The sequence below is a fragment of the Solenopsis invicta genome, unplaced genomic scaffold, assembly GCF_016802725.1.
Source record: "Solenopsis invicta isolate M01_SB unplaced genomic scaffold, UNIL_Sinv_3.0 scaffold_131, whole genome shotgun sequence".
Classification (NCBI taxonomy): Eukaryota; Metazoa; Arthropoda; class Insecta; order Hymenoptera; family Formicidae; genus Solenopsis; species Solenopsis invicta.
In genome coordinates this window covers 50375-122463 of record NW_024105247.1, presented here as the reverse complement: position 1 = coordinate 122463, position 72089 = coordinate 50375, and the positions used below count along the sequence as shown (strand labels likewise).

Below are 72089 nucleotides of genomic sequence, written 5' to 3'. Positions count from 1 at the left end.
TTGCATTAACTAGAGTCAATATTATTATATCTCACATAGCACGTAATATTTCTGTGATATCACAGAATCATTGCAATATCACAGAAATATTACATATTACTGTGAAATATCACAGAAATATTACTGTGATATTACACAGTGATAATGACATTGAAATATTCCACTGATATCACAGAAATATCACAGAAATATTATTGTGATATTACACAATGATAATAACATTAAAATATTCCAATGATATCATTGCAATATATTGTTGCAATATTTAATTTCAAAGAACAAGGTAATGTCAAATGACGTTTTTATTATGTCTTATTAATGCAACGTCAGTATCTCTTTGATTAATTTCGATATTTTTAGTATCCTTAATATTCTTGGTAATTTCGGTATTCTATAGAAGAAATCAACTTACAAATAAAATAATTATGTCTTTGCCCTTTCGTGGAATAAAAGTAAATGTTAAGAAAAAAAATTAATTAACTTTATTATTAGTTTAGATATTTACTTAGTTTATTTCTTAAACTGTATATATGTATAAACTATAATGTACGCTCTTTTATGTAATCTATCAATTTAATTATAGCTTTACAACTCGATCAATACTGATTTTATTAAAAAATTACAAAAAAACCTTTGTATTTGTCTTATTGCCATTTATAATTTTCACAGGAGCACAAAATTGATTTTAATTTTTAAAAATTTTTATCATGAGGAATTTAAAAAAAAATGTTTACAAAAAGTTTTGTTAACATTTATTATACACTTGGCAAGTGTATAATTATAATTATAAGTGTACAACTAAATATTTCAAAGTATATTTAGAAGTTTTTAAAAAAATATACATTTTTACGTCATTTAATATTTACTGCTCGGTACATTATTTTGTGAAATAGTTTATTCATTAATATTGATTAGACTATTATACACCACAGTAAAAGGTTTTTTAAGTTAATTAAAATATTAAATTTCCAACAAATTTTTCTTTAGATTTCACTTTTTTTTCAACTTTATTAAAAAATATGATTATATATATTCTATCATTAATTAGGTATTTTACAATGTTCATTAATTATATGTATGTATATAATGTTGCGGCTCGGTCACCGACCGTCACAACATACGACAAAACAAGCGAGCGCGTGCACAGCCGCTATGCGGTCCCGCCGTGTGTATAAGACTCCACGCAAACAAGTGAGTGCTGGCACCACCGCTAGGTAGCCGCGCCGCTGGAGACCTTCTCATGAGTCAAGTGCAGCCACAGGTGTTATATCTAGACGCCACTGCGGCCGACTGGGCCGGGTCACCACGACTCACTAGCTCACACTTCAGTTCGATTTTAAAGAAAATCGTTGCTTGTTGTAATTTGGAAACAAATACGTGTTCTAATTTTTTTCCCAATGTAACGTCCCCTGAAAAAAAAGTTGATAAACTTGTTTCAATAAACTGATTACTGATTAGTAACTGATTATATTTTGTCAGTTACTGATCAGTAATCAGTTTATTGAAACAAATTTATCAATTTTTTTTTAAGGTGTGGAACGCTGTTCCATATAAAATTTTATATTTTTACATGTAAATAATATTTTGTATTGTTATTTAATCTTGAACATAAATTAAAATTATAATTCGAATTGAATCTTTTTTAACAAAAATGAAAAAGGATACAAGAGATTTTTTTTTGTAAATTAAACATTTATTACGTTTACATTATTGTATTCTGTTTTAATAAATATAATTATTTTTTTATGTTTAATATATATTACATGTAACAATATGAAAATAATATTAAGAATAAAAATAAAATAAATTAAAATAAGTTATTTATTTAATTTCTTGCAATATTATTTAAATATCACATAAACATCACAGAAATATTGTGAAATATCACAGTAATATTACTATGAAATATCACAGTAATATTACTGTCATGCGTTTTCGCGGACATTTTGATATTACTGTGATATCACAGTAATATTTCGTGATATTTCTGCAATATTTCATTTGTAATATTGCAATGTAAAAGTGATATTGCTATGATATCACTGCAATATTACGTGCTATGTGGGATATTATACTCCTACGAGTGCTACGTATAAAATTTTTCGAGTGTCATAAGAAGATATGATTTACAAAGTGCACATGAATATGGTAATGAAACGGGGTTAATTAGATCGGATGCACCTTATTAAGGTGCTATCTTTCTCCAATGCATATTTACCTTTCCCAGCAAAAATGTAGTTTGCTTTCTCGGGTCTGCCTCTAAGTCATGCTTTTTTAATTCTAGCCTTAATGTAAATGTATATTTTTAATGAATTGACGTTTGAAACAAGTATCAAATAATTGAATAAAGATATAAAAATGATTCCAATGCCTGGTGTACGTGTAATTTTACAAGTTGAGTCTTAGAGGCCTCAACGCTGCGTGTACTTTCTGGTTTCAGAAATTTGTAATTGGATTAATTAATAAGTAAGGTAAACACGTTTTGAATCCTGTTTATTAAAAAAGTTAATAAAGTAAGTGTAACTTTTACAATGTATATAGAGTTTAATAAAAACTAGTTAAAATAATACATGATATTAAATATGTTCGCTGTGTTACAAAATGAATTATCTTTTATAAGAAAAAATATCTTTTATAAGATGCTCAGAAATATTATTAAATATCAGGTAACAGCAAGATTAACACATATTATTTATTTACAATTAACATTTATTTTGTAACACAGCGAGCATATTTAATATCATGTATTATTTTAACTAGTTTAGTGAACTCAATATATATATTGTAAGAGCTACACTTAACTTTATTAACTTTAATAAACAGGATTCAAAATGTACTTACCATACTTATTAATTAATCTAGTCACAAATTTCTAAAACCTGAGAGAATACGCAGCGTTGAGACCTCTGAGACTCAACTTGTAAAATTACACATATTTTTATATCTTTATTCAATCATTTGACACTTGTTTCAAACGTAAATTCATTCAAAATATACATTTACATTATGCTAGAGTTAAAAAAGTATGACTTAGAGGTAGACCTGAGAAAAAGCAAACCACATTTTTGGTGGAAAAAATATGCATTGGAGAAAGATAGAAAGATAAAAATAAATTTAATAAGGCTCATGCAATCTAATTAGTTATGTTTCATTATCATATTCATATACACTTTGTCAATCATATCTTATGACACATGAAAAATTTTATACGTAGCATTAGTAGGAGTATAATATAATATTGACACTAGTTAATGCAAAATATATATTTCTAACTGCATATATTTATTAATAATACACTTATTCAACACGTTTTTGTAAGAGAGAAACGAATTCAGCTGAAAAAAGTGCATAATATATAATCTTGTCTATACAAGAGACATATTATTTATTGTGGATGGGAGTTGAGGTTAATTATATTCACGTAAGCAGTTTTTGATTTGCTTGGTGTATATATATATATATATATATATATATATATATATATATATATATATGTGGGTGTGTATGTATGTATGTATGTATTATTGCGCGCGCGCGCGCGCGCGCGCGTGTGTGTATGTGTACACACACACACATTATAATCTTACTTGTAAGTTGAAATCATGGCATCACAAAAAATAAATATATTGCTTAACACTACAAAAACGCGTGATATCAGTACAAAATTACCTTTCTAAAAAAAGGTAAAAAAAAGGTGCCATTTTATGTGTATGCGCGCGCACCTTATCTATAATTTTTTTTAAAAACTCAAGTGGTACTATTTTTTAATTCAACCTAAATGTTTTTTTTCCAAAAAATGTATGAAATCTTTAAATTGCGCCAATTATAAAGAGAATATATTGCTGTTTGAAATAACTGTTGTACTACTTTTAACGAATAAAATGCAAGTGATAGTATATTTATTTTTTAAGTAAAACCCAAGTAGCGGTATCTTTAATTCTTTTTTAAATAAAATTCAAGTGATACTGTGTCTGTGTATTTTTACTTGAAACATTTTTCTGTTTTAACCTAAGTAGATGTACTTAATTTAAAAAAGTTTCAATGAAATATGTAACATTTAATCTCAAAGAATTAAACAGAAATGAGAATGTTTTATTAAAATAAAAAATTTTTAACTACAAAAAATTGGCGCTGCTAAATGTCTAACTATAATCTAAATAAAATGTTGTAAAACAGCAGCGCCAATTTTTGTAATTTAAAAATTTTTTATTATAATGAAATATTCTCATTTCTGTTTAATTCTTTGAGATTAAATGTTACATATTTCATTGAAACTTTTTTAAATTAAGTACATCCACTTAGGTTAGAACAGAAAAATGTTTCAATAAAAATACACAGACACAGTATCACTTGAATTTTATTTAAAAAAGAATTAAAGATACCGCTACTTGGGTTTTACTTAAAAAATAAATATACTATCACTTGCATTTTATTCGTTAAAAGTAGTACAACAGTTATTTCAAACAGCAATATATTCTCTTTATAATTGGCGCAATTTAAAGGTTTCATACATTTTTTGGAAAAAAAACATTTAGGTTGAATTAAAAAATAGTACCACTTGAGTTTTTAAAAAAAATTATAGATAAGGTGCGCGCGAATACACATAAATTGGCACCTTTTTTTTACCTTTTTTTGAAAATTGTCGAAACGGTAAAAGATATAATCATAAGTTTCAAATAGTACGTTATAATAAATATATATTTTGTATACAGTATATAATTTTGCAAAATGTTCATATGTATAGCATACTAATAAAACTAGGCAAATTAAAATTTTAAATAAAATAGTTTTGTTTTTACGCGGTCTACATGCTTGGACATTTTAACATTTGTAATTATAGTTAACCTTACAATTATACTTAGAAATAAAATAACGTAAAAAACATGAGAATATAGAATTTGATTACTTTAAGTTATATTTGAGGCTTTTATACGGGCTGTAAAAATGTAGTGGCTTAAAGAAAGCCTGAATCTTAGTCTTAATCCAGGCCTGGTCTCTCCAACCAAATCATCGCCAGGTAGGGTCTCGTTTTAACGTACGTGATATATATATGAGTGATATGCGCAACTGGAATAACACCGCTAACAGACTGCGACGTAGGATAGAGTCAGACCAAAAAAGAATCTGTTGAGTCGCCACGCCAAGGTGCAGAACAACGGTAAGTAAAACAACATTTTTTTGTCGTTATTTAATACTAAGAATGACTAAGAAATTTATAATAATTAAAAAAAAGAGAAGAAAGAATATGGCATCAATGTTTATTTAATGTATAACTTTGTTGTAATCAATATTTTACATGGGGGTAGCCGTAATGTCGACAGTAACCGTAATATCCTCGTCTGCTGTACTAATATTATTTCAGTGATTATTTGACTAGTGCTTAATTATTAAATACTAACTTATTATTGACTCAATATTGGTTTGTTATTGGCTCAATTCATTACTTACTGTAATAAAACATTAAAAATTATTTTTATACTGTTTACTTTATATACTGTTTACATTAATGTATACGTGTGTAATGTATTACTGATTGCATTCATTAATGTATATATTATAAATGAAAAGTTTAATGTCAATTCCGCTAATTTTTTAAATATATAATTAACTAATATCATTAACAAATTTCGAATGACGTTCAGTATTTTGTTACCACTATGTGTTTTATAAAATAGAAAAAGTAAAAGGTCATGAACTTTAGAATATGTTATACAGTACAACCTTATTTATCCGTGGTAATGTGGGAAAAGCGTACATCGGATAACCGAAATCTCGGTTAATACGGAACACAGATATAATTAAAAGGCTTTTTATTTTTACGTATGTATGAATTTGAAAAAATGTAATATGAGCAGATACATGTATAAAAATATAAGATTTATAACGAATGCACATTATTCTTATGCGTCATTGGCTTAACAAAGTCAGTAATACGAGACTGTTTTAATTTGGTCATGTGTTTTTTAGCTGCAATATCTCTCCATCTTTTTATTAATAAGAGGTCACTTACAGTAATGACCATCGTTTCTGAACCATCACGACTCTAGGATCGGAACTGCTGCATTTGGTTTATAACACACAAGCTTGTACAAGTTTATGCATGTTAAAACAAAATAGCAACAACAATCGCGCGCGTTCATGGCTTCGCTCCGTATTATGCGAGTTTTTCCGTATTATTTGAGTTACCGCCTTGGATAATACGGAGTGTTCGGATGAATTCAGTGCCTCGGATTACGCGGAGTGTCGGTTAATCGAAGCTTAGATAAACGAGGTTCTACTGTAATATTTTTGTGTGTGTGTGTGTGTGTGTGTGTGTGTGTGTGTGTGTGTGTGTGTGTATAGTTACGTCTGGTGGTTTGAAAACAGGTCGGTGTAACTTATTTTGGTTTTTATTTGTCACTAAGTTGATATAAAGGTGCCATACCCGCCATTACAACAACACTTAGTAATAATCGATAAAGAAAGATTTCGAGAGATGATTTTGTATTGAACATTTGAATTCTTGGCTGCGTGAATGAGTGTACGTAGGATTATAGTTTAAGTGAAAGTTCTGGTATTTGTTTACAAGGGGAAATTCCGACAATGATCTCGCCGATTTTAATAAAATTTTATGGGTGTGTACTATTCACTTACACCTTTATTGTAGTAAAACCGTTAGTTGCGAAACTTAGGCATTCTCGAAAAAATGACGATTAAATATTTCCAGCATCTATAAGTACTGTTACAGAAGAATGATTCTCAATCCGTGATTGGTACACTTGGAATACCAGGATCGATTCCCGCGGATACGATTCTTTTTATCTTATATTTTTTAATTGTTATATATAATTTTTAAACCGTTTTTAATTATTTAATATAAAATGTTATTTTTAAAAAATGAGGGAATTTAAAAATGCTTTTTTATAAAAATAAGATATAATTTTAGCAGAATTCTTAGTTTCATACTCATGGCGCGGTTATGGTTGGCACATAGAAAATAGAAAAATTTCGAGACTACGTCGAATCCTCCTCTTGTCAACAAATATTATACTATTGTAACGATACGCCCCTCCACCGTCCGTGCGCCTCCGTTCCGGCCACCAAACACCGAAAGCCGAGTGCAGCCGAGGACCACGTGCGCGCACAACCGAACTTCGCCGTGCAACCACGCGGCGACACGCGCGCCGACCGTGGCGTTCCGTAACGCTCCCACTCTGGCTCAACCGACCGAACGCGCGGATTGGCTTGCTCGGCCGCGCGTTCGGATATATAAGCCGGCAGTGGGAACACACAGAGCAGATCCGTCCGACTATCCGACCCGTCCACAGACCGAGCATTCTCGATCGCTCCTTAAAGACGAGCATTCTCGTCGCACTCCGATATCCTCGACGGGCATTCCCGTCGCTATCCTCGGCCGAGTATTCTCGACCAGTCATCTCAGATATCCTCGACGAGCATTCTCATCACCGGCCGAGCATTCTCGACCAATCACGTCCGAGATCCTCGACGAGCATTCTCGTCATCATCACCGGCCGAGCATTCTCGACCAATCACGTCCGAGATCCTCGACGAGCATTCTCGTCATCATCACCGGCCGAGTATTCTCGACCAGTCATCTCAGATATCCTCGACGAGCATTCTCATCACCGGCCGAGCATTCTCGACCAATCACGTCCGAGATCCTCGACGAGCATTCTCGTCATCATCACCGGCCGAGCATTCTCGACCAATCACGTCCGAGATCCTCGACGAGCATTCTCGTCATCATCACCGGCCGAGCATTCTCGACCAATCACCGTCGTCCTCGAATACCGTTACCGTCGAACCGACAAACTTCGTAACCCATATCGGCAGGGCACAAGCAACCTGTCGATCGAGCGCCCCACTTGCACGGGGCGCGCTCGGGCGAATCGCGGCGGCGACCGCACCGGCAACGACCCGCATTTGCGCACACGCTTACACGACCGCGTTAGCCAATCCCGCCGCGCCCCGCGACTCCCCGACCGTACGGGCAAGCCGCCCGCATAACTTCCTAGTTTAGCCGAAAAACTTTGTACATAGATAGTTCTAGCAGTAGCTATAAACCGCGCCGCGTAGCTGGTAAGCCGAGTACCAGCCATATTGCAATCTGTATACTACTGTTATCTCTAGCATTGTCTCTCTTGCAATCTCTATGTTATGAGCGCGATCAGTATTATTCAGTATCTTTTATTTTGATATCTCTCTATTTCGTTAGTTATGTTTATTTCCGTTCCTGTTCATTCTGTCAACTCTTTTTGCAACTGTTATTATCAATAAAGCATCCACTATCTTTTGCTACGTAAAACACTGGGTATAGTCATTGCGGACACCTGACCAACCGACGAGCCTTATCCGGTCCGATCCCGAAGTTCCCGCACCGCACCGAACCGACCGAAACCGCGTACCGTTACACTATAAAAAAGCTGACGATTTAATATTGCTACTATACAGGGTGTCCGGAAACTAGGAAACCTACCGTTTTGAGAATATAGAGGAGATGAAAAGAGACAAAAAAGTATACTATTTTGCTATATTTGCAATAACTATCGAGTTATAAAATAAAACGTCAAAGTTTATGTACGGCGCCATCGCGTCTAGCTCGTAGGCAACGACGCGCGGCGGTAAAGGTAACGCGTCGTTGTTTGAATTTGCACGTCGCGACGGTCTGAATTCGCCTCACCGCGTGTACTTACACTGCAAAAATCAATTACAATATTTACGTAAATACATCTTCGTACTTGGGAGACTTTTTCAACTTTGAGAAGCTATTATTTTGGTTCCTACCAATATTTTTCACTGATCTTTTTTTTCAAATAAATGTTTAGAATCTCAAAAATGTGACTGCACAACTGACATTGCCGAAAAATGATTTATTATAAAGTTATAAAGGAAAAACCATCAGGCAAAAATGAAAATTGTTCCAAAATGTACTTTTTCTTTAACAAAAAAATCATATCTTTGCAACAAAAAACTTTTAAGGAATTAAAAGTTTTTTGTTGCAAAGATATGATTTTTTAAGGATTTAAAAAGGATTTAAAAAGAAAATTAACAAAAGGCACTATTTGATTAACATCCGAAAATTCCAGTCAATGTCGGCAAATTAAAATCGCTATAAAAGACAAAAAAGTAGGACTATGCGTCAGATATAATGTGTGTTTTAGCGTAGAATCCTACATACTTATGTTTAGCACAATTTAATAAAATTACATTTTCTTAATATTAATAATTGAATTATTTCATTTCACTATAACATTTGTAAAAGATTATTAAGAGATTGTATATTATAAGAAATATTTTCTTTTAATTGGATTTTTATAAGTTTTGAATCTTTGTAAGTAAATAAAGAACTTACTTTTCTCAAGTTTTGGATTTCTGGATCAGAGGCGGAATCCAAATAAGCAGTTGGAACAGCTGCAAGACGCTTTCTGAGAATCTGTTTCTCTAAAATATTTTAATTTGTTGTAATAATATAAAAGCGCATTAGGGCATTCATTATACCGCTACCGGCGTGCTTTTGTGATTTTCTTGCTTACTGGGATATGTAGATAGATTTAATAACGATTTTTAAATCCGATCAACCAAAATACCTCTCTTCAACTATCTCTAAAATTAAATGTAAAAAATATGTTGTAAACAAGACAAAAAACTTACCGTGATAAGCCACCACAGAGCCTTGCTTGGATATTTTTTCATCTTGCGCGGACTTAATTCGGTATAGTTTTGTCTTTATTTTTTTTTTTCATCAAAATTATAAATGTCTTTCAAAGAAACTACCGTTTTTTCTTCACTGGTTAACTTGAGACACACAAACATGTTACAATTACTCGTGTTAAACGCGGCGCATATGTATAAAATCACAATCGCGGCCATGCAAATAATCAATTCGCAAAAACAACAAATTAATTGTATATTTGAGAATAATTGTGTTGACTATGTTTAGCGGAAATATACTCGTGTGTAGCTCGAATGTGCTAGAGGCCTGTCGCGGGCTCGTAAAAACTAGCTCGAACTCCCTCAGTCGTGTACGCAGTCTCGATAGAGCAAGACGGAGAGTAAATAAAAACGGATTTAATTTACTGTTCACTGAGAGAAACAATAAAATGCTAGCTCGGAAAATTCCTGCGATTCGCGTAGGTTCTGTCTGAAATTACCGGTAGGATAGCTGAGATCGACGCTTCCTTACTTCTTTTTTTGTTTTTTGACATATACAGGGTGTTTCAAATGAAAACTGAATGAAAAAATCCTAAACCATTTTTTCCTAAAATGCTTAATAAAAGCAGTAAGTATTAAATAAAGCTAATTCAATCAGACATACGTCAGTGAACCTCGCAAAGTTGTAGAGGCAATTAGCAAGTTATTAATTAGTATGATTTCAAGAATAGGGCCCTAGGTGTGTGGTTCATTGACATATGTCTGTTTAAAGGATAGCGTTGATTGCATTAGCTTTACTCAATAATTACTGCTTTATTAAGCATTTACAGAAAAAAATGATTTAGGCCTTTTCAACTCAGTCTTTAACAAGCAATAACACTATATAATTGTGAACCCTTTTTAAGAAACACCCTGTGCATATATCAAGAAATTTAAAACAGTAAAATGGATTGTATGTTTGGATTGACAGGTTCCACTTAATATTGAATAAGAGAATAATAGAAAGATTTTCTATGTAAAAACTAGAAAACTTTATGTCGTAAATTTCCTACATGTTCAAATACACTTGGAATTATGGGTATAAACAGATAATATTTATATATGGAATGTCAACTAAATATTACTTGGAACTAGGAATTGCGTGCATAATCAGATTTAATTTTTACTCAGATAGATTTTGTACGAGTAAAGATTTGATTTGTCCAAGTATGTCCTAACACGACCGTATATAATTTTATATCTGGACATGCCTGGAATTTTTAGCAGGGATGGAATTCTTGTTTACTCTTACAAAAGACGCACGGGCTGGAAATTGTAATCTTATATTACAATAACTACAAAAAATACTACAATAACCACACACAAATATTACAATAACGTGTAAATATTACAATAAACTTGTGTGACTTTTTCGTACTATAAATGAACCGTGTGAAGTTAGCACAAGAAGTAAAAAAAATAATATCTTTTTTAGAGTGCCGGCTTCTTTCTAATAGTGCTTTTCTATAATGCTTGATAATTTTTAGAAATAATTCTAGAGATTAAACCCCCAAAAAGCAAGTTTAAAAATGGGGTGCCAACTTCACGTTGGCATCTCATTTTCAAAAAAATTATATTTTTTTTAGAGTTCCCAGTAGTTCTTGAATAGATCTATAGTTCCCTATACTTTTTTCAATAGTTCTGTTTTATTTTCAAAATTATGGAACTTTGGAAATTCATAACTTGGTTCCTACAAGTTACGTAAAACTTTTGTAATTTTTGCTTTACAGTAAAAAGTTATTTAACTTTTTTTGAACACTTAGAGAGTGCTGTTCAGCACACTCAAGAAAAAAACCGAAACTTTGAATTTTTTATTTTTTTCGCGATGGACTCTACTAACAAGGAAACACAGGGAAGTTTCCGCCTCAGATTAAAACGAGTTTTTAATATGTTGTAGTACAGATAAAAATAAGGGAGATGTATTTTTTTATACGTGCCCATACGCACTTTAAGGGGGTGAAACATCCCTTTGACGAAAATCGATTTTTTTCTTTCGAAGCGTATGCCGTCGAAACTATAGAAAAGATAGAAAAAAATGTTTCAAATGAAAGTTGAATGGCTCGAAGAGTAATTTATAACAGTGAAAAAAAAATTTTTTTTTTAATTTTTTTTAATACTTTCCCCCACCACTTACCTATTTTTTTTTTAATTTTTATTTGTTTTATAAGCAAAATAAAGCTTATTTTATTACGAATTCAACGGTATATGATAAAGTTACGATACAACATTCCCATTTTCCAAAAATAATTAAAAACCTTATCTATACGCACGGTACGCGCACCCGTCCGCGCGTTCGTTACGTGCGCTACGAAAGTGACTCCCTCCGATTTCGACGTGCCTTTAATATGTCGTACAGATTAAAATAAAGGACACGTATTTTTTACACGTGTCCTAATACACTTTTAAGGGTGGAACACTCTTTTGAAGGAAATCTATACATAAAATTTATGTACAGTTTGTGGCAGGTATGCCTGGGGTCCGATTCTAGGGTCCACGTTTTGTTATTAGTTGTTTTTACGTTCATGACTATTATAAGGATGCTGCGTCAGCAATCATGAGTATATCGTAGTGTTAGTAAATTATGTTTTGACAGCCGGCCGATGTAACCTCAGTTTTGATCGATGAAATCTCAGAAATATTCCAAAGCTTAATTAAAAGGGAGCGGATCAAAGCCTTTGATAATTATCGTCACAGACACTCCGTTGTTGACTATCCTTACATTTATTAAGGAATACGGTAATGTCTTGCACCAAGTTTTATTATTACCTGTAATCGTCAGAAAAACAGCACACAAAGTGTATTTTCATATTGCCATATAATAGCACTTTTTATTTTCAAAACTACAACTTATCTGGTATATCAAAGGCTTCGATCCGTTTTTTTTTTCAATTAAGCTTTTGAATATTTCTGAGATTTCACCGATCAAAACTGAGGTTACATCGGCCAGCTGTCAAAACATAATTTACTAACACTACGATACACTCATGATTGCTGACGCAGCATCCGCTTATAATAGTCATGAAACGTAAAAACAACTAAGAACAAAACGTGGACCCTAGAATCGGACCCCAGGCATACCTGGCACGAACTGTACCATGTGCAGCACATAGTCTTAATTTAGTTATAAATGATGCAGCAAGAAGTTCGCTGGAAGTTACTAATTTTTTTGTTATTGTCCAAGAAATATATGTATTTTTTTCGGGGTCAACATCGCGATGGCAAATCTTAAAAAAAGAACTTCCTACTTTAACTTTAAAACTACTGTCCGATACACGATGGGAAGGCAGAATTGATGCCGTGAAAACTCTTTGTTTCAATTTGGAAATTATTTATGATGTTTTGTTTTTTATTTATAACGATTCAAATAAGGACAATGACACAAAGAATTTAGCAAATTCTTTGATGTCAAAAATAAAGTCATTCAAATTTGTTTGTTCATTAGTTACTTGGTATGCTATTTTCTTAAAAATTAATTTTGTAAGTAAAATAATGCAAAAATCCACTATGATACTTCCAGAGGCTATTAAAATGTTAGAAGAAGTAAAAAAATACTTGATTGAATGTCGGACGTATTTAGCTTATACAGAAATGCTTAATGAATCAAAAGTTATTGCTGAAAAATTAGATTGTGAGAGCAGTTTTCCAGCAATCAATACTGTGCGACCTAGAAAACAAAGGCCTATGTTTGATTATGAAAGCAGAGATGATGCTATACAAAATCCAGAGTTGCATTTTAAAGTTAATTTCTACTTTTTTTTATTAGACACCACTATAACTAAACTAGATGAAAGATTCGAATTACTAACTGATCACAATAGTTGTTTCTCTTTTTTACACAGCCTTGACACTTTAACAAAATTAGATTCGAATGATAAATTCAAATACTGCATGGATTTACAAAATAAATTGACAGATTTTGGAACTAATCATTCTGACATAAATGCAATCGATTTACAAAATGAAATAGAGATTTTACCGACCTATTTAAAATCTACCGCTTCATCGCTTGATATTTTAAAATATTTGTTTGAAAATAACTTAATTAGCACATTTCCAAATTTATCGATTGCTTTACGCATTTACTTAACATTACCTGTCACTGTTGCTTAAGGTGAAAGATTCTCTAAATTAAAAATTATAAAAAATTATTTAAGATCAACTATGACACAAGCAAGGCTATCAAATTTAGCTATAATAAGTATTGAAAACGACATTGACATAGACATAAATGATATTGTAAAAGAATTTGCGATAAGAAAATCAAAAAAAGTTGATTTTAGCTGTTAAAAAATTATTTTCAATATTATAATTGATATTTTAATAAATAAAAATGTTATTTAGAATAATTTTCTCTTTTTAGCTTTATTTCACTCAAATCATTCATCATCCTTAAGTCTCTAATCATTAAACCCGCAAACTAGAGGAGGAGGCGGCATATGAGTCCTCGCACCCCGGCGGCAGTTAAGCTAGAGACGCCCCTGGCCGAGACATATCAATAGTGTCAAAACGTGGAAGATTAAACTCTAAAGTATAAATAATTCAAAGTAACGTAAATTTCTATTGCATTATATAATTAAGGGGAATACTTTATTATTTTATTAAATTGTGCAAGATGATACCATGTTCAAAATGTGATACGCTTCATCGACCTAATTTTCCAGTAAGTTCTTTTATTATTTACATGAATAACATTAATTATATGTATTTTTTATTATTATTGTTTTTATTTTGTTATCTACTATAGTGGCCTCCTTCAAAATGCGACACTTGTAAAGCAAGTGTCCCGGTGAATAAGGTACGACCGCTTATCAATGAAACAAATTCTTCAAGAATTCATCAACTTACTGATGAAGTCAGACGGCACGGTGGCGGAAGAGGAACCATAATTCAAGCGATACGAGAGATGCGGGAGAGGGAAAGTCAACGAGCTCGTGAAAATCGTCAAAAACCTTTGAAAGAAAAAAGATTAAGAGAAATAAAAAAATAAAAATTTTATCTTGTGAAGAGGAAGGTGTCCTTTATGGCGCTAGAGTAGCTAATTAAAAATAAAAATATCAAAGGATAAGGAAAATAAGAAGAAAGGTAAAAAAGATTTAACATTTACACAAATTCTATTAAATCAAAATAAACATATTAAATCTCTTTATTAATTATAAGATGTAGTTTATTAGTTGTAAGATAAATTTTGTAATAATACATTAATGTAATAAAATTAAATAAATAAAGATACAATTTAGTGTTCATACAATTTATACAATTTAGGGTTCATAATTATAACAAAGATGATGATCATGAAAAAAATGTTTCAAACACAGACTCTTTTTACACCACGCGCAAGTTATTACAGCAATCCCGCCGCAAATATCACATGTTCTTTTTGAATGTGTTTTGAAACAAAAGTCTACTGGTGTCTCAAATTCATCTGGCCTTATATCTATATATCCACTTTTATACCATGCGTATTTAAACAAATTCCTAAACCTTGGTGATAAAAATTGGAAATGTGTTAGTGATTGCAATTTTAAAATAGAATCTCGTGAATGTAGTTTAAACTTCTAAATCCAGAAGCATGACAACATCCGAAAAATGTTTTACAAAGTTCTTCCATAAGCGGAAACCATATACGTCTAATGGTTGTCTCTGACCTGTTGTTCCCGCTGGTATTGTTAGAAAAACAATATCCTCAGCATTTTGTTTTGCTAATTCTATTTCTTGCAATTACATCGGGACAATGGCCAGTCCACGAATCCAATAATAAAACCGACTTTGGACCAACATTGGAAAAATAAACTTCTCTTAACCATATCTCAAAATGATGTGATGTTAATTTGCCAGATTTAGAAGCCAAAACAAAAATATTGTTCTCTCTAAACATTGTTTCCTGTACTCTAGGACCAAATGTTCCGGTTGGTTCTTTTAAAACTATAAAAAGAGGAGATAATAATCTACCATCGCCTGAAATTATTGGCTGAATTGTATAACTATGCGTTGTTGCAGACACCGATTGTACTACGCGTTCAACTTTTTTTGTACCTTCAACTGCCAATGAACGACCGGCATGCAATTCTAATTGGAATCCGCTTTGGTCCGAATTGTAAATATTTTCGAATCCGTAACGCGTAATATAATATTTAACGTTTTCGATAAATCTATTACCTTCTGCCTCTAGATTATCTTTTGATTGTAGAGTTTTCTTCGTTATAAATTTTGTAACTTTTCGAGATACAATACGATGTGCTATCTTAAATTGATTTACCCAATAATGTGATGCTCTAAATCCTGGACAGTTAATCTCTTGTTGTGCTTTCAGCCCCCATCGAGCAATATCAATGTCATGAATAATAATGCCGTTCTGTACTGCTTTCTCGAATTTATTTAACGTATACGATGAAATTTCTTTCAGCTTCTCCAATCTAGTACCACCTCTGTTCACTTGTTCCTGCCATCGTCGTAATTCGCGCGGTGATGTAAGTTTTCGAAATTTATGTTTTACACTGTCAAACGATTTTGGCCTAACTGAACCATCAGGTCTCCAAAATTCAACAGCTCTTCTTTTGTATTCTATTGGAATCATGTAATTTTCACATGTCATTTCCTTTACATCGTACGTAGGTTGATCTGCTTCATTTCATTCTTCGTCTGTTATTAAGTTTGTTTCCGAAATGTCAAATAAATTTTCAAAATCCAGAGACTCTTCTTCTTCTACTTCTAATTCATTTTCATAAATATTTTGTAACAAATTTTCTATTTTCCGTTGTACTTCCATTTCTTTTTCGGTAGTAGGAGTTAAAGACATATTTAAAAATGAAGCACTCATTAGTAGCATTATTACGTTTCTTGGATTAAACTGCATTTTACCTAAAAATGATAAACATATATGTGTTTAAAGTGAAACTAATAATTACATTTAAAAGGTAGTTACGCACTCTATTTTCTTGTTTATATTTACATTATATTGTTTATATTAAAGATCATATAGTTAATTTACACTCTTAAAGTAATAAAACATCGTATATATTGTACATACTTTGAAATTGTTTTCCTTTGTCAGAAAAAAAAATTCTGTTAGATTAAAGAGTTCCACAAGATATTTCTCTGCAAAGCTGTAATAAAAATATATCAAATAAGAATAAGGTGAATATCCCAATTAATGACAAAGTAAGTTTTGTAAAAGTAATAGATGTTATTTAAATAAATAAAATAATTATTTAACTTTAAAAATTAAAAATATTAAAAATATTATTATACTTCGTATTCGTAGCGATTAATGCACAACAAAATCATCAAGTATACTAAACTGACGCTCACAAAGCGACAGCATTTTATACCACTGTTCTAACGATATATGTTTACATTATGTACTAACCTTACTTCGAACATTCTTCATATCTTCTTATCTTTACCTTGACATTTAATTTCTTTGCGATTATATTTCTTTTGGTTACTACAAATTAAAACGACACTACACTAAAGAATAACAACAATTACGGTGTTATAAGACATTAATTTCCTGTTTAGAAAATAATATGTAATTAATATAAGTTAATCATTTATTTACTGATCTACATAATTTGACTAGAATGTTTGTTCTCTTCAACATTTTACAGATAAGGAGACTTGGATTACAAAAAAATATTACTCACACATTCCATACCTTCACTATTTAACGACAGTTCATCAACTAACAACAGAAGAACTAACATAAAATTAATTAAAAAATTAGTTAGAAACTTCGTCTTTTATACTGCATTTATATAATTCAATTAAAGTGTTTATTAAATTCCATTAGTGTAGAAATATGCATAACCACGCTACTGGTGCGTGCACTTAGGGTTATTTCTTATCTTGAAATAGAATGTTTACGTCTCGGCAGTATTGACATGTATAGATTCAAGAGTTACGTATGTAAGGAAATGACCCAAAGTGCACGCTCCAGTAGCGTAGTTATGCACATTTCTACACTAATCGAATTTAATAAACACATTAATTGAATTGTATAAATGCAGTATAAAAGATGATATTTCTAACTAACTTTTTAATTAGTTTTATGTTAGTTCTCTTGTTGTTAGTTGATGAGCTGGCGTTAGATAGTAAAGGTATGGAATGTGTGAGCAATAATTTTTTGTAATCCAAGTCTCCTTATTTATAAAATGTTGAAAAGAACAAATATTCTAGTCGAATCATGTAGACCAGTAAATAAATGTTTAACTTATATTAATTACATATTATTTACTAAACAAGAAATTAATGTCTTATAACACCGTAATTGTTGTTATTCTTTAGTGTAGTGTCATTTTATTGTGTAGTAAATGTTTTTCTCAATGTCTGCGTTTTCATGTTAGACGCAGACTGTCCTCGAAATGTTTTTGTCATCTTATGCGAGAAAAACATGCATTCAACTTTCATTGAGAACATTTTTCTTTATCTCTTATAGCTTCGACGATACACGCTTCGAAAGAAAAAACCCGATTTTCTTCAAAAGAGTGTTCCACCCTTAAAAGTGTATTAACGTGTAAAAAATACGTGTCCCTTATTTTAATCTGTACAACATATTAAAGGCACGTCGAAATCGGAGGGAGTCACTTCCGTAGCGCACGAACGCGCGGACGAGTGCGCGTACCGTGCGTATAGAGAGGTTTTTAATTATTTTTGGAAAATGGGAATGATGTATCGTAACTTTATCATATATCGTTGAATTCGTAATAAAATAAGCTTTATTTTGCTTATAAAAAAAAATAAAAATTTTGAAAGAAAATAGGTAAGTGGTGGGGGAAAGTATTAAAAAGAATTAAAAAAAAAATTTTTTTTTCGCTGTTATAAATTACTCTTCAAGCCATTCAACTTTTATATAAAACATTTTTTTCTATCTCTTATAGTTTCGACGGCATACGCTTCAAAAGAAAAAAACCGATTTTCTTCAAAGGGGTGTTTCACCTCCTTAAAGTGCGTATGGGCACGTATAAAAAAATACGTGTTCCTTATTTTTATCTGTACTACAACATATTAAAAACTCGTTTTAACATGAGGCGGACACTTCCCTGTGTTTCCTTGTAAGTCCAAATAAGAAGCAATTCAAATCAGCTACACTGCTACAGAAGCGAAAGAACCAGTGGAACTTCTCTCTTCGGCAGTCGCCGCGCGAATCTCCCTAACCGACCGACTGTTGGCACTGCGTACTGCGTAGCAGCTAGTGTGACTGGCGCGTGGCCACGTCCACGCGCATGCGCGCCGCTACCGTCGCCGATACGCAGTAGCAGTAATCGATTAGGGAGGACAGCGGAAGTTTATGGCGCGTCGCAGCGCATTTCAACTCGTATCCTCATCGTCTCGTATGAGTTTTTGAAACAACGCGAGCGGTTGTTTCGAAAATATCGTGAAGTGTCGGGCATGCGGCATCCGTCGTCTCGGATGCGTGGTGCGAAGTCGTGTTGCGTTTAATCGTGTTTTGCATCTTTCCGTTGCATGGTATCCTGAGTTTCTGACGTGCGTAAGCACCAGAAGGGTTTTGAGAATTCCGAAAATAAAGGATCGCGCGTTTGTGTGAGGTATGAATTAAGACAAATAGTCGTGAGGAGGATTTTGGATCCTCCATGTCTCTCAGACGGCAATGGTCGGTCGGTCGAGATGGTACGAAGTTGCGTCGCGCGTTTAATTGCCTCTTCTCCCTTGCTCCGTATCTCATATCTCGAGTTTTTGACGAACGTGAGTAGGAGTGTCGGAAGCGGAATATCGCGTGTTCGTGCCAAGTATGAATCAAGACGAATCATCATGAGAAGGATCTTGAATTGACTCGAACATTCGAGAGCTGTGGCCAAGACCATGAGACGGAGCTAGAGAAAGCGACCAGCAGCGGACGTTGAGTCAATTTGTATCTATTGTTTATTCGTTTCTACAATTCGGTATTCGCGTTTCGTTTTCATTGCATTTGTGTAAATTATCATTAATACAGTGTGACGAATCAGTCGCGCGAAAGCCGTTAGGATAGAAAAAAAATTTTTAATTCGCGTATGTACGCGAGCTCGGCGCTCCCTTCGTTGCGGTTGACGTACTTTTCGAGATCTAATCTATACATTTTCATCTCTGTACACATACAGAGCGTAGTATGTGTACTGGCTTCTAAGAGAGGCTTTCATAGGAAGGAGACGTGCAAACAAGTAAATTAATTGTTCATTATAATTTAAAAAAAAATTATATATTTTCTGGGTAATACTGAAGGAGACGGTCCTACTCACCAATTTAGCTGAAATTTAGTATTTTGTTTAGTTTCATACGTACAGTAGGAATCTAAAAGAAAAAATTGTCGCTCTCAAGCAGGAAAAAAGTTATGAAGTGTAAAAGACCAACATTTGTGAGGTTAGGAAATTTGTTAGTGATGGCGTAGAGGGACCAAGAGGGACATTGAGAACGTGTAAGTTTGTGACTTTCCACTCGGAGCGAGCCCCCCCTCCCGCCACCACGGAAACGAAACGTGGTCTACAGACGTACTGTTCATCTTGTGTTTTTAATTCTCAACTTCAAAAACACAAAAATGTTAAATTGAAGCAGGCAACAAATGTCTGCTTTACAGCAAAAACAATTTTTATTTTAATTTACATGATACAGGGGACTTTTTACGCGGAGAGAGGTCCACAACCATTCCACTTTTTCCACTTGCACAGCGCGGCGGTGGGGGAGGGGTGGGCGGGTGTGAAAAAAGTGGGATAGGGGTGGACCTCGCTCCGCGTGAACAGTCCCCTGTATCATGTAAATTAAAATAAAAATTTATTTTGTTGTGAAGCGGCCATCTGTTGCCTGCTTCAATTTAACATTTTTGTGTTTTTGAAGTTGAGAATTAAAAACACAAGATGAACAGTACGTCTGTAGACCATGTTTTGTTTTCGTGGCTGCGGAAAGGGAGGCGGGATCGCTCCGAGTGGAAAGTCACAAACTTACAGGTGTGTGAAGTTGACATCCCTATGGTACAATACGTTGCATTGAAGCCTGAGGTACCGATTTTAGAAACAACGATTTTTTCTTGATTATTTTTATGTTCATGACTAAATGCTGCGGTAACCGTTGACGGCAGCATTTGGTCATAAACGTAAAAATAACTAAGAATGAAACGTGGTCCTTAAAATCGGTACCCCAGGCATCAATGCAACGCACTGTACACAATCATAGTTCCGTTCAGAGTTCTAGATTTTTCTTCTACAACAAAAGGAAGAGTTCTTGATAGATTTTACAAATAGTTCTGCTATTATAACAAAAAAAAAATGAATTTTGAAAAATGGGAGTGCTAACTTCACACCCAAAAGTAGCACCGCATAGTTCTGAATAATTAATTTGATGCTTTTGAAGGAGTACTATAGTTCTCTGTATAAAAAAACTTTTTCGATTAAGAGAAAAAAAAATGCATATCAAGTCCGAATAGTGCTGAATAGCGTATACGATTCCTTTCGATTAGTTCTAAAGTTTTCGATACATTTTAGAAACAAATCTGCTCAAAAAAGTAAAAAAAAATCGCAATTGAATTTTCGAAAGTGGTATCAAAAAAATGATAGAAACTCCAAAAGTATTTTACATAATTTTCTCATTAAGATTTTTAATTGAACTCCAAGTCGCCTATTCAGAACTCTCAACAGAACTCTTAGAACTCTTCAAAAATTTTTTTACGATGTCGATCGTGTATTTTTGAAGATTGGAAAAATTTTTTAAGAGTTCTGGTAGTTCTGTTAAGAGTTCTGGGTAGTCCTCGTTGAGTTCTATCAAAAATCCTAATGACAAAAATCTGTAGGATTGAAAACAAATATGTTACGAACGATCGCAGGTGTGCCAATTATATAATTTCCGAGTCGAAAAATTTTTTAAGAGTTCTGATAGTTCTGTTTAGAGTTCCGTGTAGTTCCTAATAAGTTCTATTAAAAATCTTAATGACAAAAATCTGTAGGATTGAAAACGAAAATATTACACACAATTGTAGGTGACGACTTTATACTTTTTGAGTGTGAAATTTTTTTTAATAATTCTGGTAGTTCTGTTTAGAATTCTGGGTAGTTCCCGATAAGTTCTATTAAAAATCCTAATGACAAAAATCTGTAGGATTAAAAATGAAAATGTTACAGACGATTGCAGGTGACGACTTTTATACTTTTTGAGTGCAAAATTTCTTTTTAGAGTTCTGGTAGTTCTGTTCAGAGTTCTGGGTAGTTCCCAATAAGCTCTATCAAAAATCTTAATTACAAAAATCTGCTTAGAAATAGTTTTACCCGATAACGTAAAAAATGTCTGTGTTGAATTCTCAAAGTTAGTATCAACTAAAGAGTCGAAACTTCAAAAATATCAGTTTTATGTTTTTCTTAGTAAAATTTTTGATAGAAGTCTACAGAGGCTATCCAAAACTTTCATCAGAATTCTCAGAAAAAATTTTTCGCACTCAAAAAATATAAAGTCGACACACTTGCGATCGTCCGTAACATTTTCCTTTTCAATTCTACAGATTTTTGTCATTAGGATTTTTGATAGAACTCATCGAGGACTACCCAGAACTCTGAACAGAACTACCAAAACTCTTAAAAAAATTGTGCACTCAAAAAGTATAAAATCGTCACATACAATCGTCTGTAACATTTTCGTTTTCAATCCTACAGACTTTTGTCATTAGGATTTTTGATAGAACTTATTGGGAACTCCCCAAAACTCTAAACAAAACTATTAGAACTCTTAAAAAATTTTTCCAAACTTAAAAATACAAGGTCGACATCGTGAAACAATTTTTTAAGAGTTCTGGGAGTTCTGTTAAGAGTTCTGAATAGGCATCGCGGAGATCTATCAAAAATCTTAATGAGAAAATTATGTAAAACTGATACTTTTAAAGTTTCTATCATTTTTTTTATACCACTTTTGAGAATTCAATTACGATTTTTTTTTGGGCAGATCTGTTTCTAAAATGTATCGAGAACTCTAAAACTCATCAAAAGAAATCATATACGCTATTCAGAACTATTCGGACCTGATATGCATTTTTTATTTTTTTTATTTTTTTTCTCTTAACCGAAAAAGTCTTTTTATACAGAAAACTCTAGTACTCCTTAAAAAGCATCAAATTAATTATTCAGAACTATGCGGTGCTACTTTTGGGTGTGAAGTTAGCACCGCCATTTTTCAAAATTCATTTTTTTTTTTTTAAATAACAGAAACTATTTGTAAAAACTATCAAGAACTCCTTCTTTTGTTGTAAATAATCTAAAACTCTGAACGGAACTATGATTGTGTACCATAGGAGTACCAACTTCACACACCCCAAACTTACACGTTCTCAATGTCCCTCTTGGTCCCTCTATGCCGTCAGTGACAGACTTCCTAACCTCACAAATGTTGGTCCTTTACACTTCATAACTTTTTTCCCGCTTGAGAGCGACAATTTTTTCTTTTAGATTCGTACTGTACGTATGAAACTAAACAAAATACTAAAATTTCAACTAAATCGGTACGTTGGACCTCCTCCTTCAGTGTTACCATATTATTTATTGTTGAAGATGTGACTTATAATATAAGTGATTAAAAGTTTCATGAGTTTCAAATTTGTCAATTATGTCTAAAAGTTAAGATTATTAGAAGAAGTTTAACTAGTTTAGCATCAGAAGGAGTAAAATTGAGTCCAAATAAAGAATTAATTGTGTAAGCTGCACAATCTTAATTAGAATATATGAATTATATGAATATAAATTTATATATTATATAACATTATAAATTATACGAACGTTTATACTGTTTTGAAAATATTTCAAAAGAAAAGCTTTTTTTTTAATCTTTGAAAATAATATAGAAATAAATATTAAATAAAGAATACAGAATATTAGAATTATCAAATAATTGAAATATCTGAATCACTTCAATTGTATTAGTTCAAATATGGTAGTAACTGTAGTTTACTACTGTTCTGGTTACGAACTTGAAGCTTATCCTACAGGAAAGGAGTGCGACATTAGATTGCTAATAGAAAGTTCGTGTGCAATATAATGTCCATCAGTACAGTATCATTTAGCAGGTACTAAGAAAATATATAAATTATTTAAATTTTTTCAAGTAAGAAGGTCTATTCGCTCATAGCTAGATCTTAGTCTTTTTATATATACGTGTGATTTTATATACTTTCTCAGACTCAACCAAACTGTGCGCCGTTTACTTTCGATCATATAACACAGTTATGATCAAATAAGAGTTAGTAATATCACTTTTATTAAATTAAAATTAATTTAATAATACTTTATGCTTACTAGCATCTATATTAACCTTTTTCTCCTCTGAAAAAGCTGTAAAGAATTTATTGCGAAAAATATTACTTCAGCCAGTGTTCGAACCTGGGACCTCCCAAATCTCCGGTACGGGTGTCTTAGCCAACTCGACCACTGAGGCTGTGATGATATTTCTCGCAATAACTGACTATGAGTTAGAACGCATGTGATGGCAGCGTGATTTCAAACTAGAGAGATATTCGGCCGATACATGTAACATACAATTTCAAATAAGAAGGCCTATTCGGTCATAGCTAGATCTTAGTGCTTTTATATATACGTGTGATTTTATATACTTTCTCAGACTCAACCAAACTGCGCGCCGTTACATTTGGTCATATAACACAGTTATGATCGAATAAGAGTTAGTAATATCACTTTTATTAAATTAAAATTAATTTAATAATACTTGATGCTTACTAGCATCTATATTAACCCTTTCTCCACCTGAGAAAACTGTAAAGAATTTATTGCGAAAAATGTCACCTCAGCCCTGGGTTCTAACTCAGTCAGTTATTGCGAGAAATATCATCACAGCTTCAGTGGTCGAGTTGGCTAAGACACCCGTACCGGAGATTTGGGAGGTCCCAGGTTCGAACCCTGGATGAGGTGATATTTTTCGCAATAAATTCTTTACAGTTTTTTCAGGGGCTCGGGGGGAAGGGTTAATATAGATGCTAGTAAGCATCAAGTATTCTTAAATTAATTTTAATTTAATAAAAGTGATATTATTAACTCTTATTCGATCATAACTGTGTTATATGACCAAAAATAACGGCGCGCAGTTTGGTTGAGTCTGAGAAAGTATATAAAATCACACGTATAAATAAAAGCACTAAGATCTAGCTATGACCGAATAGTCCTTCTTATTAGAAATTGTATGTTACATGTATCGATCGAATGTCTCTCTAGTTTGAAATTATTTAAATTTTTATTTGTATAAACAAAAATAACATGTACTGAATCAAATGTTATTTATATAAAAATTATACAAGATATTGGAGTAAATAGTAAATTATATAGAAAATAAGAGAATTTAATATTTTTCTCATTTGTTATAACTGGAATAGATTTAATGATATGTATGCTTTATAATTAAAATTGTTTTAATATTTTGATTTTAAAAATTATATTTTTAGGTACAACAATCTTTAGCTCAGCCTAGTGTATTGAAAAAGTTTCTAAAAGATGATGTATCTGTTTCTAAAGTGTAAGAAATCTTTACTGGTGTATATACGTAAAATTTTGTAAGTAATCTACTCGTCATTTCATAAGAACGTTTAATTGATTGACAACTATATAAATTGAAACTTTTAGCATTTTATAATCTAAATAATGTATTTGTTTTAATAACAGAATAATGATGGAGAAAAAGCAGTAAAAATAGGTATAAATAAACCAAACAAGTTTGTTTTTAAACCACAAAGAGAAGAAGGAGGGAATAACACGTATAATGAGAATATAAGAACGTGGTTGAATACGATGAAGTAATCGCAAGAGAGAACGGTGTGTGTCATTCTCATGAATCGCATTTATCCTCTTTTACAAAGAAACTGTTTGGTGTGTGCTATTGAAGAGTTGCCATTAGAAGACAGCATTAATCTATTAGATGTTATAACAGAACTTAATATATATGGTGTGATAGTGGGGTAAGCGAATTGATTTGCATTTTAATAATCATCTTATTAATAATTTTGTTTTATGTCAAGAAGTAATGAGTTATAAAAAATAGAGAGTTGTAACAATACGCCCCTCCACCGTGCCGCCACTCCGGACCGACCAACCGTCGAACGCACCGCAGCCGAGCACGTGTATCTTACGTAAGACCCACGCGCGTGCATCGGCTTACGTAAGATCACCGCATGCTACCGCGCGCGACCGACGCGCTACGCGCCGCGTTCCGAAAGCGCTCCCACTCTAGCCGGCCCGTCCGCGCGCGCTGATTGGTCCGTTCAGCCGCGCGGAACGATATATAAGCCGGCAGCGGGCAGCGTAAGAGAGATCCGTCCGAACATCCGATCTCATCGGATCCTTTCCAGCGCTGGGCATACTCGGCGCCTCCTAGCTCGGGGATTCTCGAGCACCTCCTCGGGAACGGGCATTCTCGTTCCAACCTTCCCGCGACGGGTAAAACCGTCGTCCCCGAGGCCGGGTATGCTCGGCCAATCCGATCCGCTCAGCCGCGCGACGGGCATTCTCGTCGCGCAGGCCATCCAATCCGAAAGCCGTGTGACGGGCATCCTCGTCACGCGGCCAATCCGGACCGTCCGGCCGGACAACGGGCATTCCCGTACGTCCGGCTAAATCCGATCCGAATCCGTTGCGCCGTGCGGCGGGTATTATACCCGCACGGCAATTCCGTTTCCGTTCGGCTGGACGACGGGCATTCTCGTCGTCCGGCCACTCCGACCAGACCGTTCCGAGTGTCCCCGGGAATTCTCGGGGACCGTCCGCGCTGACACCGATCCAGTGTCCGCCACCGTACCTCCCGGGCTAACCCCGCGAGATGAGGCCGAACCGGCCGCCTCCGTCGACAGCCCGCGCACAGCGCGAGGGCGTCGAGTACCGAGACCGTAACCGGTCAACCGCACGGGCCAATCGGGCCCCGAGCACGGCATTAGAGTGGACCGCCGCGCGGCCACTCTAACAAACGGATACCGTACGCATAGAGCGTAAACCGAAGCCGTCCGTAAATCACACGACTCATCCGAGTCGTTACATTGCGATAACCGCGAATCCGTTCCGATATCGCACGTTCCGCCGCGAACTATGTATATAGATATATGTTGTCGAACCGAGCAACCCCGCTTGCTACTTAGGAGCGCAAAGCGCCTAGTCACCGTCCGTCCGTTTCCAGATTGTTAAGTCCGTTTCCTAGTTTTCTAAAATCCTTTCCGTTTAGATATTAAGTACCGCGCAAATACGTTGCGACTGTTCTCTTAAATTCACGCGGGCCGACGACCGCGCAATTAAGTGCCGCAATACTATTCGAGTAGTTCAGTATTACCCGATAACAATATCGGATCTGTATCATGTCATTTTTGTACTAAAGCATAGCCAAATATATTTAACCTCTTTCGTTTTCACTACCAAACCACGGCGTTATCATTGAATACGAACCCGGACACCCGGCGAGCACATCCGAGCATCCTGTCCTGAACCCAAAATCCCGTAACCGACACCGAGAAAGTACCAGCGTTACATGGCGCCCGAACAGGGAGAGTTAAATAAAAATTGTAAAAATAACTTAAAGTATTTAGACATTACAAAAAATTAAAGGATTATGTAACCATTATTCATTGTTATCTCTGAGTTTAGTGTATTTGCATGAATATCTTAATTCAAGAAGCAAATTGTGCCCAACAAAAGCTACTCTGACCCCCTACAAAACCGTCTGAAGCCAACGATTCGAAGAAACCACTGTGGTCTTCTGTCAAAAGGCATTTACTTCCAATAATATAATATCTCTTCCTTCTTTTTATTTTTCTTTTTATTTCTTTTTTTCTCTTCTATCTTCTTTTTTATATTTTCTAGTTTTTTCATCCTTTCTTCCGACTTTCTTCTTCTCGTTCTTTCATTCTCTGTCAAAATTCTTTTATACATCTCCATTTCCTATATTTCTTTTTATTCCCTCCATTTTATTTGCTCCATTAGTAAAGTGGAATATAATAAATTACTTTTCTCATGGCTGTTCTGTTGATATCAGTTGAATTTGTTTATTGTATTTAACAATTTACGAGATGTAAGTAAAATAATTAAGAGTGCAACACAACACTCGCGAAAACACGATTTTTATGACCACACACAGTATAATTGCAAAAATAAAATAATCTCATAGCACTTTTTATGACATTATTAATGTTAATAATTTTGAATTAAGTATTATTAATGTATCATAACTTGTGATAACTTGAATTATTTGATCTAGTGATTCTTTCATTATTATGTATACTTGATCTAAAAGAATTAAAAAAATATTTATGTCAGAAAACATCTATAAACCATTAAAAAAATTTTTTTAAATAAATCTAGTTGCCACTAAATTTTTCTTAAAAAACGTAAAGTAAAATCATATCACATACAAAAGGATTATGATGAATAAAAATTATGTGAAACTTAAAATTCATATACATATAAAAAACATAAAGTACAATTTATTACAGAACTTAAGAATAATTTCATATGAAAACTTATTATATATAGAACAAAAGAATAAATTCATATAAAAAACTATTTTGCAAGTTAATTATCTTTCTAATTGCAAGCAAAAACAAATATCTTGACCAATAAAGTACACAAGGTTATGCCGCAATTTTTTAAATTATTTCTATATTATTTCTATATTTTTATGATTAAATATATAATTTATTAGTTTTTTTAGAGTCACAAAATACTATATACACTTTGCGTTATGTTTACATGATTTTTTTAAACAAAAAGCAATAAATATTACTATAAAGTGGATAACATAATATAGATAAAAGCAATTAAGTAAATGATTGATGTCTGATTTTAATTTTTAATAAATTAAACATGTATATTATTAAAATTAAAAAACAGAATCTAGTTTTTGCTATTTCTTATAAAATGTGAATCGTTTACGAATCATCTATAAATTTATATTTTACGTCATTATATTTTCTCTGTGATTCGGTCATCGGTAACCATGCATTTGTAGTAGGCATTAGATTCCTAAATCACATTGATAGGTAATCATTAATATATGCTTAATAAAATTAAAATATTGTTATTAAAAGGACATGCATAAAAAATTCATGAGTAAGGAAAACATTAAATTTTTCGTACCCTGTTTTGGCAAAATTCGTCCACATTTGTGTTAAGTGGTTTATCATCTTAAGATTTTTTGAATCAACTTCAGGTAGGGATGTACTTAATTCTTTCATCATAGAAGCGTGAAACAAGAACGTTAGTTCTTCGCTATGAGACGCACCTATAAAATATTTTTATTTAATCGGTTATTGAATCATTGATTAAATCAATAAATTAAAATTTTTTAATTATTTAAAAGAACAATTTATTTTTTAAACTATAATAAATAATTATAAAACAAAACTATCTTTATTTAAATCAAATATTTAGAAACATTTCGAGTTATTTTATATTACAATTATGATACGAATGTATTCGTATATCCTCTAAAATTAATAAGTTTTAATACATCTTTAGAAAGTTTTAATTTAATTAGTGGTAATACTTGGGAACTTAATATTAAACAGTTTCTTCATGGGAGAATTTTCAGCCTCGTATGAAAATTTATATATATACGTGGGTTTGTTATGATTTAGCTTTGTTTGAATATCCACTACTTCCATTATACCATGGCAGAAGAACTCGTCGCTAAGAAAATCAACGTAATTTGCCATAGTTTCCTCTGATATTGCCTTATCAGCAAAATATAAAGACCGCAAGTATTCCGCTGTGACTGATATCTTTGCCAGTATAGATAAAATATTGGGAAGTAAACAAAGGGGAAGTAATCTTTTAGATGTAATTTTGGCATTATAATAGGTATAAACAAATATATCACAGTTTGGCGGAGATTCAAAAAATGTCACTATCTGTGGTAAAAGTGCTGGCGGAGCCATCGTACATTGTCTAACTCTGTTTCCGTTAGCCAAAGGTATTTTGTCGATATAAATCTATCGATATATCACAATAATTTAAAAATCTTAAATCATCTCCTAGTCCAATTAATCATGAACTTATTCATAATTATTTTAATTTCCGTATGTAGTATCTTTGGCAGTATAGATAAAATATTGGAATGTATACAGCTTTTAAAATCAGAACCGATTTTCTGAAGTTCTTCTTTAGTTGTGCCTGAAATAATGCTAAAGTTATTTTAATATTATTCGTTATATAAATTGTCGTATCATAAGTAACAAATATTGTAACGACTTTTTTTTTAAGCTAAGGGGTAATTAATACAAGTACATTTACAAAAGAAAATTTGTCGTTAAAATTTTTTTTAAAATGTTTCATATAGTGTAGTGTATTGTTAAAAAATAATGCATATCATACATACTCATAATGCATATTAAGATATACATTTATCCTAATACACTACAGTGAATATCGAATATATTCATAATGTAATGCTATATAAATATGTATAACATAATACTATATAAATATAACATGTACATGTTACATGATATTACATCTATGTTATATTCAATGTTTGGTGAGATTGTACTATAAACTTAACTGTTGACGTACAAAGTGTACGATAACGTTATTTTACAAACAAAAATCTTCTAGCGCTTAATTATGGTTTTTATGTATCTACTCGAAAGATGACGGATTAATCAAACTTTACTAACTCGATATAAATTTGTATAATTTTTATTTAATTATAAACAATTGGCAGTTCATGTTTGTCACATCGCCTAATCTCAGAGTTACGTTATATTTAATCGAACACTTCTATGAAAATTTAAAGACTTCAAAACTAATGTGCTTAATGAAGACAAAAACAAAACTTACGTCCGGAAAAATCAGTGCAATAAAAGATCCCTCGCAACTGGTAAAATCTACAAGTAATAGTACCTCAACCCCGCCGCTTGTAAACTTCGTTATATCTCCCGGAAAAACTGGATTCGAAGATTTGTGATCCAAAGCAAGTGTAAATCTCAAGCCGTGTTGTCGATTCTCTTGCGAAGAAGATATTAAAAGAGGCCAAAAAAGGTATTGTTTTTTTCTCATAATTTGTATTACCTGCATATTGTAATTTATTACAATCGCATAATTACAATCAAATGTTTAAATAATTACTTCTTCCGTCGAGAGAGACTTTTTTTGAGTTTCTATAAGCTTCTTCGCATCGATTGTTTTGAGAAACTCGTAAGCAATTTTCGGATTTGTGGTTGCTTTTCTAAGTTTTTCGGCAAGCCGAAATCCTTTGTTCCTCGAATGTGATTGTTGTTCAGTATAGGCCCAAGGACTTCTCATGACATCTCTTTGTGATATCGGTTTGTGAAACAAATCTATGGACAGTTGTAACGAATTAATTCTAATTTATCGTCATAAATTTTTTGTAACGTAACGTACAAAATTCTTTCATGTCAATTTCAATTCTTCTAATTACATTAATCTCTTAATGATTTTGATCGACCTTGCCATACTGAAAAAAATTTCTCCCTTTTCTTCTCTTCATCTTCCTCTCTCTCTTTCTCTCTCTCTCTCTCTCTCTCTCTCCCTCTCAGAAAGTTATTTTATAATTAAAATTTTAATTAAATATTCAAAAGTTACAAATAAAAAATGTATATTTTTTTATTTAAAAGTAACTAAAAATCTCTTAAAATTATTTCTTATAAATAAGTATTTAAAATTAACTAAAAAACCAATCATTATTCATCTAATATATTTTTGAACATGTTAGTGTTTGAATGTTTTTGTTAATAAAAAATTGCGATTAAATCAATGATTATCAATAAGTTCATGATTAATTGGGGTAGGAGATGATTTAAGATTTTTTAATTATTGTGATATATCGATAGATTTATATCGACAAAATACCTTTGATTAACGGAGATAGAGTTAGACAATGTACGATGGCTCCGCCAGCACTTTCCAAATGTCACCAAAGATAGTGACATTTTTTGGATCTCCACCAACTGTGATATATTTGTTTGTAGCCATCGTAATGCCAAAATTACATCTAAAAGATTACTTCCCAGTTGTTTACTTCCCAATATTTTATCTATACTGCCAAAAATATCGGTCACAGCGGAGGACTTGCGATCTTTATATTTTGGTGATAAGACAATATTAGAGGAAACTATGGCAAATTACGTTGATTTTCTCAGCGACGTTCTTTGATTACCCATTACCACTTTATCATTGAGGTTCAGAAAACCTGAAATTATTAATCGTTTTTGTAAAATTGATTTGTTTTAATTAAAAGTAAATGCGAATTAAAAACTGTAAAATTATCCTCAATTAGATTCCAATGAAATAAATCTTAATCATGCAGATTGATGTCGACAGAAAGCTAGGATACAATAATATATTCTTGTAATAAATTACATTTGTTCTTAAGATTCTGCGCTGCAATACTTTTAACATTATGACAAACACTTTACACTTGAAATTTTTTATCTTATAGACAACTTGCGTCATACATAACTTGACCATCTCAACGGTTCATTACAATTGCTGTTTCGCTTATATCGTTAAGATGGTTTAAATTGCAGACCGAGACGTTTATAGTTATATGTAATTACAAGAATATATTATTCTACACGCGAAGGTCCTGTGTCTGGCTCTCTATTGGTATTACTTTGTATGATTAAACATATATGTTTACTTTATATATCTAAATAAATTAAATCGCGCTATAATTTATTTTTAATTGTTTATATGAGCAACAAAATAAATAATCATATATGCAGAAAATAAAAAACGGAGGTTATAAATGTATGTTATAAACAGAGATAAATTTAACTTACTTTTTCTCTTTTGCGTTACTTTATTTTTTTATAAGAGTATATTTATGAAATGTCTGTGGTATGATTTATAAAAAAAAGTATATATCTAAGAGAAATAATAATTATAATAGATAAAGTCTACACATTTACTACATTAAAAGGCCAGACACAAATGACAATACAGTCATTACATATGAAAACGAATAACGTACCTAGATCACCTAATCTATAATTTAAGGTAACTAAAACTACATCCTTTTGCACGATATAATCGGGTCCATATATGAGTGCATCACCACAATTCATAGAGAAACCACCGCCGTGTATCCATGCCATTACCGTATTCTTCTTCCCAAGTTTGATTTTTGTAGCAAACACATTTAAATAGAGGCCATCTCAATCGTCCCCAATTTGACGTGTTATAAAGTACATTTCAACAGCCGTGTTTCCATATTTTGAGGCATCTGTATTGATAAAACACACACACATACATATAGTCATTGTCAGTACAATCCGATAAACAGTTTTAATAGTCTTTATTTAGCTCTTCATTTAATCTTTATTTAGTTTTTCTTTCTCACAGTGATAATTCTTCGTATTTTTAAAAATCTTTTTAAAATACTAAAGAAATTATCAGTTAATTAACTAATTGATTGATCAAGCTCATGAAATAATTTTTTTCTGTCAACTACGTCTTAGTACTTGTGTGATACATTTCTAAATTCATTAAACTGCACGCTGAATAAGTTTTACCATCCTCAGCATATGTAGAACGAATGTTTAATGTAGGTGGTTTACTATTGGTACGAATATTGATTGATAATTTACGAAAAAAGTTAACTGATCATTTTGATAATTCTCTTATTAAAATTTAATAATTACTTTAGTAATGATAAATTTTTTTAATAGGATTACATTTTAACGATATATCATATATATGGTTATATTTTACATTATATACATAAAATATTCTTAATAATTTATTCATAAAATGTAAAAATTGTGAAAGAATACATGTCTATGTAAAAAATTAATATTTCTTTTTTATTTCATATAAATTCATTTAAATTATAAATAAAACAAAAAATTTATTTGATAATTTATATTATAATTGTTTTGTTATTTAGAATAATGCAATTTTTAAAAAATTACTATATTCTAATTTTATATAAATAATGTTTTTAAAAATTAACTTTTATTTTAACTTAAGTTAATTTTATCTTAACATAACATTAACTAAGTTCATTTTTTATTAATATAACTTTTAACGTAACTAAATTCATTTTATGTTTCATCAATTTTAACTTATTGTTAATTTAGTTAAAAAAATTTATTAACTTACCTAATCCTGATTTTCAGTTTTAATGAAAATCTCTCTTACTTCCGGGGTTTTATTTTCCAAGACGATCCGAGCGTTTGAGTTTCCCGTCTTGAACAACCGCTTTGGAACGTGAATGTGTTGAAACTAATCTCTCTGTTTCGGGATTCTCAATTTTAGCCTGTCTCTGCCCCTTCTCATTGTCCCGTTCCCTATTCGACTTCTTCCTTACTCGCGCCTCATTGGCTGTCTAACTTTCCTCCTATACCTTACATTTGTGTAGTACGATTCATCAATCGATTATTTAAAACATTGGTCTGTTTAATAATTTCACTTTTTATTCATTTATAGCAAAGTAAATTATGACTGAAAACAATAGAAATGGTAGTGGTACACTTTTTATTTACATGTTGATTTATATATCATTAATTCTTTATAATCATGCTAACAAGTTAAAATCAAGTATTTTACCTCAACAAAATATACATAATGTTTAACACTACAAAACGCGTGATATCAGTACAAAATTACTTTTTCAGAAAAATGTTAAAAAATGCGCCACCTGTGTGCGCATTCTTTCTTATTTCAATTCTTTTCATTGCTTCTTTTTATCCAGCAGCGCCAAGTTTTTGTATATTAAAAATTTCGTTTTTTTTTTTTAAATAATTCTGTGCTTTAAAATTAAATACTGTTAAGTTTAGATAATTGTATTAATTAAATGTAATTAAAATTCTTACGATTATTGTATTGTATTATTTAAAATTAATTTTTTCATTATGATTTTTTCCCAATTTCACTTGTAATGACTCAAAATTAATTGTGATTAAAATTTTACATACTTTGAAATTTTCAAATAAAAGTATTTTTCACAAGTTGCAGTTTTTATTATTTAATAAAAAGTTATTATTTACGTAAGTTATATTTATCATCAAAATATATTATGATTTAGAGATTTGTGAACTTTCAAAACAAGTTATGCTAAGAAAATAATCGAAAGGTCACATAATTTTTACCAGTACTGTACCTAACACGCATTTCAGAGTCAAAAGTGCATTCAACTCGGGGACGTATTAGTTTCCTAAGTCTATTGGACGTAGACTTTTTTAGTGTGGTCTAGTCAAGGTTGGAAAGTAACGCCTTACTTGTAACGCCGTTATCGTTTTTGTTACTATTTTACGGTAACGAGCGTTACTTTTTAGTGTCTGTAACGGTAACGGTAATGTCGTTACATTTTTACAGTAACGAATTCAGCCGTTACTTTCGTTACTTTAGTTTCTTATTATCTATTCAATAGATCGCGCGCTAATCGCGCAGTAGAGTTTTGATTAGATACAAATATTCCGAATGAATATGTTTATTCAAATCAAATAGCAATAAATTTTTTAAATTATAATAATGCACAATGTACATATAATTGGAAAATGTTCTTAAATATCTGATTACTTATTAAATTAGTTTAAATTTGATTTTTTGTATTGATCAATAATGTTTGAATAATCATCATTCACATCAATCAATCATAATCATTCAAATGTGATTGCGAATCACACTTGTAACATAATTTAATGAAAGAATCATGTTCTTAAATGTACATGGAATGCTTTTTTTTATTACACAATGAATAGGTTCTTTTTCTCATTGTTCCACAATAATAACTTTACACGATTTGAATAAAAACATGGGTAAATTTTCTTTACTTTTAATGTTACAGTTTCCTGGCAAAAATTCAATTAATTGATAACATTTTTTTAAATAAATTGTACGGGATTCTTTCAAAATTTTGTATTTGCTATTGTATGAAAACATAAAATTTTTTTTGTTTTATATATATATATATACAGGGTGAGTCAGAAAGACCACTTGTCCTTTCTCAGGCATATTCGTAATCGAGACGATTTTTCCTTTGGTAAAAATTTATCTGGAGCTTAGTTTTTGAATTATAGAAAGAAATAGTTAGCGTGTGACGGGTCGGATACAAGAGGTAGGCAGGGGCGGCGCAACTCAGCGTTCCGCGCGGCGCGGCGGCGCCCCTACCTAGCTCTTGTATCCGATATTCTAATTTATTAGAAAAATATTGCAAATGCATGTTTATTATTATTTATTGAAAATTGTATGATTAATGACTTTATCAAGATAATTATTATTTATTCAAAATATTTAAGAATTGATTTTATCAAAATCAATTTTTTCTAAATATTTTATTTTTTATTTTTTATTATTTATAAAATGTAAGTCGTATAGTCATATTCAATATTTTAATTTTGCCGCGTTTTTACTTATGGCACCACTGTTACCGCATCATAACATCCAGTCGACTGCTTGCTATCGTCGAGTAAACACGTGTTGTGTGCTCGTAACGTAAACACGTGTTTCTTCGAGTAACGTGTTTTAACGCGTCGAATGATTAGTAGCGGTTAATTCATAGTGATTCGTAGTGATAAATAAAATCGATCGATCGGTTCGTTGTTCGTTGTTCGTCGTTAATCGATCAAGTGAACAAATAGAGTAAAAGTGATAAAATGTGAAATAACTCTGAGAGATAAATTTCTCTTCAAGGACAAATTTCGATTCAAGTGGAACTGTCGCATCGTGGAAACAATAAGCTGATCGCCGTACAGGATGGATTCGTGAGTAAACATGCTTAAACTTGTTCGAACACGCCCCCCCGCTCTCTCTCACTCTCTCTCTCCCCCTCTCCTTCCTTCTCTTCTCATGCATTTTAAATATGCTATGTTTAATTGGAAAATAATATTTAAGTAATTCCATTTGTATTAAATTTTATATTCGCGAGCATATATTTATTATAATACACTCCTGTTTTGAATAATGATAGATACAACTTAAAATTATTTATCCGTTTTTCTCTCAAGAAGCTAGAGATTGAAATTGTAGCTCTACAACGCAATAGTAATTTGTACTCTTAAATCGTGATTAACTTTGTTTTACTTCATGTGTTCTTAATTATCTAAATGTCGAGTACAGTCGCGTTTCTTATAAAAAAAAGTATTTTGGTTGTTTTTTAAAATCCTACATGCAAATATTCTTGTAGGCTTCATGTAATTACTCTGTTATTTATTTCTATAAAAAGTTCTGTCATTTCTTTTATTAGAATTATTAGAAGATTATTTTCAAGTTAAAGATAGCATAATTAAAGCGAGAGAGAGAGAGAGAGAGAGAAAATTTTAATGTGAATGTGTTGTCCGTGTACTATTGCGTTATCTAAGTGCAATGGCAAGCCTCACGGAAACGATTTTTCCTTTGGCAAAAATTTATCTGGAGTTTAGTTTTTGAGTTGTAAAGAAAAATAGCGTGTGACGGGTCGGATACAAGAGCTAGGCAGGGGCGCCGCCGCGCCGCGCGGAACGCTGAGTTGCGCCGCCCCTGCCTACCTCTTGTATCCGACCCGTCACACGCTAACTATTTCTTTCTATAATTCAAAAACTAAGCTCCAGATAAATTTTTGCCAAAGGAAAAATCGTCTCAGAATTCGATTACGAATATGCCTGAGAAAGGACAAGTGGTCTTTCTGACTCACCCTGTATATATATATATATTAGGCTTTACTGAACTAATTTGGCTTTAAAAAATTTTTTTGTACATCTACGAATTATAAGAAATATGTAAGAAAAGTTATGGACAATTTATTAAAAGTCTTGTGCCGCAAAAAAGTTTATGAAAATCAGCTTTTTTCGGCCGATTACATGACCTTTCTCCTTTAAGGTCCGTCTACAATAGGATTGGTCGTAGGGAATAAGGTAGTAAGACGTAAGCAGTAGCGTAATTTATACGAACACGTGTGTTCACAATGCGACGTTGTAACGATATAAGGCCGGCCAATGAAAACAAATTGTTTGAAATCACATGCAAAACAGTGATGTATTTTGAGTTGTTTATTTTTGTGGTTAGTATAATTATGGATTGGAGAAGAATTGGATTGTTTCTTTTATTTTGCCTATCTTGGCAAAATTTAATGTTATTACAATAGCAAGCTATAAGAAGAAGAACGAAGCAACGGCGTCTGTTGGTTCGGCCTGTAAACAGATTACGAAATGCTCAAGGATTTTATCATAATCTTGTTCAAGAATTGATTCAGAGTGACCACGAGGAATTCTTTGAATTATACAGAATGTGGCGTGAACAGTTCAATTTATTAGTAAATTTGCTTCATCTTCATATTAAGAAGAACAGCATTCGGAGACCTCTTCCTTCAGAACTGCGCTTAGCTGTCACTTTGTTGTAAGTAAAATTGTTGCAATTTAAATACATACATATAAATGTCGTTTATAAAGTTATATTTTGTTGTAAATTTATTTAATATTAATATTTAATAATAGTAATCATAACTTAGTTATTAGCATCATTGTAATCATGTCTTACATTATATAAGTTTATATAAGTTACAAACAATTCTAACACACACATTTTATTATTTCCTTTAAAATATCATAATGATTATTGCAGATATTTATCTCATGGTGATAGCGCTAAATTAAAACATGCAGAATTTAGAATAGGCAAGTCAACTGTTCACAAAATAGTAAATGAGACTTGTCAGGCGATTTGGATAGCGCTACAACCAATTGTTTTGAAACCTCCTAGTAAAGAAGATTGGAAATCTTTCAGCGAAGAATTTATGAGAAAGTGGCAATTTCCAAATTGTCTGGGAGTAATAGATGGGCGTCATATGAGAATTCAGGCACCACTCAATTCTGGATCGACATTCTTCAACTATAAACAATTTTTCATCATGATGCTGCTTGCCATCTGCGATGCATCATATAAGTTTACTTGGGTTGACATCGGGCAATATGGTGAATATATATTAATTTACTCTTCTCAATTTTTTTTATTACCCAAGTTTGTAATACATCTTATCTACAATTGTTATTCTATGATTCATTTCCAGGTTTTATAAGTGATGGTAGAGTGTGGGCTAACACTGACTTTGCAAATGATATCGCTGCAGGCAATTTACCCTTGCCAAATCCCACACCACTTCCAGAAACAAATATTCCTTTTTCCTTTGTGTTTATTGGTGATAAAGCTTTCCCACTTTCAACATATATGATGCGGTCCTATCCTCGTAAAAATCTGACTGATGACATGAGGATTTTTAATTATCGCTTATCACGTGCACAGCGTACGATAAAGAATGCCTTTGGAATTTTGACTGCACAATGGCGTATCTTATACAAACCCCTTTGTATGTCGACAACCAACAGTGAAAATGTGAAGGCTCTCATCGGTCTACATAATTTTATTATGTATGGAGACGAACAAGAAAATATGAACAATCGTCAATATTGTACAACAGATTTAATTGATACCGAGAAGCGTGATGGTAGTATTAGAGAAAGACAGTGGAGACGGCACTTTCCCCCACATTTTGCTGAACTCGGTCAATTAGATGTTAACCGTGCAGATTCTATAACGAAAGAAATGAGAAATATCCTTAAAGGATACTTTGTTTTTCCAGTTGGTGAAGCTCAAGCTCCATGGCAATACGAAAACACGTTCAGAGGAGCTATTATTAATCCTCTTGTGATATAATTTCTTATACATATGATATACAGAAAAAATTTATTATTTCTGAATTTATTTTGATTTTATAACTTGAAGTAACTTTATTATATATTCAAAACTGGAGCGCTCGAAACAGTAACATGCTCTATCTAAACCGCTAATAATTGATTGCAAACGGTCGCGCCAACCGCTCCGATCCCGTGCGGTACCATTCCGCGTCCGATGGACACCTTGTACATTGCCTATGGTAATAAAACCCATAAAACTCTTTAAGTGCAGTGCTTCGTGATCCGCTTATTTATTTACCAAATGCAATGCAGATCCTCTCCTTTCCACGCCCGCAAGTGGCGAGTCAGCCGCGCTAATTCTTTAATCGCGCAACAACAAAACATTGGTCCTTCGAGCCGGATGGAGGGAATGCAGCCTCGTGGAACAGTGGTGCGCCGTTCGCGAAACTAGAGGAAGCGCACTTCCAGGCAAGAATTGCTCTCGTCCCGTGCACATTTTTGGAGCGCGCAGTGCCGTCGCTTGGAACTCGTGCTCCCCGCCGTCTTCACACTTTGGAGACGCTCCTCGCTCGACGAGCGTTACGCGTATTTTTGTGCGCTGACGTCATGCATGCTTTCCAGCACGACTTCCTTGAGCGCCTTCAACAATCCTGCTTTCGTTTTCCTGTCGGACAGTGACCTGAAACGGTCAGGAATATTCACGGTCGAGTCGGACGAATTTGTGCGGAGCGATCGTCTCGTTAAGGCGTCTTCGGGGAATGTGCCACTGTGCTGTGACTTTGAATTCTCGCCGTTTTAGTGCTACGGTGGCGCTTATATCGCGTAGTGTTCTGTGCCGACATTGCGCAAATGTATCGGCAGATTCTCGTCCATCCCACTGATAGACGATATCAGCTGATTCTTTGGCGTCGCGATCCGACGGAGGAAATCAAGACGTTCGAGCTGACGACCGTAACTTTCGGTACCGCTTCCGCGCCGTTCCTGGCACAACATGTGGTTCGCCAGCTTGCAGCGGATGAAAGTGACCGGTTTCCGTTAGCGCGATCCATTCTGACTACCGAGATCTACGTGGACGACGTCATGTCAGGCGGCGACTCTCTCGACACCGCTCTCGAAAGGCGCAATAAGGTTCGTGTCCGTTTCTTACTGTGTCCGATTGACACTGTGTCCGTTTCTTACTGTGTCCGATTGTTACTGTGTCCGTTTCTTACTGTGTCCGATTGTCACTGTGTCCGTTTCTTACTGTGTCCGATTGCACTGTGTCCGTTTCTTACTGTGTCCGATTGTCACTGTGTCCGTTTCTTACTGTGTCCGATTGTCACTGTGTCCGTTTCTTACTGTGTCCGATTGTCACTGTGTCCCACTGCAACCACCGTGTGTCCGTTTCCTACTGTGTCCAATTGTCACTGTGTCCGTTTCGTTCAACTTGCTGTGTCCGATTTATTCTGTGCGCAACTGGGACGTTCCCGATCCATCGGATCACGGATTAGCCAGTGATGGATTGTTCCGGGATGACGGCTAGCTGAAAGTGCTCGGTCTCCGCTGGTGTCCTAAGGAAGATCACTTCCGAGTGATTACGCACTCTCCTTCCATTACGAGCGCGACTAAGCACTCTATACTTTCGGTGCTTGCGCGCTTCTTTGATCCGATTGGCTTTCTTGCGCCAGTTCTTATTGTACCTAAAATGTTGCTCCAAGACTATTGGAAGCACAATCTCGACTTGGACGATCTCCCGCCGGACGCGTTGACCGGAAAATGGTCGGCATTTCTTTCACAAATTCCGCGTCTAGAGGAGATTGTCATACCGCGCTGGACTCGATTTGAGTTGGATAAAAGTTCTGTTGCATTGCACGGATTTTCAGACGCGTCATCTACGGCGTACGCCGCGTGTGTGTACCTCGTGAATCACACTCCTCCAGCGGATCCGATTTCCCACCTGGTTCTCGCGAAAACCAAGGTGGTCCTCCTGCAGACCATTTCGATTCCGCGGTTGGATCTCTGTGGGGCACAGTTACTCGCCAAATGCATGGAGTTTACCATGCAATCGCTTCCAATTGCGATTGCTTCCGTACACTGTTGGACTGATTCTAGCATCGTCCTTGGATGGTTGCGCAAGGCACCATCATCCTTGAAAACTTTCGTGGCGAATCGTGTGTCTAACATACAAACGAGACTGTCACAGGCGTACTGGCAGCATGTGCCCACCAGGGACAATCCCGCGGATTGCGTGTCGCGGGGTGTTCAGCCCAATAAACTTTGCGACCATCGACTCTGGTGGCATGGTCCCACGTTTCTCAAAACCACTGCAAGCTGGCCGGACCAGTCAAATTTCTTGAACCTGGACATTTCGCTCGATCTTAGTGAATCGAAGTGCAACTCGCTGCAAGTCTGCACTTCGGATTCCTTGCATCTGGAATTCGCAATCTCCAGTTGGCCGAGACTCTTGCGCGTTACCGCATATCTGTTCCGATTTGCGCGGCGCGCGCGACATCCAGACGTCGCGCTTCGCGCGGTTGCTTTACAGGCCGGAAAGATACGACATGCGCATAATTACTTGCTAAAGCGCGACCAGGTCAAGCATTTCGCGACCTAAATCTCGATCATCTCCAAGGGGCAATCTTTGCCCAAATCTTGCCGTCTGTTGTCGCTGGATCCGTTCCTAGATTCCATTCTCCGCGTTGGCGGTCGAATCCGTTATTCGGATCTACCCAGCAATCAACAGCGTCGGATATTAGACCCACCATCGCGTATTGCGGAGCTTCTCATTGCACAGGCCCACAAGGACACGTTACATGGAGGAACACAGGTGACCTTGAGGGTTCTACGGGAGCGATACTGGATCGTAGGCGCGCGGTCTAAAGTCCATTCGTTTATTCATACGTGCGCACGCTGCATTCGCTACGCAGCAAAAACTCCAACTCAACTAATGAGTGACCTCCCGAGACCCCGTGTCTCTAGAGGCCGTCCATTCGCACATACCGGGGTGGTTTACGCTGGTCCAATCCAGGTGCGCATCTCCGCTGGGCGAGGACATCGAGCCCATAAGGCTTATTTGGCCATTTTCGTGTGTTTATCCGTACGCGCCGTGCACCTGGAGCTCGTGCACGATTACTCTAGCTCCGCCTTTTTAGTCGCATTTGATCGCTTCGTAGCGCGTCGCGGCTATCCACATGCGATATACTCAGATAATGGCACAACTTTCCAGGGAGATGATGCCGATTTACGTGCCGCTTTTCAGCGTGCAATCTCCGATTCCGAGACGTTAAGTCTGCTGTCCACTCGAGGGATTGCGTGGCATATTTTACCACCCTTGGCCCCTTATTTTGGAGGACTGTGGAAGGCGGGGGTGAAAAGCCTCAAGCACTATCTCCGGGGCGTTTTGGGCAACTCCACGCCCACGGTCGAGGAAATGCTAACCTTACTGTGTAATATTGAGGCTACACTCAACTCCCGGCCGATTGCGACGTTGCGTGATGACATCGGATCACTTGATGCCCTTTTTTTTTTGGTAACGGAGAGGAAATGCGTTATCGCATACCTCAGACTTTGGGGGAGGCCTGGTGATTATGTGGGGCTCTTCCCCGCCGACGACGTATCGGCGGGGACATACCCACTAAAACCTCTCCGGGTGTCCTGCCCTGGTCCATGACTGGGGGGCTCCGGGAACGCGTGCAGCATACTTCCGGAGCTCATTTGATGCCCTGACACCCGGTCATTTCCTGGTCGGAACCGCGGTCAAGTCCGTCCCACGTCCGTCCACGTTTAATCTCTCAGAAAACCGACTTTCCCGCTGGCAACAAGTCCAATAGAAAAATGAGCAGTTTTGGAGGCTCTGGGCAAGTGACTACCTCAATACGCTGCAACAGCGGACGAAGTGGCGTTCGCGGAAACCTAATTCCGAGGTTGGAGACCTCATGATCCTCAAGAACCCACTCCTTCCGCCTGCTCGGTTGGAACTCGCGCGCATCACCGAGTGTTACTCTGATGCGCAGGGTTTGGTTCGCTCCGTCCGTGTGCGTAATCGGAATACACCCGGCCAATTAACCAAGTGTGCCCCCTTCTGCGTCCCGCGGATGAACCCGAGCCTTTGTAAATAAGGTAAATTTGTTGTAAATAATAACGCTCCAACTGGTCAACGACATTATCGCCTATTATAGCATAAGCTGTGTATGTATTTAGAAATAAGTGCTAGTTTTGTTATACGCATAGAAATAAGTCATTTTATTATGTAATCATATAATTCTTAGTCTCCACACGAGCGTTTCCGCCATCGCGGGCGGATGGGGATTCGGCGCCGGAGCGGCCAGGTCGGGTTGCAAGTCCAGAGTGCACTGTTCATTCCTTTCGGTTTGTTTTTTTTTCTCTATTTTCTTTCGTTTTCCTGGCTGGGTCTTGCTTCTCAAGAAGATCCCATCTAATTGTCTTTCTGTCGCTATAACACTCTGGACCTGTATTCTCGGCCACCTACTTTCGTCACCTGATTTTCCATGGTTTCCCACGGTGAGTCATGCCACATGACGCAAACGTCGGCATAGGGGGATGGGTTATGGACTGAGAACATCTTGGAAAATGTGTGTAGTAGTCATTATGCTTCTGTCCTCATGCGTCTAGCACAACCGCGAACCGTTGCGATTCTCATGATTTAGCGGTCTGCCATGCGGCTTCGGGACCACGGCAGTTGCGCCGGGATCATTTCGAACCACTTATTGGTTCAACGCGGGCGGTGTTTTAAGGCCTTTGCCGAATACGGCAAGTGTCCGCTGAATTCGTGCTTGAATTGTACATTCCTCGCGCGTTGGAAGCGTATTTGCGAGCAAACACCGCGCACCGAAGGCCGCATTTCTTCATAGACAAAGGCGCTCACGTTCTTTCGCCCCCCTTTTCTTTTATTTTTCTGGTCGAGCGGCGAAAATGGGCAGATTCGCTCGAGCGCTCGAAACAGTAACATGCTCTATCTAAACCGCTAATAATTGATTGCAAACGGTCGCGCCAACCGCTCCGAGCTCGTGCGGTACCATTCCGCGTCCGATGGACATCTTGTACATTGCTTATGGTAATAAAACCGATAAAACTCTTTAAGTTCAGTGCTTCGAAATCCGGTTATTTATTCACCAAATGCAACGCAGATCCTCTCCCTTCCACGCCCGCAAGTGGCGAGTCAGCACGCGCTAATTCTCTAATCGCGCAACAACAAAACAATGTATATTATCGCTGAATTAGATATAATAAACTTGAAAATTATTTCTGAATGTATTTTGATTTTATAAGTTGAAGTACTTCCATCATGCATTCAAGACGTTTTTCTTCGAGTACGGAATTAAGAGTATATCCAATGGCAGCCAGGAGACTGGATCATTAACAGATGAAGCTGAGGAAGGAGTAGAACATTCGTTTGATGTCATTAAAGAGTTTCCAAATTTCGTAGTGAAAGAAGTCAGAACTGTTGACTGCTTGTTGATAGCTTGCATAAGCAGATCATCGTCTTTTCTTTTGCGTTTAGCAAAGTTATCAGGCTCGGGAATAATTCTTTTCGTTGATGAAGATATCCTTCGCATCGTTTTTAATATGTTTTGGATGCTGATGCAGAACGTTCCTCCACATTAAGGCTACTGGATGAAGATGTGGGCGCATGTAAAGCTTCATTTTCTTTATTTTCTTCAGTCGAGTATGTTGATGCACCGTTGTCTGTAAATAAAAAAAAAGATTAATAAAAACTATGCATTTCTCAATTCACTCTACCTTACATACAACATTTGTGTTGCGGAACGCCGCAATTTTCAACTTCTATCCAAATTATTGATTCCAAAGCCAAGAATGTTGCGAAGCGCTGAAATCATTAGTTTTCGATTTCAAGCGATCAGTTCTTGGCTTTGGAGTCAACATGTTGTTGTTTGCCGATCGGAGCGGAGCCGTGAGCTCGGTCTAGCGTCCGCGTGATCGCGCACGTGGTCGCGCGATGCGCGCGGTAGCCGACCAATTGACATTCGATACGCGACGATCTCGCGTATTCGAACGGCTAAGTCCGGCACGACTTGTTCCTTGAGAAACCGTGAAAAGTTTCACGTGAGACCCACGGGAACGGATCGTGTCGCAGGCTATACAGGCTCCCGCAACCGGCGGGAGTGCGCTTTTTCGTAGTCGAATTCCGAGGAGTAAGCGTATCGTAGTAATTTAAATCGAATATCTCAGTGCGAAATAAGAGTTATATTTTTCAAAACGCTACAAGCGCATTAACGGAAATTTTTCGGGCATCTCCATCACGCCAAGTTGCATCGGTGCTAGTTCGCGTACCAGTGCCGTGCAGCAAACATTCTGGTCCTTCGATCCGGATCATTCCGCCGGCGCGTGCAGTGCATTAGTGACACTCGTGGTGACTTCGTTTCTCAGTACCTTTCGGAGTACAACTACCTGTGAGCTGTAGACTGAAAAGATGAGCATGGATTTTGAAAGTGCCGTTCGACTGCAAGTCAAACTGCGTGGCCGTATCGCCAACGCGGTGGAGAACATGCAAAAGCTTGGTGCCGCGAACATTACAGTCGATGTGATCGAGAATCGGCTCCAGTTCCTCGACAAAAATTGGGAAAGGTTCGAGGCCAGGCACGTAGAATTATATAGTAAGTACTGGGATGATCACGAGGACAGCGATTATTTTCGCGACGATTACGCGGCCAAAACCAAGGAAGTTTATTTGTCGCAACTCACCGCGTTTACCACGTTACGACGCTCGCTCGTCGGGAACACTGCGGAAGCGGAACCGCGATCGCCCGCGAATGAGCCTCCGCTGTTACCTTCATACGCTCCTCGCACGACCTTGCCCAAGATTACCGTGCCGCACTTCTCGGGCAAGTTCGAAAATTGGCCATCATTTCGCGACCTTTTTCGCTCGATCATCGGGAACGATCGGCATCTTTCCGACGTCGAGAAGCTGCATTATTTGCGAACATGCTTAGAGAAGGAAGCCGCCTCGCTCATTAAACCGCTGCCTATCGTAGGCGAAAATTACCAACGGGCTTGGACTCGGCTTCAGGAGTACTATGAAAACAAGCGCCTGTTAGTTCGCTCGTGTTACGCGAATTTTTTCTCGCACGGCAAGATGAAAAACGATTCGGCGAGTGAGTTGCGAAGGCTCTATCTGGGAGCCACCGGAACGATTGACAACCTCGAGTGCATCGGCCAATCACTAATTGCGAGGATTTTTTTGTTCACTCCGTGGTCGATCGACTTGATCCGAGTTCGCGTCTCGATTGGGAGGAACTGCTCCGAGATTGTACGGATCCGCCGTCATACGCAGAGTTAAAATTATTTCTGGAGCAGCGGCTGCGAGTGCTGGAGGCAGTGCAACCGCCAAAGCCAGAGAGCAGCGTAACGAAGGCCACTTTTGGCGACGCAAAGGCGACACGCGTTCACCACGTGAAGGGCCAAGAGCAGAAGCGGAGCCGTTGCCCACTGTGTAAAGCCGAGCATTTCCTGATGCAATGCGAAGCATACCGGAAGAAAACTCCTCCAGAGCGCATGCAGTACGGGGGAGAGACTTTGTTGCAATTGTCTCGGGTCACGTCAGGGAAGCGAATGTCCATCAAGGAGATCGTGCGCGGTGTGCGGGGAACGTCATTATTCCTCTCTGCACGATGTCTCCCGCGAAGTCGCACTCGCGAGCACGTCGCATCACGCCGGCCGACCGGCGCACGAGCCGGCAACCGCGCTGCTGGCTCGTATCCGCGTGATCGACCGTTTCGGAGGGGAACAGGCGACTCGCGCGCTTGTCGATCCTGGCGCAGAAACCTCTCTCATCACCGAGGCCTTGGCGCAGCGATTAAGATTGCCGCGCTCTCGTGCTGCTCACGCGATTTTCGGTGTTTGCGAAGTACAGACAGCTGTTTCGCGGGGAAAAGTGAAGCTCGCTTATACTTCGCGCCTGGGCGGAGCAACGGTGACGATCAAGGCGCTCGTGGTGCCTCGCCTTACCATTTACACCAGCGACGCCAGTGGCAGCGCCGGCGACTGGTCACATCTGCGCGGACTGGAGTTGGCTGACCCTGACTACCTAGCCAATGATCCCATCGAAGTGCTGTTCGGCGTCAGTGCCTGTGCTGCTATTCTCCGCGACGGCCTTCGACGTGGAGGTCCGAACCAGCCTATTGGACAAAGGACTATTTTAGGTTGGATAATATCGGGTGACCTCACGGACGAGGATAAGGACGGGCCTCCTTGCTCGAGCTCGCTGCAGTGCTCCGTAGGAGACGACATGTCACTAAGCGTGCGCCGTTTCTGGGAGCAGGAGGAGCTTCCGTCCGCAACGACCATTCCACTTACCCCCGATGAGCAGGCGTCGGAAGACCACTTCGTCAAGACTGATCGTCGCTTGCAAGATGGGCGGTACGTTGTGAGCCTCCCGCTGATGGAGTCTCTACCGGATTTCTCGAGCTCTCGCACCACGGCGCTTCGCGTCTTAACGCACGTCGAAAGACGACTCAACCGCGACGCGACCATGAGGACGATGTACACCTAGTTCCTGCGACAGTACGAGGATCTGCAACACATGTCACTTGCTAACCTCGCCTGATCGCCTCGCCAGTCGAACGTGCTATCTCCCTCATCATGGCGTGCTGCGTGCTGCAAGCGCCTCCACCAAATTGAGAGTCGTCTTTAATGGCTCTTCTAGCCTCGCTTCCGGTGGGTCCCTAAATGAACATCTCCTTCCGGGACCAAACCTGCTGCCAGCCCTAGCAGACGTTCTCCTCCGGTGGCGTGCGTATAAGTACGTCATAGCCTCGGACATCGAGAAGATGTTCAGGCAAATCCAGGTTTATCAGGCCGATCGTGACCTGCAACGTATTCTCTGGCGTCACAACAGGACCGACGACGTCAGAGAATATTAGCTCAACACGGTTACCTACGTTCTCGCCTGCGCTCCGTTCTTGGCCGTGAGAACTCTCAGGCAGTTGGCCGATGGAGAGCGCTTATCCCCTCGGAGCGGCGACCCTACGGCGGGACGTCTAGATGGATGACGTCCTCACCGGCGCTGCCACATACAAGGAAGCGAAAGAGGTCCAACGGCAGCTGGCACGCATCTGCTCGGCGGGCGAATTCCCCCTGAAGAAGTGGTCGGCGAACGATGCCGCCCTTCTGGCGGAAATCCCGTCAGCCGACCGGCTGACATCAACCTCTCTTTCGTGGCTACCTCTCAAAAGCCATCCTACTTTCGGGTTGCAATGGCACCCGACTTCAGATCACTTTACCTTCTCATTTAGTGAAGTTTCAGAAGCAGTTCCCACGAAGCGCTCCGTTCTTTTTCAGACTGCCCGAATGTTTGATCCGTTTGGATGGCTGGCTCCCGCCGTGGTCCCCGAGCCAAGATTCCCATTTTCCAGAAACCAAACGGGGGGCCCCTTCAAGGGTTCTTGGCTGGGACGACCCGTTGGCTGACGCAGACGGGCCCCTTTCTTGGGAAGGCCGGGTTTCCCCGTCCCGAACTCCAACCTGGGTGCGGCGGATTCGCGGGGTGCCAAGGTTTGGTTTGCGGTGGGTCCTCCGATCATGTTTCCAGCTGGAGCCTCCCCACGGAGTTTGCGGACGCTTCCGAGCGGGCGTGGCCAATCGCGGCGGTCGGCTGTTGGAGGTGGAGGAGTGTCTCTCAACGTGGACGAGCTAGAGGCTGCTCGCCTGTCTTTGATACAACTGACGCAGTCAGTTTGGTGGGAACGGCGGCTGGTCGCGGTCAGGCGTGGTCAGGCGCTGCCGAAGAGAAGCTCTCTGGTCAAGCTGAGCCCGTTCCTGGACGATCAGGGCATTCTGCGAGTGGGCAGACGATTGCGGCACTCGCTGTTGTCATACGACGAGAAGCATCCCGTGATTCTACCGAGGAGGGCTCATCTGACGCGGCTCGTCATCGAGGACTGCCACCGCGCAGCGTTGCACGGTGGAACTCAGGCGACCTTGGGCCTGATCCGACACCGGTACTGGATCCCTGGGGGGAGAGCGGCAGTTAAGGCCGCCAGCCACCGTTGTCTGCCTTGTGTGCGATGGCGGGCGGCAACGCCGACGCAGAGAATGGCCGATCTCCCGCGACCTCGCGTAGTTCCATCTCGACCCTTCCTCCATGCAGGGGTCAACTACGCGGGGCCAGTCATGCTGCGGACAAGCCGGGGGCGGAGGCATAAAGCGTACAAGGCCTTCGTAGCCGTGTTCGTGTGCCTGAGCTCTCGCGCCGTACATCTAGAAGTCGTTTCTAACTACTCGTCAGAGGCGTTTCTCGCGGCCTTGAAACGCTTCACTTCTCGTCGAGGACTGTGCCATACCCTGTATTCTGACTGCGGTACTAATTTTGTAGGTGCCGATCGTCAATTGCGCGACCTTTTTGCAGACAGCACCGTGGAAGGTAGGCGAGTAGCGGACGGCTTGAGCAACCAGGGAATACGGTGGCGCTTTAATCCACCTGCGGCGCCTCACTTTGGTGGTCTCTGGGAGGCTGCCGTCAAATCTATGAAGCATCACTTCCGGCGGGTGCTAGGTGAGACCACTCTCACCTTCGAGGAGATGACGACGCTTCTCGCGCAGGTGAAGGCCTGCATGAATTCGAGGCCGTTGCAGGCCCTCTCGGATGACCTGTAGGACTTAGCCGCTCTCACCCCGGGCCACTTCCTCGTGGGATCGGCCATCAATACCGTGCCGGAGCCATCCTTACGGGACGAACCCGCTGGCCGCCTCGGCCGGTGGCAACTAGTGCAGCGTATGCAGGATCAGCTATGGGACAAGTGATCCCAAGAATACCTCCACGCTCTCAGCCATCGATCAAAGTGATGGACAACCAAATCCGACATCGAAGGGTCGCCTGTGTCTACTGAGAAGCGAGATCAACCCTCCGACCAAATGGCCTCTTGCGTGAGTCATTAGCGTGCGTTCATGCAACGATGGGCGAGTCCGCGTCGTAACAGTGCGTACGGCGACTTCCGAGCTTACTCGTCCTGTCGCTAAGCTGGTACTTCTACCAGTGTCGTCGTCCGGCGATTGCGAAGCCGGTACCAATTAGTCTTTGACCACATCAACGACGGCGGGTGGAATGTTGCGGAACGCCGCAATTTTCAGCTTCTATCCGAATCATTGATTCCAAAGCCAAGAATGCTGCGAAGCGCTGAAATCATTAGTTTTCGATTTCAAGCAATCAGTTCTTGGCTTTGGAGTCAACATGTTGTTGTTTGCCGATCGGAGCGGAACCGTGAGATCGGTCTAGCTTCCGCGTGATCGCGCACGTGGTCGCGCAATGCGCGCGGTAGCCGACCAATTGACGTTCGATACGCGACGATCTCGCGTATTCAAACGGCTAAGCCAGGCACGACTTGTTCCTTGAGAAACCGTAAAAAGTTTCACGTGAGACCCTCAGGAACGGATCGTGTCGCAGGCTATATAGGCTCCCGCAACCGGCGGGAGCGCGCTTTTTCGTAGTTGAATTCCGAGGAGTAAACGTATCGTGGTAAATTAAATCGAATATCTCAGTGCGAAATAAGAGTTATATTTTTCAAAATGCTACAAGCGCATTAACGGAAATCTTTCAGGCATCTCCATCACGCCAAGTTGCATCGGTGCTAGTTCGCGTACCAATGCCGTGCAGCGAACATTTGTATATATTAATAGATCACTTACCGCTAATTACTGATTCTAAATCACTCGTAGACCATATACTAGATGGAGACAAAAGCACTGATGCTTGTGAAGATGGTACTTGTGGAGATGGTGTTCGTGAATATGGTTCTTGTACAGACAGTATTTGAGGAGACGTTGTTCGTGGAAACCGTACTTGCAAAGATGGTGCTCGTGGAGACAGTACTTGTGAAAACACTATTTGTGAAGACAGTAATCGTGGAGAGGTTACTTCTGGAGACAGTGCTTGTGGAGATAGCACTTGTGCGGACAATATTTGAGGAGATACTGCTTGTGGAGACGGTGTTGATCTTGCTGATAACAAAGGTGATGGTAATGACAAAGGTAAAATAAATATTGGAGAAGAGGAAATTTCTTCAATGGTCTTTTCCATTTTGTTTGAGCTGTAATTACTGGTAGTCCTGAAACACCGTAATACATACCATTACCAAATATCACAATATCAATTAATAGGCTAATTTAATTTGTAAATAACAATTATATACCTTCGAGGCGTGATGTGATCCACTAAGAATAAACAAATATTGTAAAATTGCCATTTTGGTACGTATAAAGACTTTGTTCCTTGCCCAGATCTTCCTTTCAGAGATGCTTCAACTTTTCGTCTTTCCTTATCAAATCGCTGGCAAATACTGTACCACATTTTGGCGGCATCTTTTCCTATTGATAACAGAAATGAAAACTTGTAGTAATAATTTAACTTAACCTTACCGTGACAGGTAAACATATTGAGTGATTTAATTATATACATCTCACCTGACATTTGTTTCGACAAATTAAAACCAATATTCTCCCAAGCTAGATCTTTACAAAAATCTTTGCCAGCATATCTTTTCAAGTTTTTTGTATATAAAGCGGGATTTGCCTTGACAAAAACGATCAATTCCTGCTTTAGTAATGTATCTTGTTCATCATCATCGTCGTTCTCTATCTCGTCAATCATATTTTCTTCAAATGCTTCTTTAGACATTGCACTATTTATTAAAAAACGACTTACAAGGGGAGGATCAGGTGAGTCACCTTGGGATTTTGATCCCAATTTTTTTAGTTATTCTGGAGACGAAAAAAAAGTTTACATCTCCCAGAGTTTGATCGAATAGGCCTTAGTTTCGAAATAATAAATTTGTGAAAATTGGCTATACTGCGGCGCGCCATATGAGCCTTCCCGGTAATTGTTCTTTCAACCAGTGCAGTCGGTTCCATACGTTAGGTGCTTGCTTCACAATTGTAAGATTCAGGTTCGCTCCCGTATGTGTGCAATATTTTTTTTTTTTTTTTTTTAAATAAATGTATTTATTTATCTTGATGGTATTGATATAGTATGCAAATTTCTAAAATAGAAAATTTAATTTAATATCACTTTCTTAACATTAATTTAATTTGAAGGAAATTTGAATTTAAGTAATAATATTTGAAATAATGAATAGGTAATAATATTAATAATAATATATAATTTAGTTGAAATGGATATCATATAAAGGCAACGTATCTAAACTTTCAAATTGTTTAAATTTAACACTGGTATTCTTCTTCTACGATTAATTATTTTAAAAACTTGAATTTCAAGATACTGTTAATATTATTTCCAATTAAATTTTAAATTAAACAATTTGAAAATTTAGATACATTGCCTTTATATGTTATCCATTTCAAATAACTTATTATTATTATTATTATTACCTATTTATTATTTCAAATATTATTACTTGAATTCAAATTCCCTTCAAATTAAATTTAAATTAATATTTAGAAAGTAATATTAAATTAAATTTTCTATTTTAGAAATTTGCATACTATATCAATATCATCAAGATAAAGAAATACGCTTATTAAAAATATATATATATATATATATTGCACATATCCGTGAGCGAAACCGGATCTTACGATTGTGAAGCAAGCACCTAACGCACGGAGCCGACTGTATTGGTTGGGAAAACATTTACCGGGAAGGCTCATATAACGCGCCGAGGTATGACCAATTTTCACAAATTTATTATTTTGTAACTAAGGCCTATTCGATCAAACACCGAGAAATGTAAACTTTTTTTACGTCTCCAGAATAACTAAAAAAATTGGGATCAAAATCCCAGGATGACTCACCTGATCCTTCCCTTGTCAATTAAAAAATGATTAAATAAATATTGCGCACAATAATCCCAAACAAAAGTGACGCAAGGCAACGCAAGACGCTTGCCGTAGGCTGTAAGCAGTATCGAAATGAAAATGATTCATTTCGCTTACGGCTACTGCTACGATCTTAAAAACCGGAATTACATCACTTACAACCTACTGTTACGACCTAAAACTCTCCATTGTAGATGGATCTTTAAGGTAAATCGGGGGAAGATATCTTATGCCTTTCTTCAGATATAATTTCATGTTATGAAATTAAACGACGAATAATTAATATAATATTTTTGAAACCTTTATTTATTCGTACTAATAATACAATTCAAATTTCGACATTCTAGATTTTTGAGAAAAAAAATTAGGTAAATACTTTAAAACTGACATTGTGCCCAACATATATGGGTAAAATGCCACCTCCTATAAAGGAAGATGTTACAACTATTTAAATAGTATGACATAATAGAAACTTGCATGTTTATCTAGACTAGATAATCAAGTTTAAATCACAAACATACAAAAATAAGTGACAAAATATAAATGAGCAATTAAGGTATCAAATTCTAACATTTTCATACTTTTATAAGGTTAAACAGCATTTCACAAATTTAAAATGTTTAGAATTATACTAATTTTTATTTTTTAAACCATTTTAATGAAGGTGTCAAGCTCGAACACTTATGATTTGTATAAACTATATCTTACCCCTAAGAGAAGATATCCCTGCAGCTTGTACACATGTAACGATTTCACAAAATATTATCTATAACAACCAAGATACATGACTATAATACAGTCACCAGAAGAATAAACGATATACATGTTAAACTCGTAAGGATGCAACTTAAAACTTCCCACTTAAATATAAAAGAACCTTTGTAAATGAGTCCTCTCATGGATACGGAAGGCAAACTAATTGGCATGGCGTACATAAACCAGCAAAGATATTTTTGCACACCCTCCAACGGCCACATAGTTCCTACTATTTTAAATAAATTAATTATGTTTATAAATAAATTATGTAGAAGAGAAGATGGTAATATGGTAATAACCTATTTTCATTTTATTGAACAACTTGGTTTATAATCAATATTTTATATTGAAACTGGAACGATCATTTTAACAAATTCTAGGCTTAAAGTAATAAAATATATTTATTACTTAAGATGTGATTTATAAAAATGTGATGCACTGCATAATCGGTGGAAGAAAGAAAGTAGTGGTAATATGGATAACGCAAAATTAATTTTTAAAAAATTATTTTAGTTAAAAAAGACACAAAATACTTTGTTACAAAATTATATACTTGTCTATCGTTTAGAACTTTTCTGCGTTCAAAGACTTTAAAGATATTATAAGAAATATCATTTTATCTCTGTTTAATATTAAACAACAAACATAAAATGATATCTCAATGTTTCTGAACATTACTCTTTAGAGTAACAATCGATTTATCGAAGAAATATTTTGATATAATAAATGTTTTAATTAAAAAATCATATTAACAAAATTCCATGTTATTGTTTAACTCTGCGTAACTCAAAGAGTGTACAGCCAAATAAAAAGTTAAATAACAAATAATACTCAAGTATACTCACATTTGTGTGATAATAAGCTCAAGATAACATTGAGGAAGTATATGTAATTAAGGGCTAAAATGTACCTTGAAAAAGTTTAGAAATGTTCAAAAGTAAAAATGCTTTATAACAATTGTTATAAGTGATTGTGTATTGGCATATTAACACCATGATAAAAAAGCGGCGGACTACTAATTAAACCATTCCATAAACAATTGTTAGAATTTATCAAGAGGCGCGGTCGCGTCTCGTTCCAATTCAAAAAAAAGCGAGAAAGACCGACGCCTCTTTTACGCGAGTCAGCGAGTTCAAGCTTAACGAGATTATCAGATCTCAGCAACGGCTAAACCGATCAAGTTCAAAGTCGTCTCATTCGATAGCTTGGGAAAAATTGCATATATAAAAGTGTTTTTATTTTTTCTCTCCGTGCCGTACAAGCGGAGATATCGAGATGCAAATTCTAATTTCTACATTTTTCTGTAAGATACGTCTCCTTGGTCGTCGCCCCCAGGAATTCTCCCTTTCACATTTTCGACACAGTGTGGCGCTCGCTACTACACTATCAGTAAAGTCACTAGATTAATAAAGTACCGCAATTTATTTAGCTCATTTTGGGTCCAAGGATTGGCACATTAAAACGTGAAATATGTAAAATGTATTTAATAAGAAAGTATACTAAAACATTAATAAATTAATTTACAATGGTCACACGTATGATCGTTAGAACGTTTTATTATTATTGTTCAATACGCGTTAACGTTATACATGCCTATTTCGAATAAATTTAAATTAATATATTTGTTTTTAAGGTAAAATTTTGGATGTGTGCTATCATAAATTTTGTAGTTTAAATACAAAAATTTGGATGATGGCACAAATCCACAATTACTTAAAAAAAAATATATTAAATTTAAATTTATTGAATTTCGGGATATTTATTAACGCGTTTAACACGTTTTATTTCTAATAAAACGCAATAAACAATCAGATCTAAGCATCCATTCTCACGGTAAAATTTAAATTTATTAATTTTTGTATACATTTTTTTATTTAAATTTCACTTTATACATTTCCACGATTTTGGCCCAAAACCTTGGACCAAAATTGGCTTATGAAATTTCGGTACTTTATTAATCTAGTGACTTTACACTATCAGCATCTATGCGATCACGTGATGCACAATGTGATGTGCATCACGTGACCGCGATCATGATTGCGCGTATGACAGGTTTCCTAACCTGTAACCTGAATCGTCAATAATATCTCGGTTTGCGAGGCAAACGACACATTTTTCTGCCGAATTCTTTCGCGTGGTGTAAAAATGTGTTGAATAAGCTTATTATTAATGAATATGTGCACTTAAAAATATATATTTTGAATTAACTAGAGTCAATATTATTATATATTATACTCCTACGAGTGCTACGTATAAAATTTTTCGAGTGTCATAAGAAGATATGATTTACAAAGTGCACATGAATATGGTAATGAAACGAAGTTAATTAGATCGGATGCACCTTATTAAATCTATTTTTATCTTTCTATCTTTCTCCAATGCATATTTACCTTTCTCAGCAAAAATGTAGTTTGCTTTCTCAGGTCTGCCTCTAAGTCATGCTTTTTTAATTTTAGCGTTAATGTAAATGTATATTTTTAATGAATTGACGTTTGATACAAGTATCAAATAATTGAATAAAGATATAAAAATGATTCCAATGCCTGGTGTACGTGTAATTTTACAAGTTGAGTCTCAGAGGCCTCAACGCTGCGTGTACTTTCTGGTTTCAGAAATTTGTAATTGGATTAATTAATAAGTAAAGTAAGTACATTTTGAATCCTGTTTATTACAAAAGTTAATAAAATAAGTGTAACTTTTACAATGTATTTAGAGTTTACTAAAAACTAGTTAAAATAATACATGATATTAAATATGCTCGCTGTGTTACAAAATGAATTATCTTTTATAAGAAAAAATATGTTTTATATAACGCTCAAAAATATTATTAAATATTAGGTAACAGCGAGATTAACACATATTATTTATTTACAATTAACATTTATTTTGTAACACAGCGAGCATATTTAATATCATGTATTATTTTAACTAGTTTAGTGAACTCAATATATATTGTAAGAGCTACACTTAACTTTGTTAACTTTAATAAACAGGATTTAAAATATACTTACCATACTTATTAATTAATCTAGTTACAAATTTCTAAATTCAGAGAGAATACGCAGCGTTGAGACCTCTGAGACTCAACTTGTAAAATTACAGATATTTTTATATCTTTATTCGATCATTTGACACTTGTTTCAAACGTCAATTCATTCAAAATATACATTTACATTATGCTAGAGTTAAAAAAGTATGACTTAGAGGTAGACCTGAGAAAAAGCAAACCACATTTTTGTTGGGAAAAATATACAATGGAGAAAGATAGAAAGATAAAAATAAAGTTAATAAGGCTGATGCAATCTAATTAGCTATGTTTCATTATCATATTCATATGCACTTTGTCAAACATATCTTATGACACTTGAAAAATTTTATACGTAGCATTCGTAGGAGTATAATATAATATTGACTCTAGTTAATGCCAAATATATATTTTTAACTGCATATATTTATTAATAATACACTTATCCAACACGTTTTTGTACGAGACAAACGAATTCGGCTGAAAAAAGTGCATAATATATAATCTTGTCTATACAAGAGACATATTATTTATTGTGGATGGGAGTTGAGGTTAATTATAATCACGTAAGCAGTTTTTGATTTGCTTGGTGTGTGTATATATATAGTGTGTGTGTGTGTGTGTACACACACACACACACACACACACACATTATAATCTTACTTGTAAGTTGAAATCATGACATCACAAAAAATAAATATATTGCTTAATATATTAATATATTAAGCAATATATCACTACAAAAACGCGTGATATCAGTGCAATATTACCTTTTCAAAAAAAGGTAAAAAAAAGGTGCCAATTTATGTGTGTGCGCGCGCACCTTATCTATAATTTTTTTTAATAACTCAAGGGGTACTATTTTTTAATTCAATCTAAATGTATTTTTTCCAAAAAATGTATGAAATCTTTAAATTGCGCCAATTATAAAGAGAATATATTGTTGTTTGAAATAACTATTGTATTACTTTTAACGAATAAAATGCAAGTAATAGTATATTTATTTTTTAAGTAAAACCCAAGTAGCGGTATCTTTAATTCCTTTTTAAATAAAATTCAAGTGATACTGTCTGTGTATTTTTTTAAAACATTTTTCTGTTTTAACCTAAGTGGATGTACTTAATTTAAAAAAGTTTCAATGAAATATGTAACATTTAATCTCATAGAATTAAACAGAAATGAGAATGTTTTATTAAAATAAAAATTTTTAAACTGCAAAAAATTGGCGCTGCTAAATGTCTAACTATAATCTAAATAAAATGTTGTAAAACAGCAGCGCCAATTTTTGTAGTTTAAAAATTTTTTATTTCAATAAAACATTCTCATTTCTGTTTAATTCTTTGAGATTAAATGTTACATATTTCATTGAAACTTTTTTAAATTAAGTACATCCACTTAGGTTAAAACAGAAAAATGTTTCAATAAAAATACACAGACAGTATCACTTGAATTTTATTTAAACAGGAATTAAAGATACCGCTACTTGGGTTTTACTTAAAAAATAAATATACTATCACTTGCATTTTATTCGTTAAAAGTAATACAATAGTTATTTCAAACAACAATATATTCTCTTTATAATTGGCGCAATTTAAAGATTTCATACATTTTTTGGAAAAAATACATTTAGATTGAATTAAAAAATAGTACGACTTGAGTTTTTAAAAAAAATTATAGGTAAGGTGCGCGCGCACACACATAAATTGGCATCTTTTTTTACCTTTTTTTGAAAAGGTAATTTTTCACTTAATAACGGGGATAATGGGGGTCATAATGTCCAGAGTAGTCATAATACCTTATTCTCCTCTACATATAATGATAACTTGGTTAACGTGACACAATCTTTAGCGAGATGTAATTAATGTTAATTTTCACTAATTTTCACTAATTTGTCAAAACTCTTTATGTTGCTATTATATTATTAATGCAATGTGTCACTACGTACGTGTGTGATAAAGGAATTTAAATTTACAGAAATAATAAATTTAATAATCGATACGATTTGTTACTATTTAGCAATATTAAATTGAAATATAATAGCAATTTTCATGTAACAGATAAAATGATGACTTACCGCTAACTATTAGTAGCAGGAGAAAACTTCCAGCCAAAAAGAAATGCGCCACGGCGTGATTTTTGGACCAAACAGATTTAAATAAACCTAAGGTATTAAAATGAATAATTGATGTAATCTCCTGCAATTTCTAAACTGCTGCTACGTGCTTTTTTTTATAAATCATGTAGAATACCTACTCACCCAATATCAATTCGCAAAAACCGCTGAGAAATACGACAAAGAATATGAGGAATATCGATCCATTATAATCCGTACTTAATAGAACAAAGAATATGAGAATTAACAGGATGGTATCGATAAGTGCGTTTAAACTCTGGTAAAGAATGTGAAATAGCAAGATTTCTTCTGTCCTGACTCCTAATGCATATTTACATTTGTATTATTGTAATAAAAATAAAAAGATAAAAAGTAGTTGTAAAATTAATTTTAGATTAGAGTCTAAATTACCTTGGACCGCACTTCGGTTCCAGAGAACTTCTGACCGATCTGCGAGTATCAGGTCGGTAGAGTTTGTGACACTCAAATAGAAGATAAATCTGCAGAAGGAAAAGTAGTTTAGAAAGAGCAATTGATTTTATTTGTTATCTTGGTCTGATTTTTGCTTACGCTAATATGGCTGACGGTATCGCGAAATCTTTATAATTGTAGTCACTTTTACCATAAATAGGATCTTCAAACTGAAAATGGATTGGAATTTTATATTCTTATTTTAGTTCTGCACAATAGAGATATATAAATTATAATATAAAATAATAGTAATAATAATATATACTTTAATGGGTAGTTCAACCAATTTTATCGAATATTTGCAATCTCTCATAATATCCTGAAGAACTTCCATAAAACGCTTGGATAGCTTTCTCTGTATAAAAAGCCCAGTTTGTGTATCTGCAACAAAAAAACATTTTAAATTTGAAAATATAGTTTAAATAGATTTTTTCTACGCGCGCGCACACACACAAATTCGATATGGGATAAATGTCCTGTAGATATAAATAACGTACCACTCATATCGAGGTTAATTGTAATTTCACTGGCTTTAAGATTGGAATCACTCGTGTGAAGTTGATATTGTATTCGGTTTTGCAGACCTTTGGAAAAGTTTTGATTAAAGTGCATTACACCACAGAGTTTTCTATTTTGTACATCACGTTTCGCTTCAGATGAGTCGTGATGATATTCCTGAAAGCAAAGTATTGATAAGAATCATTTAGATTTTATTATTATTCTTATTCTTTCTTAAACCTAGAGTTTTACTATGGGTAAATTTTCACTCAGATGCTAATTCAAGTTTAGTACAACTTTGATTAAAATTTTGATATCTTAAAATAATAACATTTTGTTTACATTAAAATAGAGTCAGTTGTTTTAACATCTTACAACCTGAAAATAAACGAAAAGTATAAAAAACTCAATTTTGTGAATGAACATTCACCCAGAATAATGTAAAAAGGCATGAATAGCAAACTCTAGTGTTAATTTATATTACAAAACAAAACTTCTTAGTTCATTTAGGAATAAATCCGTGGGAGAAACACTAAAAAACAAAAATTTATTTTAATCATATACATATCGACTACATTAATCTTTAAGTCACCTTTATCGCGATAGAATCATTAAAATGATACAGAAATCTGCAGCTGAGATTATTAAAGATGCAGATGCTTTCGTTGTTCCAAACATTGACAATATTGCTGCCTAAATCACAATTGCCAGCTTCTTCGTTGATTATACCAATTTTGATACCCTTCAGATCTCCACCAACAGCAAAAGAGAATGCGATGGATAGAATTAGCAAGAAGAAATAGTGGAAAATGAGGTCTCTGGAAAAACATAGTATTTACAACAAATTAAATATAAGATAGGCAGAGACGGTCATAGCAAGATCTTTATGATAAAATAATGTTTCAAATGTTTTTATTTATTTTAAGCTGCGTGCAATTACTTTCGGTTTCAAACACAGCTCTTGAAAATAAAACATAATTAAATTAAAAATCAACTTATTAATACTACTAATTTGCATTTATAAAATTTCCTCACACCGAAAAAAGTAAAAAAATCTTTTTGTTGCAAAAAAATTGCCATGTCCATGGTTTGAACCTGGTTCCGCCAACTCTCCGAAAACGGTTTAACCAGTTCGATTATCGAGGCACTTGATAATATTTTTCGCAATGAGTGTTATTCAAAGAATGTCTTTAAAGACTTACGTGTAAAGCCGTATAGATTCAAGATTGCAAATTATATACTCGTTGTTGCCTTATATTTAATTTGTTGTATACAATTCGCGATATTGAATCAATATATATTATTTATTATTATTATGAAATGTGCAGCGATTAATATTGCGATTTGTGAATTTTTTGAAATTTAATATCTCGTTCATATAATTCAATGAGGTAAAGTGAAGAGAACGGCAAAATTTGAAATTGAAATAATTGTGATTTTGTGAAAATGTGTCTTGTGCAGAGAAATTAATGACTAATAAATACTTTCGAGTAATTACGGATACATTGGATGTGATTCTTTGCTATTAAAGCTTTGAACCTTTTCAATTTCGAAACTTGACCTCCCGAAATTGCTTTGTTCTCGGAGATTCTCTTAACAATATATTTGTGTTATAAAATATATTTGTGTCAATATATTTGTGTTATAAAATAATGCAAATTTACATAATTTTAAAAAGCAATAAAAATAGCATATGTTATTTCCGTATATACTTTTGTTGGTTCAAATTTATCATGAGACAGTACATTGCTACTGGTAGTCTCCGGCAATCTTTCATTTAAGATAATCTCTTTATCCTCTTTATCCTCTTTATCCTGGGTAACGGATAGTACCTCGAAAGCTTTCTCTAAGGATAAGTATTGTTCCCGTAATTTATTCGGTGCCGATTCCGCCAACACCTTACCTTTTCTCATCAAACCGATCTGCGGATTATTGAAGTTACACAATTTTTACTTATCACGACTGAATTTTTGTTACTAGGAAAAAAATTATTTTTTAACGTTCAAGATGTTTTATTGCAGTCTCTTTATACGGATATTTTAGAAATTTTCAGGATTAATTTAAACAAATTAATAAAACCGAGACTTACTTTATTTGCGTCTTTAGTCTCTTCGATATAATGAGTCGTAATCAACACAGTGACGCCTTCCTCCTTTGTGAGCTTCATTATATACGTCCAAATACTGTAAAGAAAATGTGTATCCAACGTTTTGATTTATTACTCTTTCTGCTTATCGCGTCTAAAAAAAAAAAAAAAATCTACTCACCTCTCCCTTAAAAGTAGATCTAAACCCACAGTGGGTTCGTCCAAAATTAAAATTCGGGATTGTGGATCACCGCGCAGGCAAAGGAAAGCCTTCTTTGTTCGCCTCCACTCATATTCTTCACTAAGCGATCTAACGGAGGTAACTTAAGAAACTCCGAGAAAAAAGTCTGTTTTGCTCCTTAAAATAAAATGAAAAAGTTGTAAAATGTTGAAACTTGATGAAATATCTCGCGAACGAATAATTCGAAATACAAACCGTTCGAAATACATTTTCTTGAAAGTATTTTATAAAGGACAGCAGTTGTTATTATTTATTTTGCCATGTGAACCTTATCAATCGCGAAGTCGTAACCGAAAATTGTAAAATGTATACTTTAATTTAATTCTATTGATGTTATTAAATTCTGTTCAATATTCGATAATTCAAGTAATAATTCTATTTCATCAATTTCACGCGTTCAGTACGAAAACCTTCGAATCGGGCATTTGACCAAGTTTCAAACAATAGTCTCGTTAATCCTATAAGCATTTCTTTTTTTATCCAATTTACGGACGAGAGAAAGTCAGCGATTAATTCCTCTAAAATATTTGTCAGTCCGATAAGGTCTCTCATTCGTTCATATTAATAGATACTTGAGAGAACAACAGAGAGGCGCCGCAGCGCCAACAAACGAGTTTCCCGCAAATAATCATTTTCCCCCGACTCGCTGTCGTCCAACGTTCGATTTGCTTTTGGCTCGATTCGCTCATAAGGCGCTACATCAAAGAGAATTCGTGCGCGATATAGATATGTACGCTAAGTGTGTACTCAGCTTTACGCGACACGATTCGCGAATAAACTTCTCAGTATACACGCGACATACTACAACGACTATTAGTATATACTCTTTTGGTACTCTACCGATTTCCTCATCTTCTAGCTCGTTGATCCTGCCGAAGTAATAGAAGGCATCGCTTATGGAGAATTCTCCTGCCAAAGAGATATCTTGCGGCATATAACCCACTTGAGGCCCAGGGACGCAGGAGCCCTTGCTGCCTGGAATTTCCCCCAAGACCCATACCTCTCCGCTGTTAAAATATTGAAGTCCGACAATGCAAGAGAACAGGGTGGTTTTGTCGCATCCACTAGCTCGCAATAGTCCGTATCTGGATTAAGAAAAGGTTTCGTTTACGTACCTCATTTCATTTTAGATGACGTTCTAACAAACAGACGGCGCATAAAGTCGCAAACTTTTCCTTTAATCTGACTATAAACGATTCTATAATCGTTCTCCAGTATATGGACTCTCTTTTAAAATCCCGACTTATCTGTTCATCTATCTATTCACGTTCGCACTTTACCGAACAATAATAGCATTTATAGTTTCCTTCGTGATATTCTAAATGGACTTGAAACGAATGGCAAACACGATCTGTTAATAAAGTGCTGATCACAATCTCATTGCTTCGATTATTAAATCATTAACTTTCTAGTGCGCCTTCAAATTTATGCGTATGTGTCTAACGTTGCACAACGTTAAATACATACCTGACTTATTTTTATTTTCTCATCAAAATCTTAATTTTAATAAATTAAACGAGTATTTGCCTAGGTAAGAGTTATAATTACAAAATCAAACGAACTCACCGAGTGAAGTTCGATTTGAATTATGCTTGTGGTTTTGTCCGTATGGACAATTATACTGTAGTAGTGTTCCTGCTACACGTTGTCACCAACAGTTTAAAATAGGCGCCAAAAAAGAAAGGTGGCGCCTTGATCGGATACTCGCGCCTTCAGTCTCCTACGGTTCTATTCCGTTCCGCCATATCATTTGTTCAGACAATAAAGCAAATCGCCTAAATAAATTCCAAGATTGGGTGAAAAATTCTATAGGGGGAAAAGGTCCATACGGACAAAACCACAAGCATAATTCAAATCGAACTTTACTCGGTGAGTTTGTTTTATTTTATAATTATGCTCTGTGGTTTTGTCCGTATGGACAATTATACTGTAGATGTTCAGAAGGCGATTTGCGTTCTGAAGAAAGAGAAGAAAACTAGATTCTTCTCGCTGGTTTTTCTGTTTATTAAACATCTTAGTACAAAAAATTATATCTTATCGATATTTCTTGTTAGTAACTGAATAGAAAGAAAAGACAAAACTTTTTTCGCAGGTGCCCGAGTAACTTCAAGTACTCCTGCTCTTATCTATAAAATCTCACCTATAAGGAGTGAAAAATTTATCTATAAATCTTTCAAAATTCAGTAAGACCTATAGATATTTAAGGTTGTAGGACGGAATTGCTAAAATCTTCCGGATTTATAATTGGACGGTTATAAAAACGCGCGAAAATTTGGGATGACCCCGACTTGCAGCCCGTTTTATCAAATCTAAGGTTACCTTTTGGGCTGCCCGAGAAGTTGAAGCGTGGCGCGTACTGTGTGAAGTAAAGAAATCGGTCCTAACTACACAGTCTTCTAGGCTCGAACGTAACCAGCGGCTAATCGTCCGTTGACCAACGGTCCTATGAGGGCGAACAAAGGAAATAAAAAAGGAATCGTCCAAGAAAGTTTGTAGATTTTGGGTTACCTCTAAATAATGTTTGACTAATTTGTAAATGCGAAGACTTTCGTAACCTTTAAATGGAGAGAACGAGATAGACGGTTGTGAACAATCTAGGGCGGATGTTTCAATGCGCCCTGGTACCTTGATAACAAGTTTATCCCCCATAAAAATCTGAGATAGTTTAAAAGACGCAAGCGTCTGTACACGTTAACCGGTGCCCAAGGAGAGGAGTAGGACCAATTTCTTTGTAATAATATCAAATGAAAGCGAATCATGAGGGAACCAGGTGGCGAGTTTAGCCAGTACTGGTGCCGGATCCCAAATAAGGTCGTAACGAGGGCGAGAAGGTTTTTCAGGACTCCTACTCCTTTACAAAAGCGTTTTACTAACGCGTGATTTCCTATCTCATTATGCGTGATAAGAGAAATAGCGCTACGCATGGTGTTAATTGTTGAGTATGAATTTGCTTGTTACAGCTCTTGTGCTAAAAACTCTAAAAATTGTGCAGGGCTTGCGAAAGGAGAAATCGATATGGATTGGCAATAAAATCACCAGTCTTTCAAAGGCTTAGAGTATTGCTTAACTGTTGAATTAGATAGTGAGGCTAATGTAGCCTCCAGAGCCCTCTGCGAAACATCTCGATTTAGAAAGGCTAGCCGGATAAGCTCTCTGCCGCCAAGGAAAGAGTTTTCCATGCAGGGTGGTGGACTCTGAAAGGAGAAGAAAGCAAATTGTAAGATGGTGAAAATGTTATGGGCTCTCTGGTTAGAAGACGACAAAACAAGGGAAACTAGGCTTGTGAAGGCCATCAGGGCACTACCACAACCCCCTTCGCCTTATCGTTTATAATTTTCCGGAGGACCCGAGGTATTAAAATGAATGGCAAAAATGCAAAAAACCTTACACCTGACCAAGAAAATGTAAATGCACCTACTCCTATAGAGCCCGGATCTGGGAACCAAGATACGTAAATCGCACATTTCGCATTAATGATTGAAGCGAATAGGTCTATGTCAAAAGGGCCAAAATGAGACCGAATCATCAAAAAGGCGGCTTGTGATAAGGATCAGTATCTGGACTCACTATTCTAGATTCTCGATCAGCGATAGAATTATCGATCGAGGCAATATAAGATGCAAATAACAAAATATTGCGCTTTTCGCACCATGACCAGATTTGTTTTGCTAAGGCTGATAGATGCGGGTACTAAACAGAGCCAAAACGATTGATATATGATATCCCTGTCGTGTTGTCTATGCGGAGAAGGATGTTGCAATCAGAAAGATCCTCTGCAAAACATTTCAAACCATAAAAGGCGGCTTTTAGTTCGAGGAAGTTTATATGAGCGGATTTCTCACTCTCCGACCACCATCCTCGAGTATGCAACTCACTGCAAGAAGCGCCTCACCCCGTTAGGGATGCATTTAAAAATATCTCTCAAACTACTGCATTTGAACGGAATTTAAAATAAACCTGATTAGAATCCGATAAGATCTTAATCCACTTGGAATTCTTGGAACTCTTTAGCCAAGTGGAAAGAAGTTTTCATTTAAGCCATATAATTACCGTTTGCATCCCTTAATGCTGGAAATTTTTCTCTCTCAAATTCTTTAGTATACAGGAGTCCGTATTGCACCGCCGGACATATTGAAATTAACGAGCCGATCACGCTAGCGAAATCTTTAATTCGGCATCTAGATTTTCTTGAGAAATCGGAGATCATTTTAAGGAAAGGTAAGCGCCTTTTAGGAGGGATCGCAATCGACTGCGCCACGGAATTATAAATAAATCCCAAGTATTTTCAGGATTGTGCAGGGATAAGTTGCGATTTCAAAAAATTAATAAGGAAACCTAACGACGAAAGCAAGTTTATGGAAGCGTTTAGATTTCCCAAGCAGTTTTCCCGCGAGGACCCAAAAAGCAGAAAATCATCCAGACAGACAACCGAGCAAAATCCTTCATTCCGCAAACGGGTTAATACTGGTCTTAAAATCTTAGTAAATATATATGGTGCTGTAGAGAGCCCAAAAGGCAAGGCTGCGAACTAATACGTAACTCTACGCCACTGAAAGCGGAGAAAGCGGCGACTTCTGGGAGAGATTGGGACGAGTAAGTAAACGTCTTCCAAATCTATAGTCGTCATTCATGAATCATGGACCATCAATTGAATCACCATGCGCCAATCCTCTAACTGAAAATAAGGGGGAGATAAAAAATAATTCAAATCTTTTAAATTCAAGATAAAACACATTCCACCCGATGACTTTTCTATGAGAAAGATCTGTGATAAAAATTGATCCGCAGAGGGTGAAGTGGCTGTTATAGCACCCTTGGAAAGTAGAATTTCTTTATCGCAGGCCTCTGCCATGGTTGTAGAGAAATTTGGCTCTTGTAAACGATTACGAATAGGCGGTGGTGATGAGAAGGGTATTTCATAGCCTCGAATTCAATACCTCTGAATCCCGCGTTACCTTTTCCCACTGCAATATATATTTTGAAAGTTTACCGGCCGTTCTTACTTCTTCTAACGGTGAGAACGTGTCCGGGAGCGAGATCGATAGCGAGTGCTGCGGGATCGGTCCGACTTTGTCCTGGCCCCGTGCTGCGAACTGAGAGTGCTTGTTTTGACACATGGGCTTTGCGGTTTCCCTTATAGGTTAGGAACTGCTTTGTTGGTTATTGTTGACTGATTTGATAGCCTGTTTTAGTCAATGCACTAGATCCTGACGAAAATCTTGATAGATCCTTGCCTGCTTTTTCACAAGCTTGAGCTGACTTCAAAACTTCCGCAAAAAACGAGCCAAAGAGCCATTTGTCAACTGCGGATTGATCGGCTGCCAACTTACCCACAAATGGTAGACATGGTTTGATGACTAACTGTCTAGCTAGGGACAGCCTATACTGGTGGTCCGCCAATAGGTGGATGCCATCTGCCAATTTTGCAATAGCAGGTTTTACATTTGGCTGTAAAGGTCGATCTTGATAGGCTTTCAAGAGATCTGAAATTCCTGAGCCAAAAGCGTTGAGGCAAGCGCCTACTTGTAGCTGAGCCTTACATTGATATTCGTCCCGCTTTAAGACGCTATGATGTTTTAAAAAAACAAAAACGCCGACCTTATTTCGTTGTTTAACTTAGGGGGTCCAATATCTGCTAAACTTCCTATAAATTCAAATTTTGATAGCAGATTCATACGCAGCTCTTCTTTTAGACCCGAGCGAACCTCACTTTTAGTAGATTTGAAAACAGTATGGTCCCAGAGAGACTCATTTGAAATCAGATGCTTTCCGAACAATTCGTTTATTAGTGAGGCGTCATTATCTTTATCTAAATCTGGCGATCTTGCAATAATTATCTCGGGGTCGAAGCGAACTGTCGGTGGACACCGTTGAACTGAAAAAAGAAAGAAGCATGATCAGATAAGGCAATCGGTTATGTTCCTTCTTTGCCGTACCGAAGAAATATACATGGTTTGCCGCCCTGGTTCTGAAGAACCGTCTTCCTATCTGCTTGCCCGTTAACCTCTGTATGGGAGATTTGTATTTCTCCCAACAGGGAAGGATCAGTGTCCTCAGCCATGACGTCTCCTTTTACTACGTCTTTCGCAATAATGTTTTCCTGTACGATGTCCTCTGCTACAACATCCTTAATATGGCTCAAAGCGTCTATTTCAGGAATCCTCGTATTGGTGTGCTTTTCCATAAAAGCGAGAATCTCCCTGAGTGCCAAAGTCAACTTATCACGTTGAGAAGATGGCAGGCTAGTCTCCGCGTGAGTCACGTGGAATCACAGCTAACCTCTATTGAGGATGCGTCAAGATCTGTCTGATATACGGGATCTCTCGATGAATTTCTTGAATCTCGTTCCCGTGATCGTCTCACAGAACGATAACGATGCCTATGCTTATGTTTAGGCATATCGAGAACGATAATTCACTGTAAACTAACGAAATAGAAAAAGGAACGAACTGTTGGTTGCGTGCAACAGAAAAACAATGATATGGCGGAACGTAATAGAACTGTAGGAGACTGAATGCGCGAGTATCCGATCAAGGGCGCCACCTTTCTTTCTTTTGGCGCCTATTCTAAACTGTTGGTGACAACGTGTAGCAGGAACACAACTACAGTATAATTGTCCATACGGACAAAACCACAGAGCATAATTATAATAGAAATATAATCAAATTCTTTAGAAATTAACCTAGATAACATACAGAATTCAAAATGAATTCAGATTTATCATCAATAAAGAGCTCATTTTTCTGACTTTTCAGAAGAAGCGTTTTTTTTGCGTCTTAAAATAAACGCAGAATTGATGACATAAACCTGAATTTTTTAAATACTTTTTGAATTCTCTGCGCTAATGGACTATTAGGTATAAATCTTTAATGAAATTAGAATGATTCTGATAGTTTCCGAAAGATTTTCTTATTAAAATATTTGTTAAAATATTATACGATTATCTTGTAATAAATATACGACAGTGTATTTTACAAGCGGTGGTAGTTTAAGCAATTGACGAAGATACGCGGAAAAATCTATGACAATGCAGTTTCAAGCAATTTTCAATATATTGAAGAGTGAAGAAATTAGTATCAAGTTGTAAAAAATACGCTGTGTAAGAAATTTAAGATTGTGGTGAAGTGGTTTAGCAATGAGAGTGCTAGCGGTTGTGTGTGAAACGAAAGATTCCGAATTAAATTCCATAATTTTTTCGTCGCTTAAACACCTGTATACAAATTTTTGATGTGTTTGAAGAATAATATTAAAAATCGGACAAGTAATCTTAAATATTAATCAATGGTGACTTTATTGCATTGCTTTTTCTCTCTTCGAGATCGCCTTCTCAATGACTTCACTCAGATTCGTTTGTTTAATAATAATAATAATAATAATAAAACAGAGGGGGCGGTCCTCGGATCGAAGATCCGCCTACGGCACGCAGACTGTTGTCCATTGTGTCACCCTCCAGTCGTTTGCCACCTATGGGAGCCCCAATTCCCTCCAAAAGAGACTCAGGTTTCTCATAGGTAGCCTGCTAATCTGCCCTGGCTCGGGAAATGCCAAGCCTAGCAGTTTTAGTCTTAGCCCCGCATAGGCCGGACAGTCACACAAAATGTGGAGACTTGTCTTCTCTTCCTCACAAGCCCTACACTCGGCCGTATTAGATCAGCCCAGCCTGTGCATGTGGTAATTGAGGGCTCCATGGCCAGTCAGTATTTGCACTACTAGCCTGGCGTTTCTTCTGCTCAAGGACCTTATGTCCCCGACTAGGCCCTCACTAGGTGTTTCCCCCAGTAGAGCCCTGGCCTGTCGACATTTGGTCCTCAGCTCATTTTTCCAAAACTCGAGGTGCTCGTTCCGTAATCAGGCCCGGAGCCTCCTCCTGCCAAGACAGAAAGGGACCCCTAGCACCGGTCCCGGCCCAAACACCTCCATTCTTAATGCGGCGCTGGCGAGTCGATCGGCCTCTTCATTACCCTCAATCTCCGAGTGACCGGGGACCCAGGACACGATGACTTTTTTATCCCTCCCCAGCTTATTCAGTGCATTTCTGCAGCCCCAGACCAGCCGCAAGGTGCAAATCGGAGCTTCGAGTGCCTTGATAGCAGCTTGACTGTCCGAACATATTCTCACGCGCCCACCTGTCTCCTTCCCTTCCAGGGCCAGTTGGGCACATCTCGGGATTGCCACGATCTCCGTTTGGAAAACTGTGGCGTACCCAGCCAGGGGCAGGCTTTCCGCCACCCTCCTTTGTCGGCAAACAATGCCCGCGCCGGAGCTCCCCGTCTTGGAGCCATCTGTTAACCAGACGTCCCAGGCCTGAACCAGTGCCCCGGGTTCTTTCCAGTCCACGAGTCCTGTAACCTGCACTTCAAAGCGCCTGTCCAGGGCCCGAACTGCTGGCATCCATTCTTGCTTCATTCCAAAGATGGAATCGGTCAGCACGCCGTTGGGGAACCTAGTGTGCAGTTCTCCTTCCAATTCGCAGGCTAGTCGTGCAGCGATTGCCGCCGTTCCCACCACCACCTGGTGAAGTGGTTCAACCCGAGCAAAGTGCCCATCTGCCACGGCGTGGTTGCATTGCACCAGGACTCTCTTAAAATCAGAGCCCGTGCGAGCGCTACCACTGCCTTTCTTGCGCCCTAGGCCACACACAATGCTGTAAGTAAACCTGTCGAAGTATTGCAGTATAGATCTAACATACCATCCTGGGCTTCAATCCCCACGTCTGGCCCACAATTCTCCTGCACATCCAGAAGTAAGAGCACAGACTCTTACAGTGGCTTTCAAGATGTTCCCTTCACGACAGCTTCTTATCTAGGATTACTCCCAGATATTTTACTGATTCAGCTGGGGCTAGTCTTGTACCTTCAAAGATGGGCCTATATAGTGCCCACTTTATATTTGCGAGTAAACGAGGATTCACTGACAAACCGGTCCCCCTGCACCACCGCTCTACTGTTCCCAGTGCGTTCTGCATGAGCTCCAAGAGAGGCTCGAGGAAGAGTCCTTGCACTAGCAGACCAACGTCATCAGCATAGCTCTGCACAAAGAAGCCCCTCTCACTCAGCTTCTCGAGCAGCCCATCCATCACCAGGCACCATACAGTGGAGAGAGCATCCCACCCTGGGGGCACCCCCTCTCCACCCATCCACAGACCTTCGTTGTTCCCAACGAAGCTACAACTCGTCGCCCTAGCATGCCCCGGATCCACTCCACGAGTTTCTCCGGCACACCCCTGTGCAACGCTTCTTCACACACCACTTTTTGGCGGAGTGTTGTTGAAAGCACTCTCTATATCTAAGAAGGTGCCCACCGCATAGCCGCCCCTCTCCAGTTGCCCCTCAATAAACGACACAGTCGCATGTAGAGCCGTCTCCGTGGAGTAGCCCATGCGGTATGCGTGCTGTGCGTAGTGCAAGGGGCGCCGCGGGAGGACAATGTCCCTCACATACGCGTCGACCAATTTCTCCAGAGTCTTCAGGAGAAACGAAGTCAGACTTATCGGTCTGAAGTCTTTAGCAGAAGAGTAGCTCGCTCTTCCCGCCTTCGGGATGAATACCACTCTCGCTAGTTTCCATGCACTAGACGTATGGCCCAGAGCCAAACATACCCTCAAAGTCCTTGTCAGAGGTCCCACGACCAACTCCAACCCCTCCTGTAGAAGAGCCGGAAAGACTTGATCTGGTCCCGCTGACTTAAAGGGTTTGAAGGTGTTTATCGCCCATTTCACTTTTTCGGGCTTGACAATGCTGGCCGCTAATCCCCAGTCCGCCTTACGGGCCCTGCGCGAGCCCACCGCATCGTGGGCGAACAGTTCTTCGTGCTCCCTACGAAAGCCCGGAAAGCTGCCCTCTAGCAAGTGCA

The 72089-nt window shown here is 36.6% G+C and overlaps 3 protein-coding genes and 2 pseudogenes across 4 annotated transcripts; 2 read left to right on the top strand and 3 right to left on the bottom strand.

The window, feature by feature from the left end:
* Nucleotides 1-14922: 14922 nt before the first annotated feature.
* Nucleotides 14923-17371, bottom strand: LOC105205382. Of its 2 annotated transcripts, XM_026141724.2 has the most exons (4): nt 17334-17371; nt 17057-17134; nt 16718-16793; nt 14923-16548 (listed from the first exon to the last, which is right to left on the bottom strand). In XM_026141724.2, exon 4 carries the CDS (start codon nt 16280-16282, stop codon nt 15374-15376), a length of 909 nt encoding a protein of 302 aa, XP_025997509.2. In that variant the 5' UTR covers nt 16283-16548; nt 16718-16793; nt 17057-17134; nt 17334-17371; the 3' UTR covers nt 14923-15373. The 2 variants fall into 2 exon arrangements, with proteins under 2 accessions (XP_025997509.2, XP_025997510.2); XM_026141725.2 differs by lacking the exons at nt 17057-17134; nt 17334-17371 and adding an exon at nt 16939-16978.
* Nucleotides 17372-28306: 10935 nt separating this feature from the next.
* Nucleotides 28307-32914, bottom strand: LOC113006199 (annotated as a pseudogene).
* Nucleotides 32915-37960: 5046 nt separating this feature from the next.
* LOC120359861 lies at nt 37961-40424 on the top strand. The gene is made up of 2 exons (XM_039459270.1): nt 37961-38542; nt 38638-40424. The coding sequence occupies exons 1-2, from the start codon at nt 38365-38367 to the stop codon at nt 39279-39281; spliced, it is 822 nt and encodes a 273-aa protein (XP_039315204.1). The 5' UTR covers nt 37961-38364; the 3' UTR covers nt 39282-40424.
* Nucleotides 40425-48799: 8375 nt separating this feature from the next.
* On the top strand, nt 48800-49873 carry LOC113005967. The gene has a single exon (XM_026141889.2). It carries the CDS (start codon nt 48800-48802, stop codon nt 49871-49873), a length of 1074 nt encoding a protein of 357 aa, XP_025997674.2.
* A 9741-nt stretch (nt 49874-59614) lies between these two features.
* On the bottom strand, nt 59615-67354 carry LOC113006007 (annotated as a pseudogene).
* Between the last annotated feature and the right edge of the window lie 4735 nt (nt 67355-72089).

What these genes read in the sequence shown, in the direction of transcription:
- LOC105205382 (XM_026141724.2), bottom strand. Translation starts at nt 16,282, where the DNA reads ATGACATGTGAAAATTACATGATTCCAATAGAATACAAAAGAAGAGCT.
- LOC120359861 (XM_039459270.1), top strand. Translation starts at nt 38,365, where the DNA reads ATGAGAAAGTGGCAATTTCCAAATTGTCTGGGAGTAATAGATGGGCGT. An exon ending in GGTTGACATCGGGCAATATG is followed by an intron (nt 38,543 to 38,637) that starts GTGAATATATAT and finishes ATTCATTTCCAG; the next exon opens with GTTTTATAAGTGATGGTAGA.
- LOC113005967 (XM_026141889.2), top strand. Translation starts at nt 48,800, where the DNA reads ATGTTTCCAGCTGGAGCCTCCCCACGGAGTTTGCGGACGCTTCCGAGC.